The 72089-nt window shown below is 45.2% G+C and overlaps 1 protein-coding gene and 1 long non-coding RNA gene across 3 annotated transcripts; one reads left to right on the forward strand and one right to left on the reverse strand.

Annotated features, from left to right (window-relative positions):
- Nucleotides 1–4732: 4732 nt before the first annotated feature.
- Nucleotides 4733–8614, reverse strand: LOC125518807. Of its 2 annotated transcripts, XR_007288141.1 has the most exons (6): nucleotides 8170–8614; nucleotides 7356–7430; nucleotides 6918–7182; nucleotides 6583–6667; nucleotides 5984–6048; nucleotides 4733–5060 (listed from the first exon to the last, which is right to left on the reverse strand). It is a non-coding gene; the product is annotated as an uncharacterized LOC125518807 (long non-coding RNA). The 2 variants fall into 2 exon arrangements; XR_007288140.1 differs by lacking the exon at nucleotides 5984–6048 and having other exon boundaries at nucleotides 8170–8612.
- Nucleotides 8615–35388: 26774 nt separating this feature from the next.
- On the forward strand, nucleotides 35389–38811 carry LOC125525073 (agamous-like MADS-box protein AGL80). The gene is made up of 5 exons (XM_048690083.1): nucleotides 35389–35939; nucleotides 35995–36408; nucleotides 37295–37418; nucleotides 38037–38112; nucleotides 38789–38811. Exons 1-5 carry the CDS (start codon nucleotides 35389–35391, stop codon nucleotides 38809–38811), a joined length of 1188 nt encoding a protein of 395 aa, XP_048546040.1.
- The last annotated feature ends 33278 nt before the right edge of the window (nucleotides 38812–72089 follow it).

Below are 72089 nucleotides of genomic sequence, written 5' to 3' on the forward strand. Positions count from 1 at the left end.
TCGCCCGGAGTGGGCACTACACCACGGTAGAGCTTCCGTGACACACCAATGTGTCGGCATAGGGTACCTTTGCCGACAGTTAAGTTGTAGCTAACACCAATGCTGACAGAAGATGAAAGAGTCGGAGGACTTGCTGTGGGCAAAGGTATTGCCGACAGTTATTTACTTCCCGACACATTTTCAGTCGGCATACTGTAACACCCCGGATGTGATTTACCCAATATGTACTCCAACTCTTGCCGTTTCCGGCGTTAAGTTATTTTATTTTCTCGGGTTCGGGTTTTTGCCTTCGTGTGTTGTTGTCGTTGTCATGCATCTCATATCATGTCATCATGTGCATTGCATTTGCATACATGTTCATCTCATGCATCCGAGCATTTTCTCCGTTGTCCGTTTTGCATTCCGGCGCTTCGTTCTCCTCCGGTGGCCATTTCTACCTTTCTTTCGTGTGTGGGGATTAAACATTTCCGGATTAGACCAAGACTTGCCAAGCGGCCTTGGTTTACTACTGGTAGACCGCCTGTCAAGTTTCGTACCATTTGGACTTCGTTTGATGCTCCAACGGTTAACCGAGGGACCGAAAAGGCCTCGTGTGTGTTGCAGCACAACACCCCTCCATTTTGGCCCAAAACCCACCAAAACCCTCTCCATCATCTAGAGCGTTCGATCACGATCGCGTGGCCGAAAACCGCACCTCATTCGGACACTCCTAGCTCCCTCTATGCCTATATATACCTCCCCCATTCCAAATCTCGGATCCCCTCTTCGAAACCCTAAAAAAAACACCTCGCGCCGGCCGGACACGTCCGTCCCCGGCCGGACATGTCCGCCGCCGTCCCCTCGCCCTCTCCCGTCGCGCCACGTGGCAGGCGCCGCCGCCCCGCGCCACCGTCCCGGCGAGCCCGCGGGAGGCCCTCCCGGCCCGGCTCCCGCGCGCCACCCGCCCGCGCGCCTCTTCCCCGACCCGGCTGCCGTCGGCCACCTCCGCCTCGCCGCGCCGCCGTGGGTGCCATCGCCGCCCGGCGCCGCCTCCTCGTTCCGGCCGCCCCGCCGCGCCGCTTCCGCCGCGGACGCCGCCACCGCGTCGCCTCCGGCTTCCTCCTCCATGTCCGCACCCTAAGCCGGCCGCCCCGACTCCTCCGGCCATCTCCGGCGACCTCCGGCGTACTGTTCCGACGACCTCGGTTCCCGTGCACCGGATCTGGATTTGGACGTTTGGGTTGACTTTCTCCCGAAACCCTAGTTCATATTGCCCTGTTCATCATGTTGTATCTTTGCATCCGTAGCTCCGTTTTGGGCATATAGCATATCAAAATGTTCATCTCAGAGAGTACATCATTTCATCTCATTGCATCATTTTCATTTGAGTTCATCTGGATGCCCGAAATGCTGTTGGAAGAGTGCTATTTGAGATAATTGCCAGATCTGCTGTTCCAATTAGATATTTGTCATTTTTGCCATGATTATTGTGTGCATGATATAACCCTGAGCTCTACATATGTTTTGTTATGTGCCTTGCCATCTATGCAGAGGTGCAACCCATGTATTTTTGTGATGTGTGTGGTGACTAGCACAAGCTTGCAAAGTGGTGCATTCGTTAATGCTGATTTCAGGGACTTAACAATTCCACTAAGTCCTTGATCTGTTTATTTCAATATGCCATATGTTCATGTTGTTTCCTAGTGATCCGTGCCTCTTTTGAGGATGATCAGTAAGGATGTTTTGTTAATTTTGTAGTGCTCTATCCATCCATGCCTTTTTTTGTAATTATGGAGTACCCTAGCTTGAGTCAATCGAGCTCTACTTTTGCTATTTCGTGAATCTGGGCAGATTGTCTACTTGTTAGCGATTTTGCCGAGGATGTTGTAGTTGATCCGTGCATGCTATGTTATTGCTCTTGCCGTGTCTAGCTTGTATAATGTGTATTCTTGATGGGTGTATGCTTAGATTGTCATGACATGCTCTGTAGTGAGTGCATCGAGCTCGTAAACATGCCTACTTGATATCTGTTTTTGCATGCTCCAGTTTTTCACTAAGTCTGTGATCTGGTTATGTTTTTGCCATGTTCACATGCTTGCAAATGTATTTTCTGATCCCTTTTGACTCAAGGTCACTAAGGGACTTTTGTTAAGCTCTTTGAGTAGCTCCATGCCATTCTTTACTTTGCCATGTTCAGTATCTGTAGCATATAGTTTTCATGCTCCAAAGTATGCTACCCGATCTGAAATTCCAGACAAGTGTTAATTTCACTAAGTCTGAAATCTGTTTACTAAATGCATTTTTGCCATGCTTGTTTGAACCTGTTAATGGATGAATTGGCCGTAGCTCAGTATTCATCTTTTGTTAAGAATCATGAATGGATCCCTGCCATGTATTTTGATGCCATGTTTGGGTGCTGTAGCATGTTCATCTTGTTGCATTTAGATGGCTACTTGCTGTAGATCGCAGAACGTGGTCATATTTGAATCGCTTGCCATTTCCAAACCGTAACTCCGATTCAGGTGATCTTTGTATCATTTTCAAGCGATTTCATCTCATCTTTCCAGTGGCACACTTGGTTTTCCAAGTTGAGGCCAGGTTCATGCATTCCTTGCCAAATCTTGCATATGCATCACATATTGCATCCCGCATAGCATACCATCCTTGCATCATATTGTTTGAGCTTTGCACGTGGTTGATTGTGTCCTTGTTGCTTGTTTGTCTTGTTTGGGTAGAGCCGGGAGACGAGTTCGCTAACGAGGAGCCCGTTGAGTTTGCTTTCGAGGATCCAGTCAACTCTGACAACTTTGCAGGCAAGATGATCGTACCCTCGAAATCACTACTATCTTTGCTTTGCTAGATGCTCGCTCTTTTGCTATGCCTATTCTACTATGCCTACCACTTGCTTATCATGCCTCCCAAATTGCCATGTCAAACCTCTAACCCACCATGTCCTAGCAAACTGTTGATTGGCTATGTTACCGCTTTGCTCAGCCCCTCTTATAGCGTTGCTAGTTGCAGGTGAAGATTGGAGACCGTTCCTTGTTGGAACATTATTTACTTGTTGGGATATCATTATATTATCTTGTTATCTTAATGCATCTATATACTTGGTAAAGGGTGGAAGGCTCGGCATTTTGCCTAGTGTTTTGTTCCACTCTTGCCGCCCTAGTTTCCGTCATATCGGTGTTATGTTCCCAGATTTTGCTTTCCTTACGCGGTTGGGTTATAATGGGAACCCCTTGATAGTTCATCTTGATTAAAGCTTTTCCAGTAATGCCCAACCTTGGTTTTACCATTTGCCACCTAGCCTCTTTTCCCTTGGGTTTCCGGAGCTCGAGGGTCATCTTATTTAAACCCCCCCCCCGGGCCAGTGCTCCTCTGAGTGTTGGTCCGAACCAGGCAGCCTGCGGGGCCACCTCGGGGAAACTCGAGGGTTGGTTTTACTCGTAGCTTGACCTATCTGAGTGTGCCCTGAGAACGAGATATGTGCAGCTCCTATCGGGATTTGTCGGCACATTCGGGCGGTGTTGCTGGATTTGTTTTAACCTGTCGAAGTGTCTTGAAGAACCGAGATACCGAGTCTGATCGGAACGTCTCGGGAGGAGGTCTATTCCTTCGTTGACCGTGAGAGCTTGTCATGGGCTAAGTTGGGACTCCCCTGCAGGGATTTGAACTTTCGAAAGCCGTGCCCGCGGTTATGGGCAGATGGGAATTTGTTAATATCCGGTTGTAGATAACTTGAACCTTAACTTAATTAAAATGAATCAACAGTGTGAGTTGCCGTGATGGTCTCTTCTCGGCGGAGTCCGGGAGGTGAACACGGTGTTGGAGTAATGTTTGCGCAGGTTGTTCTCTAGTTTCTCGCTCGCGCTTTGCCTCCTCTTCTCGCTCTCTTTTGCGAACAGGATAGCCACCATATATGCTAGTCGCTTGCTGCAGCTCCACATATTTACCTTGCCTTTCCTATTAAGCTTAAATAGTCTTGATCGCGAGGGTGCGAGATTGCTGAGTCCCTGTGGCTCACGGATTACTTCCAAACTAGATGCAGGGCCTGATGACTCCGTTCCAGGTGACGCGCTTGAGCTCAAGTGGGAGTTCGACGAGGACTCTCAACGATACTACGTGTCTTTCCCTGATGATCAGTAGTGGTGCCCAGTTGGGGTGATCGGGACCGTGTCGCATGTTGGGTTGATCTTTTATTTTGGCGCCGTAGTCGGGCCATGAGTGATTGGATGATTTAATGTTATTTATATACTTTGATTGACGTGGCGAGTGTAAGCCAACTATGTATCTCCCCTTTTTATTATTTATATTACATGGGATGTTGTGAAGATTGCCTAACTTGCGACATTGCCTTCAATGCGATTATGCCTCTAAGTCGTGCCTCGACACGTGGGAGCTATAGTCGCATCGAGGGTGTTACACATACACCCTACATACGCCGACAGATGGTATGTCCACATACACCCTACATACACCGACAGTTTATCAGACAACATACACCCTATCTATGGCAACAGATAGCGTGTCCACATATACCCTACCTATGCCGACACTTTATTAGCCACGTACACCACATCTATGCCAACAGATAGTCTATCAACATACGCCCTACCTACACCGACAGATAGTGCTTTTGCCGACTAATAAGTTGCTAGTAAAGTGATGTGCAGCCAAACAATATATACAAGCTCTAAACAGATTCAATTATTATCCCCACATCCAGAAGCAGGTTCAAGATGAACACGTATTGTACAACAATGAAATATATTCACAAACGTGCATATACATTGAACACAAGTTGACAAACACATCAATCTTGACAAAGCATAGTTTTTACCATCTTAATAATCACCCAGAACACACAAGTCACAAAAAGATAGCACTATTTGCCGGTATGAGAAACTTCAACTAGATGATCCAGAACACACAAGTCTGTATCCACATGCACAAAATGCAAGCTCCAAAATAACCAAATCACCAAATGGTCTACAACACATAAGATCCATGATTACAAGTTGGTTGGTCCATAAACGCTGCAAAGTCATCACGTCCATGTGCACCAGTTGGCTAAGTACCTGGAATTTTTGACAAAAATTTGTCAAGAAAGTGTAATCAGCTCAAGTTGTTCAAAGCTCATTTGTGGATTAACACAGTCAGTCGATAAATCCTCATGATATCAACGGCTCACATGGTACTATACAGAACTATGTTCATGTGCTTGCAGTTTTATCAACAATGAAGGTATTGACCATCTGAAACAGAGATCATACAACCCAGTAGCTTATTTTATAGTCTATTACATAAGCATTCACTGAAGAAAAGACAAACTCCCTCGCAACCTCTCTAGATTTTTCATGATTAAGAGCTACATAACCTCCCACGGAAAAGAGGAAGCGTCCAGTACGGAAAAACAAAAGAAGAGTCCGGCACCTAACCCCCCACGCACAAGATAAGCGCCCTAGCATGTGAAAGAAAAAAAAAACAGCCTGGACTCCTATTTGATGTGTCATGTGGATTTAAAAAAAATAATACTAGCTCTACCAAATAGATAGTCCGAACATTAGCGTTCTATCATAATACAGTCGGTATTGCTTAGTGCGTCATGTTTAACTCGGACATGGGTTTCACAAAAAGAATAGCTCTACCAAGTAGATTCGCACTTATACAAATCAAACTTATAGTGACGACAATGATATTAGGAGATACTTTTTTTATCTAATGAAGTATCTCTCTTCGCATTCTTTTTAAAAATAAAGCATGCCTACAATACATTTGTTTTCAACATAGTGCAGAGACACACGCTCATACATACGCACATACACGTATCCATATAAACGCACGCACGCGCACCCTACCCCTAACTACCCAATCACATGTTGGTTCGCACCTACAATAGAATTTTAACTATAATAAATCATGCATGGACGACTAAGTACCAAAATATGTGCGCTTAGTGTCACCAATTTATGTTCTATCATCATGTTATGTACAACAATACCATGTAGACTTATGTTGCATTGCCATGCCAGGTAACCAAAGAGGTGCAGCCGTGCCAACAAAGACCTGGATACCAGCAAAAGCATCTAGAATTATGACACCAGAATATTTTTCCTAAAAAACAGCAGGATCATATTTCATAGAAATACAAACGCATACCAAGGGATCACTTTGAACTCTAGGAAAAAATTCAACAGACCCATGCATGGACATGTATATAAATTGTCTAACAGTCAAATACCTATAAAAGGGAGACGCTCATGTCCCAATGAAAGAAAAAAATAGAAGGGAGACGCTCATGGACAAACGCTTACTACTAATCAGCAAGGCATCTCTCGCTGCAATCGTTGGCCTATTTTCATTCACGTTGCAACCAACTAGCTTGGCCAAATGGATGCGTAAACTGGATTGGTTGGCTTTGGGAAGACCCCTATTGGTTCAGGCCCCTATTGCTTCTGTTCTAATACATAGTCGCTTTGGGAAGACATCAGTATGAATAGAGCCGATAAATATAGTATGCATGCAGATAGATCCTACATACAGAGAAACAAATCATGTCATCTTGTAACTTCTAAACACACTAAAAGGCTAAAGGCATACCTTAGAGATAACTGACCATGATACCTACACTTTGTTCAATGCCCTTCTCGGATTGGTCATCCATCCAGTTTATTCTCTCAACCATCTACCATAAAATAAAAGTGGTGTTCAGCTGTTACGTAATGCCTAGTGAATTGATTCAAATACCGGTCATGAGTTGCACAAACATTAGCAGAGCACTTCCTAATACAACCAGTGAGCCACAGTTACAACGGCTAGTGCTGGTAGTAGTGAATTTAAATTACACATGACGCAATCACAGGATAAACTGAGCCATTCAGTTGCAAACTACGCTCTACACTTTGAAATAAGCCATTTGGGGTGCAGATACGTACTTAAATGGCAAAGAGCTTGGTGTTCAAGTTGTGGGAGTTGTGCCGAATGTGGATTGGTCGCAGACACATCTCAAGGTTGTTCTGTATATCCCACCCACACTATCAGATCAGCTGAAACAGAGCAGCCCAATTTCAGACGAGAGAGTTAAAAGTAGGCACATAAACCATAGCAGTAGTATAAGGGGCTCATGGAGAGTAAGAAGAAGAACCAGTGCCTATTCAGTTCCAAGTGGACTCGCCACGCGTTGACTAAAAAATAGCTCATCTGCCAAGATAGTAAGGTGATACATATTAAAATTGTTTGTGATAAACTGAACCTTCATTTCTCGGGCCTAGTTTAAAATGATGGACTAGTTGAACTGGTTAACAAAAAGGAAATCCTGGACAAGCATCAGGATGGCAAAATGATGGATCCATCCATTCCATTTGCTGACTTACCACGTCATATCCTCAAATGGCTTGTATAACATAAATGAGGGCCCAACGGTGCCAGCGGCATGCCTCTAGCACAAGCTAAAAATAAAACAATGAAGCTTATCATCATATTATTACATGCCAGTGATAAACTTGCATGGAGCCACATACTGAATCTAAAGGATTAGGGAGTTGTGTTTTTGTTCTTCTATTCAGATTGGCCAAACAAAGGTGAAGACATGACATAAAGCATAACCATGTTGTAGATCAGCAATCAAGCTTACATGGCAACAATAAGATCCAGTGATAATAAGTTCCCAAGGTTTACATAGGATTTAGGGTGTAATATTCAGATGTTTCAAACAAGTGTTAAAACAGGACACCAGACCAACAATTTCCTACATGTCCATTCATTTTCCCAATGACATATATATGCCATTGTCTCAATGACATTTTATATGTCAGTGTCTTTCTTGTGTCTCCAAATTAAAATCAAGGTTCACTTTTATAATATTTTGTTGAACTTCACGCACCAACCGAAGTATTACTGGATGCCTGACAAAATAGTCGCACAACACAATTAACCAAATAAAGTAGCTGAAAAATTTCACAGAGAACTAAATGCATTAATAGTCTACAATGACAACAATAGTGCATCAACATTAGAGTTAAACCAGATCCATAACAGAGTAACTGAAAATTTTCAGATCCACAGCATTTTTAGAGAAATAAAGCATCACATAACAGACAAGAGCTTGTCAGACCAAACTAATAGATATAACTAACTAGGCAGGCACATGAGATGGCAGAAGATAATTTTTCCTGCGATGCAACATACCACATATGGAATCTTTCCCTGAGAGGAAGAAGAGGAGGGCGATGTCTTGGTCCTTCCAGAGAGGAAGAATAGGAAGGATCTTTCCCTGAGAGGAGGAAGTGGAGGGCGCTGTCTTGGTCCTTCGAGAGGGCTAGCGGTGGTCGGTGAAGGCCCCGGTGGACGGGGCTGTCAGTGGTCGCGTCACTAGGGAAGGCATGCATCGATGTGGTTATGGGATCTGGGTTATGCTCACCGCCGGCGGTGGGGACTTGGGCAGCGAAGGGACCAAGGAAGGTAGGCGATGGAGGGGGCGGGGAGCTCGGGGCTATGGCCGCCGGTGGCGGCAGGGACGGGTCCGAGGACGGAGACCCCGAGAACGGCCGCGGCGGAAGTTGGGGGCAGGGGCAGAGTGGATTGGGTTAACGCGAGTGGATGTGAGGCTATGGGTTCCTTTGGGGGTGAAAACTGGGCCGGCCGCACTGAAATTTTTGGGCTCTCGCGCCTAATTCACACGGCAATTGTTTGGCCTTTCCTTGCTTGACACGTGTCCACATACGCCGACACTTAATCTGTGTCCATACACCCTACCTACGCCGACATATATTATGTCGTTAAGCACATACCTACGCTGACATAAAAACCATCGGGACATGCACATCTACCGACAGATGCTATGTCACTAAGTGGTTGCCGACATATACATTGTCGTTGCATGATTTCCGACACATAGTGTGTCTATTATGATGTACATTGGCCGACAAATGATCTGATTACAAAGCTTCAAAGCTACGGCGACATATCTCCTGTAGAGATTAATAGACCTTTGCCAACAAAAGTGTGTCACCTAACCTCTACCGTGGTGTAGTGGGGGGACGCTCTCTTCGGAGGTACCGTTGGAGTAGTACGGCGCGCCGAACCCTTCCCCTTTTGAACACAAGACAGTGCGGTGGGTAAGAAGGAAGGAGAGATCTCCTTTGAATAAGATGTGTTCAGATCACTTACGTGTGAAGCTGGAAGAAGACCGGGGTGGTCGGCGATGATGGCCACTTCTGTGTCATCGTAGCTCGCCTGGTAAAACACCCCCTCCGCAAGCACCACAAATATATCAGGGTCCTCTTCGAACCCGGGATCTAGCTGTGGTCCTCTGGCTGTGGGGCGGGACTATAAAATCCCTCGGTGACCTTTCGCCAGTGCTGTCATAAGCAAACAAGCTAGAAGTTTATCAAAGGCAATTCGGAGATGGAAGAAGTAAAAACGGAGGGGTCGGGCCTTACCTAGCTAGGAGGGTTATACATAGAGTACCCGTCTCTAAATTTGATGTGGAGAAATTCCTTTTCCTCCCCTTTGAACAGTTCGGCTAATATCTTAGCCAAAGCGGCAGGGGTATCCGGACCTTTCTGGTCGCATCGAGAAGCGTCGTCCTCCCCATTATAGTGCCACATGGGAAGCCCTCTGTATTGGAGCGGCTGAACCCCTCGCGCTATGGAAATCGCCATAACCTCGATTACTGTTAGTCCGGACTGAGTGAGCTCTCTTATCCTGCTCATCAGCTGACAAACCTCCGCGCCGTCTATCTCTTCAAGACTCCGGGGATGCCAACTGTGGCGTTTCTTCAGCGGGGCATGAGCAAATTCAGGAAGACCCTTTTGAATCGGGTCAGGAAGCGCAACGTCCTCTATATAAAACCATTCGGAGGGCCATCCATCATGTGCTTTCCTTGGCGTGCCAGATGGATATCCGGTATTGGCGATGCGCCATACTTCGGCTCCGCCCACTTCAAATATTGACCCTTCGTGATTGCACGGGACGAGACAAAACAACTTCCTCCACAACTCGAAGTGAGCCTCGAAGCCCAGGAAAAGTTCGCATAAAGCGACGTAACCCGCAATGTGTAGAATAGAGGCCGGAGTGAAGTTGTGCAGTTGGAGGCTGTAATATTCCAGAAGCTCTCGGAGGAACGGATGGATTGCTTTGAGCAGGTAGGGGACAAAACACACTCGCTCCCCCCTCGGACGGATTGGGGAAGTCCTCTGCCTGAGTCCCCTCATTGAAGGAAGCTAGCCCCGATCGAATAGGGACTAGATCTGCATGGGGAAGGAATCGCTGCGTTTGCAACTTCGTCAAACGGCTGTGAGACACGGAACACCTCTCCCACTCGCCTTTCTCTGGGACGGCACGAGCGGAGGAGCTAGGAGCACTAGCCATGCCGGGATGGTTTCTCCTAAGCAGTCTCTGGGGATTTCTTCTATGTAGCGCTGAATGGATCTGGGGTCCAATCTCTTTAAATAGGCGCTCTTCCTCGCATGAAGGGGGTGTTATTCACAAAAATACCCTAACTTTCCACATTCACTCGACACGTGGATGACAAAGATTATTCAACGCGCAGAAGCCAAGGAGGCGACGTTGGATCAATGGCCGAATACATACCTAGAGATCATCGAAGTGAGAACCCGCCTTACAATGCCGAAGACAATATGTGTGCCGAGAACCTCTCTATTGAAGACTGGTTCGGGGGCTACTGAGGGAGTCCTGGACTAAGGGGTCCTCGGGCGTCTGGCCTGTTATCCATGGGCCGGGCTGATGGGTTGTGAAGACATGAAGGCCGAAGAATGCACCGTGTTCGGATTGGACTCTACTTGGCGTGGAAGGCAAGCTTGGGGACCACAGATTCCATCTTATGTAACCAACTCCATGTAAACCCTAGATCCCCTCGGTGTCTATATAAACCGAAGGGGGTAGTTCAGAAAGGACACCACATATACTCATTACCATACCCACATAGGCTAGACTTCTAGGGTTTAGCCATTACGATCTCGTGGTAGATCAACTCTTGTAACACCCATATTCATCAATATCAATCAAGCAGGACATAGGGTTTTACCTCCATAGAGAGGGCCCGAACCTGGGTAAACATCGTGTCCCCCATCTCCTATTACCATCGATCCTAGACGCACAGTTCGGGACCCCCTACCCGAGATCCGCCGGTTTTGACACCGATAATGGTAACCTCCATATCATCTCGGTATCGTGGTATCCCTCCATTGTATATTCCCTTGCCATTGCATTGATAACCCATAGCCCATTTTGCGTCACTTGCCTATCGAGACTAGCCATTTGAGTATTGCCGGCAACGTTATTATGCACATTAGTGATCTACACCAAACATTGCATACATACCATATCATATTGGTATCACATCATCTCGTGTGCCTCAAGTTTGTTCCCGCATATACACAATTGCTATCTTGGTTTGTGCATTCCGCATTGTGGCCATACAAAAGAAAGAAATAAATAAGCTTTTAAGCAAAGAAAAAGAGTGAACAAAGAGCTTGTAAGCAAGTGCCATAGCATCATACCACATTGCATATAAGATCATCTTGGATCATAACACCGGGAGCCATACATACATAGCATACTTGGGATAGAAAGTTCATACATTTTGCATCTTATAGGTTGTGCACAAGTGTCGTATCCGCCTATAGAGCAATCGTGCTAGCGTCTCTCTTGAGTTGTGCAACACGAGCGTTTTCCGTGGATTCCACATTTTGTGCTCATCCTTGTAGCGACCAGACCTCAAACAGTCTGATCTCTGTGCTTTAGTGTCATCCCTGGATCAGTAATGCTGACACGCATAGTACTTGAAGGATTTATAACAGAGTAGCAATCACACACTTATTACATTGAATGTCTCAAAAGAGAACTTATTACAATAAATATGGCTTAAGGCCATCTAATAACGATAACAGCGGAAGGCTTGGAAGATAAGTAAGTCTATCAACTCCAACGACATCACTGAGTATAGAACCACGACCTAAAGGCACCCTACTCGTCGTATGAAAAGTCTGCAACATGAACGTTGCAGCCCAAAAACGGGTCAGCGCATGGAATATGCTGGCAATGTAACACATAGAGAGTAATGAAACAATAAAGCTATACTACATGCATTATGGCTGGTGGAAAGCTCTATGGTTACAATTTTTGCATAAAGCCAATTTTTCCCTACTGCAAAGAAATAAATTTTATTTAACTATCATGGTGGTTGTTAAACATTGAGAAGATAGACATCCTCTCAATCCCATTTAAGTATCATCATTAAAACCAAATAGTATTTATTAAAGTAACATGAGGAGATTCACATGATAATCCAAGTACTAGATACTCAAGACATCCATAACCGAGGACACAGCTAACCATGATTACTTTATACACTCTGCAGAGGTTTGCGCACTTTTCCCCACAAGACTCGATCTCCTCCGATGGGATTCTCGCACTGCATGATGTTTGAGAAACGGATGAACGAGACATAGTCTTTCAGAAATGCTAGCACCTTACGATCGGGTAGACAGTACCAACCTACAACCCCTACATCTGCTAGTCTACCACTGTAAGAGTTCGCACGACTTAGTCAACTATGCTAGAGCCCACAGTACCAACCTACACGGAAGTTTCTAGTATGAATAATCTCATGATCCCTTTGAGCCTGGGTGTCGGTCCATAAAGAAAAACAAGCAATCGCTGGAATATCCAGGTGCCTCAATCCACCCAGATGTGTGTTTAAGTTTCCACCCTAAATAAACCATTAATTTATCAATCTCACATCTGTCATGGATACACTCACCCAATCCACGTCTACTAGCATAGCATGGCAATATAAGAAAACGTAGAAGTAACTCCCAAGGGTTTGATAATAAAATAGGTAATATGTACTACCTCATCTACTTCCCAAAACCCACAATTTAATTAGATCCTAATCATGCAATTGTTTGAGGATTGATCTAATGCAATAAAACTGGGTATGAAGGGATATGATCAAAGTGTTACTTGCCTTGCTAATGATCCGCGAAACCTAGAGATTCAAAGTAGCAAGCGGCACACTCCGAGTACTCTATCGCAAACAAACAAGCATACAATAAATACCCGTCTAATGCACAGGTAAAACTCAAATAAGAAATCTAACCAGAAAGTTCAACTTAAGAACTCCGGTTTGCAAAAAGAATCAAATCGAACGAAACAATGAAAGGCAAACGGCGAAAGAAACAAACTTCGTTTACTAATCTGGATCTAAGTCAAATTTTACAGAAGCGAAAACTTGTTTGAGTTGGTTAAACGGAAAGAGGGTTTCGAGACGAAACTCCAGGTGCTTGAATCGCCTGATTCCGATAAATGAGCGAAACGATAAACTAAAACGAAAATCAGATCAGAAATCATGATCAGAAATAATCGCGGAAAATCCGAGAAAAAGAAAAACTGACAAACAGATTAATGAATGAATGTTCGTTATCTGAAACTAAACGGTGAACGCGTTCGTTAAAACGAACGAACGAGCGAACGCTCGCTAAATAAAAGAACTGATAAAACCGATCTAAAAAAATAAACCTAGGGTTTTTAAAAAACCGGATCGGTTTTCTTAGAAAACCGGGGTGGCGGGCGGCTAACTCGGCTCGGGCTCCGGCGAGGTCCGGCGGGGTTCGGCGGGGCTCCGGTGGCGGTGGGCTGCGTGGGATGGCGGGGCGGCGGCTCCTGGCGGCGGCGGCGCAAGGCGGTGGGGCGGCGGTGGCTTGCGGCGGCAGCGCAAGGCGGCGGGGTGGCGATGGCTTGCGGCGGCAGCGGCTCCGGCTGTGGGGCTCCAGGGGGGGCCCGGGTCGGTTTATAAAGGGGGGGTGGCGGCGGTGGCTTGCGGGAGGGGCTGAGGCGGTGTGGCCCTCCCGGACTAGGCGGCGGCGGCGATCGGGACTCCGGTCCCGATCCGGATGCGGGAGGCGGCGGCGGCTGGGCCTTCGGCCCAGTCGGGCGCGTGGGAGTTTTTTTTTAAATAATCCCGCCGAACTAAGAAAAAATCCTAGAAAAATAAATAAAAATCTAAAAATGCCAAAACAAATTTTCACCATCTAAATAAAATATTTAGAAGGGGATGAACATTTTCTTGGCCCTAAAATGCAGTTTTGAAAACGTGGAATTTTTCCTAAATTCAAATAAAATAGCGAGAAAATCCGAAATAAAATCTTACTTGATTTTTTATTAAACCTTCAATATTTCTTTATTTTGGGAAAGTCATTTTATTCCCTCTCTCATATTTTTATTATAGAAATAATTGAAGATAAAATAAATAAAATCAATGATCCTATTTTCAAAATTTGAGAAAACTCAAATATGAAGATAACGAAATCCCCAACTCTCTTCGTGGGTCCTTGAGTTGCGTAGAATTTCTGGATCAGGCCAAAAGCAAATAAAATATGATATGCAGTGATGACCTAATGTATAACATTCCAAATTGAAAATTTGGGATGTTACAATCCTTGGTTGCACGACCCCATTTATCTATCCGTGTGTGCATTTCCGTGTGCCATTCATTGCTATTGGTCTACTTGTTTCACTTGCAAATTTGTGAATCTCTTTCAACATTATTGACTCTTGCTAACATTTTGCATCAAATTTTTGTGCCACTATCATCACCAAGCTCCACCATAAGCCTTATCTTTGTAGGTGTGAGAAACCGACAAGAATTGGTACCAATTGTGTTATTTCCTTGTTACATCATTGAGTGATCATTGATCCATCTTCAACTTCGGTCAAGGTACATTTGGTATAAGTTCTTCTCCTTTCTCCACTCATATTTGCTCGAGTATTGTGATGGATAGGCAAGGCATTTCATCTCCGGTCTTCCACGACAACGACGGCGTGAACAACTACATCACCAAAGCGTCAATCTTCGATCTACAACGACAAATGCAAGGCGCACAATCAAGATTGCGAGAGCGCATCGAGAACCTCTCCATCGACATTCGTCACTCCGAAGCAAGGAAAAGGAACTACATCGACAACAAGCTTTCTGCACAAAAGGAGGAGCAAGATGCAAGGATGGAGGAGATTCGGACTTTGTTGGCCAAACGTTCTTCCCCTTCATCATCCTCAAGGCGGCGGCGAGCAAGTCAATCATCTTCAGAGCGCCCAAGCGACGCTAGCGTAATTCGTCCACATCCACATCTCCATGTCGACCACCATCACGGTCGTGATACACATCGTCATGAAGGGCAAGTCACCTCCAAGCAACATGTGCACGACGACGATGAACGACATCTACTACGTGCTCAAGCACGACAATGACACCATCATCATGAAGATGCCCGCCAAGCGCAAATGTACAAGTCCCAACAAGCTCTACTTCATGTCAAGTCTAAACTTCATTACCACAAGAGAAGACCGCGAGACAAGCACCACCAAGAGCACGCTACGGCTACAACAACCACTTCGGCATCTTCGCCAAGTGCCATCAAGGCATCTTCGCCTTTGGACGTACGGCATCTTCACCTACATCGACATCCTCATCAACGAGGCGACCACCTACGAGCGAGGGCAACACTTCCATCTTCGAAAGTCCTCCAAGGAAGATGGCCGAGCATGGGACATTCCCTTCGGTCATGGAGTCGAGCTACGAGGTGCCACATCATATGGCCTCCAACAAAAAGACGGCAACAAGAAGGTCGAGCTAGGGACATCCCCTTCGACCACGGCGACGAGCATGAACCTCTTCAACAACATGAAGACGGCGCCCATATTGGACTCATACTCCGAGTCAAGCTATGAGACCGCACATGAGACCTCATCTTTGGTCTTAGAGGAGAGTGATGATGTGCCATCTTCAGCCTTCATCCACGGCTACAACCACGACATGATTGAGCATGGAGACATTTGCACCAACATCTCCCCGACACCCACATATAAAGAGATGCCCCAATTCCCATGTGAGGAGAGCCACCCCACCTTGAGTGATATGAGTGACTCCACCATTTGTGACATTGAGTGCATTTCCTATGAGGGGATGAGTGTGACCACCACTAGACCCACACTTGAGAGCATCCAAGAGGGAGTGACTAAGCCACCACACTTAGTGAGTGAGGTAGTTGACACGGCACGTGAGGCCACTATGCTTTCTAACAACTTAACATCTACTTCGAGTGTGTTCTCTTTGGTGCTAGGTCTCTTACATGATGACACGCCTATCCTCGACGAGTCCATACCTCCAATGGAGATGACGATGGCCATGGTGGACGATGATGCACTCCCCACATGGTTCCATCAAGATGAAGTTGACCACGAGTCGGTCTTCGACACCTCACCTACAACACATGAGCGATGCTCCAAAGGTGACATAGGTGATGGTGCTTCGCTTGTCCCACTAGTGGACTATTTTACAAATGATTGCTTGCATGATGTTGAAACACCTATTCACATGCTTCATGCTAGTGCGACTTCCTCATGTCATGACTTACCTATTTATGATGAATATGATGACGAGCATGTCGAGTTGCCTAGTTGTGATGTTATGCTCCATAGGATATCATATGAAAATTCTTTTGGTCACATCATGTTTGACAATCCATTAACCTTGTCATATGCTATGAGTGAGATATCCCATATTGCATCATTTCAATCTCAACATAGTAGCTATGCATGCCCCATTACAATAAATCCCATTTGCACTTATGGCATAGATGACGAGATGATGGTCATTGGCTTTTCTTTTTCATGTGATGATATTGCTATGCTTCTTTTACATGATTTGCACAATTCATCTCATATGCCATGCCATGAAAATTATTGTGTATCGCATGATTACATCCCTTGTGTGCACCATATGCATACCATTCCTCACAATGCTATAGATATTTCCCATGATGCATTACATAATTTGAGTATCCATTATGCAAAACATAACAACAAACCTATCATGATGGATGACATGTTTCTATATCACGCGTCTCATTTATTTGAGCATTGGATATTTTGTGCTAACCAACACAAGCACGTGCGCATCATGATGGATGATGTGTACATATACCACGCACACACAATTTTCCCTTTGTCTTTGTTTTGTGTAGGTACTCACGTATACTCGTCAACCTCTCAATCCCAAGAGTTAACGACAAGAGCTCTTGAGAGCAACGACGATTTGGGATCCCGTGGACTATCCTTACCACCGTTCCTTTTGCGCAAGGACTACGCGCATCTCTTCTACTTGGTTCTCACATGACTATGGGCTATATATCACTTATTACTTTATGCCCATTGTCTCTTGTTCACTTTGCATGGTATGCATCTTTACATGATTTTTCCATGCAATTGTGACCCTTGCTTGCATCTACCCATGATTCACCATTATGCTACTCCTATGTGTATTTGCATGCTTAGTGGAGATCCTTGTTGCTATTGCCATGTGTACCATGAACCTATTATGCTCATATCTTGCTTCCATACTTGTGATATGTCATGTGCATTATGTATGTCCACCATTTGCACACATGACATGCTTTCCATGATTACCCCTAGTGTGTTGCATCTTCGCACTACTAGCTTGCTTGACTTGATCACTATGATTGATTGCTATGTTGCATCGCCCATGTTCCATTCTTACTCGCTTTCTTGGGTTGATGACATATATGCTCATGCCTCTCACATGATATATCTTGTTCATTGTCGCTTGCCTCCAATTGTTGCATCTATGCTTATTGATCTCAGAGACTTGGACATATTACTTGTGATGCATGATTGTTTACTTGAGCCTATTGTATTTGATTGTTCTCGCATCATATGCCTCCATACTATGAAATGCTCCCTTGTCCTTTCTTATGATGAACATGATGCATACACTTGTTGGGTACTTTACCACACGAATGATAGGTGTTGCATTTGCACTAACCTCGTTTATTTTTCCGAGTGCTTGTCACGTTCTTTCATTTTGAAGGATTCACAAGGAGGTAACATCACGAGACAACTTGGTCATGTGAAGGCATACACGATGTGTGACACCAACATTTTCGACATCCTCATAAAGGTGAACTCCTTCCCTTTGAGCCATCTTCACATATGCATATTGGATGGGCCATACTTTCATTGTTGTTTCCTTCTTCTTGGCTACATGATACATATATTGGATGGAGGACCGACATTGGAGTACTTGCATTCCGCCATGCCCTCAACTCCGTCCAACTACAAGTCCGTCCACGACAAGCATTTCCATGGTGATGAGGATCACGATTCGAGGTCGGATCTTTCCCAAGGGGGAAGATGATGCGGAGCATCCCACGTTCACCCCCATGTACACTCCGACTACCCTCCAAGCCCCAAGAGGACATATGACGAGACCTCGAACATACGCCATTGGACACAAGGTGAACTCGCTCCTCTCCGAACCTTCACTTTCTATGTGTGAGACATGGCTACTACCTCCAATGTGTGTGCTATGCATGATCAGGTACTTAGAGGAAAGCCATGGAGCCACCACATCCAACGGACGAGCTAGTGAGGACGCCAAGTACAAGGGATAAGAGAAGAAAATGCCCGAAGTTTACAGCCTCCGGACGACCGGACCTCGCCGGACGTCCGACCCCTGGAGCTTACACCAGCCTCAAGAGTCAGCCCGCGAATGCTATAGCGGCCGGACGACCGGCGCAGACCGGACGTCCGACACACTCCAGCGACCGGACATCCGACCGTCTCCGGAAATCCGGTGCCACCTCAACCGAGCCAAAACGCCGGACGTCCGACAAGTACCAGACAACTGGACCCTCGCGAGCCACCGGACGTCCGGTACCTGTCGGACGACCGGCGCCTGTCTGTGCACAGAGATCGGGCCCGAGGCCCATGTATCCGCCACTTACCCCTTTGTGTCCCTAGACTATATATACTCTTCCACCTCCTCCTAGTTAGGGTTAGCATTGCATATTTAGAGATAGAGCATTGCTCATCCACACCGGATCTACTCCACGAGAGAGATCGCGGCCTCTACGGAGAAGATCCCTTTGGATTCAAGACCTCCTTGCGGAGAAGAACATCAAGACCTCCTCACGGAGAAGACCTTTACCTTTGTATCGTCCTTAGTTGTATGTGGATCATGTGATCTCTTATGTACTCGAGGATCTAGCATATGTGTGACTATTTCTTGTTGGTTTAGTGTTTCTCTCGTGTTTCCCCTCGTGATTCCCCTCGTTTTCCCCCTCGTGTTCTTCATGTTCTTCGCAGGATATTCTCCTTTCGTGAAAGATCGGGCGATTAGGGTTCTGCCCTACTTCAGGTGGCTTTGCCACAAATACGATGTCGACTACATGATCATGCAAGGCAATATGACAATGATGGATCGTGTCATAATAAACGGAACGGTGGAAAGTTGCATGGCAATATATCTGGGATTGGCTATGGAAATGCCATAATAGGTAGGAATGGTGTCTGTTTTGAGGAAGGTAAATGGTGGATTTATGGTACCGAAGAAAGTTGTGCGGTACTAGAGAGGCTAGCAATGGTGGAAGGGTGAGAGTGCGTATAATCCATGGACTCAACATTAGTCATAAAGAACTCACATACTTATTGCAAAAATCTACAAGTCATCAAATACCAAGCACTATGCGCATGCTCCTAGGGGGATAGATTGGTAGGAAAATACCATCACTCGTCCCCGACCGCCACTCATAAGGAAGACAATCAAAGAAATACCTCATGCTTCAAATTTGTTACACAACGGTTACCATACGTACATGCTACGGGACTTGAAAATCTCAACAAAAGTATTTCTCAAATTCACAACTACTCAGCTAGCATGACTCTAATATCACCATCCTCATGTCTCAAAACAATTATCAAATATCAAACCTCTCCTACTATTCAACACACCTTATATGCAAGTTTTTATAATACCCATCTTGGATACCCATCATATTAGGACTCGTTTTATAACCAAATTAAATTACCATGCTTTTATAAAAGACTCTCAAAATAATATAAGTGAAGCATGAGAGATCAATAATTTCTAGAAAATAAAACCACCACCATGCTCTAAAAGATATAAGTGACGCACTAGAGCAAAATTGTATAGCACACAAGATATAAGTGAAGCACATAAAGTATTCTAATAAATTCCGATCCATGCGTGTCTCTCCCAAAAGGTGTGTACAGCAAGGATGATTGTGGTATACTAAAAATAAAAGAATCAAATCATACAAGACTCTCCAAGCAAAACACATATCATGTGGTGAATAAAAATATAGCCTCAAGTAAAGTTACCGATAGACGAACACGAAAGAGGGGATGCCTTCCGGGGCATCCCCAAGCTTAGGCTTTTGGTTGTCCTTGAATTTTACCTTGGGGTGCCTTGGGCACCCCCAAGCTTAGGATCTTGCCACTCCTTGTTCCAAAATCCATCAAATCTTTACCCAAAAACTTGAAAACTTCACAACACAAAACTCAACAGAAAGTCTCGTGAGCTCCGTTAGTATAAGAAAATAAAACACCACTTTAAGGTACTTTAATTAGCTCATTCTTTATTTATATTGGTGTTAAACCTACTGTATTCCAACTTCTCTATGGTCCATAACCCCCGATACTAGCCATAGATGCATCAAAATAAGCAACCAACATGCGAAAAACAGAATCTGTCAAAAATAGAATAGTCTGTAGCAATATGGATATTTCGGATACTTATGTAACTCCAAAAATTATGAAAAATTAGGACGGCCAGAAAAATTTGTATATTAATCTACTTCAGTTGGAATTGGTATTTTATCGCTCTCTGGTAAAAAATGAAAATTATTTTCGTGAGCGCATACTTTCTGTTTATATCAGCAAGATCAAACAACAATCACCCAAGAAGGTCCTAAAGGCTTTACTTGGCACAAATACTAATTAAAACATAAAAACACAATCATAACAGAGGCTAGATAAACAATTTATTACTAAAGAGGAACAAAAAAGTAAAGAACAAAAATAAAATTGGGTTGCCTCCCAACAAGCGCTATCGTTTAACGCCCCTAGCTAGGCATAAAAGCAAGAATAGATCTAGGTATTGTCATCTTCGGTATGCAATCCATAAGTGGATCTCATAATAGATTCATAAGATAATTTAATTTTCTTCCTAGGAAAGTGTTCCATGGCTTTCCTTAACGGAAATTGGAATCTAATATTTCCTTCTTTCATGTCAATAATTGCACCAATCGTTCTAAGGAAAGGTCTACCAAGAATAGTAGGACATGTAGGATTGCAATCTATATCAAGAACAATGAAATCTACGGGCACATAATTCCTATTTGCAAAAATAAGAACATCGTTAGTTCTTCCCATAGGTTTCTTAATGGTGGAATCCGCAAGATGCAAATTTAAAGAACAATCATCAAATTCACGGAAACCTAGCACATCACACAAAGTTTTTGGAATCGTGGAAACACTAGCACCCAAATCACATAAAGAATAGCATTCATAATCTTTAATATTAATTTTAATAGTAGGCTCCCACTCATCATAAAGTTTTCTAGGGATAGAAAATTCTAGTTCAAGCTTTTCTTCATAGGATTACATTAAAGCATCAACGTTATTTTAAATAAAAAGCTTTATTTTGATCATAAGTATGAGGAGAATTTAACATAGATTGCAACAAGAAAATTCAATCTATCAAATACAAATTATAATAATTAAATTCCTTGAAATCCAAAATAGTGGGTTCATTGCTATGTAAAGTTTTGACCCCTTCAATCCCACTTTTATTAGTTTTTGCATCAAGATCTAAAAACTCCAAATCATTGGGATGCCTTTTAACTAAAGTTGACTCATCTCCAGTCCCATCTTTATCAAGATTCATATTGGAAAACAAAGATTTAATAGGAGACACATCAATCACTTTTAGATTTTCATCATTATTATCATGAAAACTAGAAGAATGCGCTTTCACAAAGCAATCTTTTTTAGCACGCATCCTAGCGGTTCTTTCTTTGCACTCATCAATGGAAATTCTCATGGTCTTGAGAGACTCATTGATGTCATGCTTAGGAGGAATAGATCTAAGTTTCAAAGAATCAATGTCAAGAGAAATTCTATCCACGTTCCTAGCCAACTCATCAATCTTAAGCAATTTTTCTTCAACCAAAGCATTGCAATTCTTTTGCGAACTCATAAATTCTTTAACACTAATATCAAAATCATAGGGCATCTTATTAAAATTTCCATAAGAATTGTTGTAGGAATTACCATAATTATTAGAGGAATTACTAGGAAATGGCCTAGAATTAAAGTTTCCTCTATACGCGTTGTTACCAAAATTGTTCCTACCAACAAAATTCACATCCACAGATTCATTATTATTCTCAATCAGAGTGGACAAAGTCATATCATTAGGCTCGTAATAAACACTTTTATTAGCAATAATTTCATAAGTTCATCCATCTTTCCACTCAAAACATTAATCTCTTCAATTGCATGAACTTTTTTACTAGTGGATCTTTCGGTGTGCCATTGAGAATAATTAACCATAATATTGTCTAGGAGTTTAGTAGCTTCTCCTAAAGTGATTTCCATAAAAGTGCCTCCCGCGGCCGAATCTAAAAGATTTCTAGAAGCAAAATTCAATTTGGTATAAAAAAATTGTATAATCATCCACAAATTCAAACCATGAGAAGGGCAATTACGTATCATTATTTTCATCCTCTCCCAAGCCTGTGCAACATGCTCATGATCAAGTTGCTTAAAATTCATAATATCGTTCCTAAGGGAGATAATCTTAGCGGGAGGAAAATACTTAGAGATAAAAGCATCTTTGCACTTATTCCATGAATCAATGCTATTTTTAGGCAAAGAAGAGAACCAAGTTTTAGCACGATCTCTAAGCAAAAACAGAAATAGCTTTAGTTTAACAATATCATTAACCACATCTTTATTCTTTTGCATATCACACAAATAAACAAAGTTGTTCAAATAGGTAGCGGCATATTCACTTGGAAGGCCAGAAAATTGATCTTTCATAACAAGATTCAACAAAGCGGTATTAATTTCACAATATACAGCATCAGCAGTAGGAGCAACCGGAGTGCTAATAAAATCATTGTTGTTGGTATTGGAGAAGTCACACAATTTAGTATTATCTTGAGCCATCGTGATAAACAATCAATCCAACACACAATGACACAAGAAGCAAGCGAAAAGAGACGAACGAAAGAGGGTGAATAAAACGGCAAAGGTGATGTGGGGGAGAGGAAAACGAGAGGCAAATGGCAAATAGTGTAATGCGAGGGAGAAGAGTTTATGATGGGTACTTGGTATGTCTTGACTTGGCGTTGATCTCCCCGGCAACGGCGCCAGAAATCCTTCTTGCTACCTCTTGAGCATGCGTTGGTTTTCCCTTGAAGAGGAAAGGGTGATGCAACAAAGTAGCGTAAGAATTTCCCTCAGTTTTTGAGAACCAAGGTATCAACCCAGTAGGAGACAACGCACAAGTCATCTAGTACCTGCACAAACAATCAAGAACCTCACAACCAATGTGATAAAGGGGTTGTCAATCCCTTCACGGTCACTTGCGAAAGTGAGATCTGATAGAGATAATATATAAATATTTTTGGTATTTTGTTGTATAGATTGGAAAATAAAGATTGCAAAATAGTAAACGAGATGGGATAATAAAAGAGATGAAATATAATAAGAAAGAGACCCGGGGGCCATAGGTTTCACTAGTGGCTTCTATCATGATAGCATGTATTACGATGGGTGAACAAATTACTGCCAAGAAATTGATAGAAAAGTGCATAGTTATGAAGATATCTAAGGCAATGATCATGAACATAGGCATCGCGTCCGTGTCAAGTAGATCGAAACGATTCTGCATCTACTACTATTACTCCACACATCGACCGCTATCCAGCATGCATCTAGAGTATTAAGTTCATAAGAACAGAGTAACACTTTAAGCAAGATGACATGATGTAGAGGGATAAACTCAAGCAATATGATATAAACCCCATCTTTTTATCCTCGATGGCAACAATACAATACGTGCCTTGCTGCCCCTACTGTCACTGGGAAAGGACACCGCAAGATTGAACCCAAAGCTAAGCACTTCTCCCATTGCAAGAAAGATCAATCTAGTGGGCCAAACTAAACCGATAATTCGGAGAGACTTGCGAAGATATCAAATCATGCATATAAGAATTCAGAGAAGAACCAAATAATATTAATAGATAATCAAGTTCATAAACCCACAATTCATCGGATCTTGGCAAACACACCTCAAAAGAGTATTACATCGAATAGATCTCCAAGAACATCAAGGAGAACTTTGTATTGAAGATCAAAGAGAGAGAAGAAGCCATCTAGCTAATAACTATGGACCCGAAGGTCTGTGGCAAACTACTCACGCTTCATCGGAGAGGCTATGGTGTTGATGTAGAAGCCCTCCGTGGTCGATTCCCCCTCCGGCAGATCACCCGAAAAGGTCTCCAGATGGGATCTCACAGGTACAAAAGGTTGCGGCGGTGGAAAAGTGGTTTCGTGGCTCCCTTGATGTTTTTAGGGTATAAGAGTATATATAGGCGAAAGAAGTACATCGGTGGAGCTCCGTGGGGCCCATGAGGGAGGGGGCGCGCCTACCCCCTGGGTGTGCCCTCCTATCTCGTGGCCGCCTCACGGAGTTCCAGACTTCCACTCCAAGTCTCCTGGTTTGCTTTCGGTCCAAAAAGATCATCGTGAAGGTTTCATTCCGTTTGGTATTCCTTTTCTGCGAAACACTAAAATAGGCAAAAAAAAACTGAAACTGGAACTAGGCCTCCAGTTAATAGGTTAGTCCCAAAAATAATATAAAAGAGCATATTAAAGCCCATTAAACATCCAAAATGGATAATATAATAGTATGGAACAATCAAAAATTATAGATACGTTGGAGACGTATCAAGTATTAAGTTCTTGAAGAACAGAGTAACGCTTTAAGTAAGATGACATGATGTAGAGAAATAAACTTAAGAAATATGATGTAAACCCCATCTTTTTATCCTCGATGGCAACAATACAATACGTGCCTCGCTACCCCTACTGTCACTGGGTGAGGACACCGCAAGATTGAACCCAAAGCTAAGCACTTCTCCCGTTGGAAGAAAAATCAATCTAGTTGGCAAAACCAAACCGATCGTTTGAAAAGAATTACAAAGATATTGAATCATGCATAAAAGAATTCCGAGAAGATTCAAATAATAATCATAGATAAGCTGATCATAAATCCACAATTCATCGGATCTCGACAAACACACCACAAAAGAAGATTACATTGGGTAGATCTCCAAGAACATCAAGGAGAACATGGTATTGAGAATCAAAGAGAGAGAAGAAGCCATCTACCTACTAGCTATGGACCCATAGGTCTGTGCTAAACTACTCATGCTTCATCGGAAGAGCAATAGAGTTCATGTAGAAGCCCTCCGTGATCGGATCGCCCTCCAGCAGGATGCCAGAAAAGGCCCCAAGATGGGATCTCTCTGGAACGGAAGGTTGCGGCGGTGGAAAAGTGTTTTCGTCAATGCTAAGTCTCCTGGTGTCTTCTGGTCCAAGAAAAATCATCGCGAAAGTTTTATTCCGTTTGGACTCTGTTTGGTGATCCTTTTCTGCGAAGCTCAAAAACAAGAAAAATACAGAAACTGGCACTGGGCTCTAGGATAATAAGTTAGTCCCAAAAATAATATAAAATAGTATATTAATGCATATAAACCTGAAGGAAATATGCCCTTTAGGCAATAATAAAGTGTCACCGGTTTTCTCTCTTCTCCTCCCCTGTGTCTCTGCCCACATGGTGGTGGCATTTTCTCGAGAACCTTTTGTGCACTCACCCAGCACACCAACGATGATGCAGCACTTCGCCAGGCTCCTGTTGTTGCTGTCGCCACGGCCTCACGTCCGCTTTCATGCAAGTGTTGCTGCTGCACATGGATGAGCGACGGACAGCGCCGAGTCCACGCCGACGTGCCGCCCGGGAAGCTCGAGCTAACGAAGGCCATGAAATGTCTTGCTGCATCGCTTGGCATGTTTCTCGCAACATCGGAACCACTGACTGCATCGATGGCCGCATGGCCAGGAGTAAATTGTAGAAAACCACCAGTTTGAGGGCTAGGTCATTAGAAAACACTAGGTTATAGTTTCTTGAAAAAAGCACCACCTCTCTCGTAAACATTTTGCAAAAACCACTGATCGGCGGATTAGTCTCATTTGAGCGTGTTTATGATAGGTGGGCCCCTATTTGGCATACGTGGCATAACTTTTCATGCCAAATGGGTTTTTATCTACATTTATAAACTAGTCCCAACAATTTATATAGACATCCCTTAATCAAAAATAAAAAACGTCATCAGGCCCTCGTGTGCACAAAACCGGTTGCACGGCGCCCATGGCTCACGCGAGCAGAAGGAAGGTGGATGGGGCGGACCATAGGTCTCGTCGCCGGTGAGAGGGCGCACCATCGGGGCTTAGGGAGCGGCGGCGCGCCACTGGCCAGCCAACTACAGCTTGTCGAGGACGGCCTGCGGAGGGAGCGGCGGCAGCGGCCTCGGCCTGTAGAGGAAGCGGCGACAGCCTGCAGATCCGGTGCCAGGCGACAACGGCGGTGGCCTATGTAGGGAGCGGGGACGGCGGCGGTCTGGAGCGGGGACGGCGGCGGTTTCCTGCGGAGGGAGCGACGGCGGCAGCCTGCGTAGGGAGCGTCGACGGCGGCGGTCTGCGGAGGGAGCGGTGACGGTGGCGGTTGCCTACATAGGGAGCGGCGGTGGCCTGCGTAGGAAGCGGCAACGGGGGCGATTGCCTACGGAGGAAACAAGGGCGGCTTCCTATGAAGGGAGCGACGGCTGCCCGCGAGAGGGGAGGGGAGGGGGGATGAGGGGAAGAAAGTTAAGGGCTTTTCTGCTTTATAAACCCAAACAGTGATGCCACGTAAGCAAAAAAGGGGGCCCACCTGTCATAAACGTGCTTAAATGAGACTAATCCGTTGATCAGTGATTTTTGCAAAATGTTTACGAAAAGGATGATACTTTTTATCAAGAAACTGTAATCTAGTGTTTTCTGATAATCTAACCCTTAAATTTATGGTTTTCTGCAATTTACTCCGTGGCCGGTGTGCGGCTCATGCACAGCACGACCCCCCGAAGTACGACCCCCCGAAGTACCCATAACTGCTCAGCGTACTCTTTCTCCCATTCCCCATGCACTGCTGTCCCATGCAGTAGCGCCATCAAGTTCTCACTCTCGTAGTCTCGTTAGACGTCCAGCCGCCGTGGCCCACAACCAGCCCGTGACTCTCCGGCAACCCGCCCAACTTCCGCACCACCGGCCCGTGCAGCCACTCGTACATGCCATCGTTTGAGAGTTGCTCCTACACCAGCAGGCTTGCCACGCCATCCTCGCTCATCACGTTGCACAACAGCTTCACTACATTCCCGTGCTGGATCGAGCTCGGCATGCCCACCTTGTTGGCGCCGCCTCTCGCAGCGCCTATTCTTCTTCCACCTCGAACTGCCTCGTGCTCGCGCGGTGTAACGCCCTCGATGCGGCTATATCTCCCACGTGTCGGAGCACGACTTAGAGGCATAACCGCATTGAAAGCAATGTCGCAAGTGAGGTAATCTTCACACAACCCATGTAATACATAAGGGGAAAAGATACATAGTTGGCTTACAATCGCCACTTCACACCAATACATGAATCAAGCATTACAACATCCAAATACAATTAAGGTCCGACTATGGAACCAAAATAAAAGAAGAACCCCAAATGCGACAAAGGTCCCTGATCGACCCCAACTGGGCTCCACTACTGATCAACTAGAACGAAGCAAGACAAAGGACAAGATCTTCAATGAGCAACTCCTGAGCTTGGTTGCGTCATCTGCACGGACTCAACGGCACCTGCAAACTGGTTTTGGAAGTATCTGTGAGCCATGGGGACTCAGCAATCTCGCACCCTCGCGATCAAGACTATTTAAGCTTATGGGTAAGGTAAAAGTATGAGGTGGAGCTGCAGCAAGCGACTAGCATATATGGTGGCTAACATACGCAAAGGAGAGCGAGAAGAGAAGGCAAAGCACGTTCGAGAAAGTATGATTAAGAAATGATCCTAAAACAACCTACGTCAAGCATAACTCCAACACCGTGTTCACTTCCCGGACTCCGCAGGAAAGAGACCATCACGGTTACACACGCAGTTGACTCATTTTACTTAAGTTAAGGTTCAAGTTATCTACAACCAGATATTAACAAATTCCCATATGCCCATAACCGCAGGCACGGCTTTCGAAAGTTCAAAACCCTGCAGGGGTGTCCCAACTTAGCCCATCACAAGCTCTCACGGTCAACGAAGGAATAGACCTCCTCCCAAGACATTCCGATCAGACTCGGTATCCCGGTTCTACAAGACATTTCGACAGTGTAAAACTAAACCAGCAACACCGCCCGAATGTGCCGACAAATCCCGATAGGAGCTGCACATATCTCGTTCTCAGGGCACACTCAGATGAGCCAGACGTCGGGTAGGCTAGCCCAGAGTTGCCCCTAGTAGCCCCGGACATCGCTCAATTGGACCAACACTCAGAGGAGCACTGGCCCGGGGGGGGGGGGAGGGGTAAAATAATGATGACCCTCAGGAGCGCGACTCCCAAGGAAAAAAAGGCTAGGTGGCAAATGGTAAAACCAATGTTGGGCATTGCTGGAAGAGCTTTACTTAAGGCGAACTGTCAAGGGGTTCCCATAATAGCCCAACCGCGTAAGGGACGCAAAATCCGGGAACATAACACCGATATGACGGAAACTAAGACGGCAAGAGTGGAACAAAACACCAGGCATAAGGCCGAGCCTTCCACCCTTTACCAAGTATATAGATGCATTAATTAAATAAGATATATTGTGATATCCCAACAAGTAAACATGTTCCAACAAGGAACAACAACTCCATGTTCCAACAAGGAACAAACTTCGATCTTCACCTGCAACTAACAACGCTATAAGAGGGGCTGAGCAAAGCGGTAACATAGCCAATCAACGGTTTGCTAGGACAAGGTGGGTTAGAGGCTTTGCTCAACAATATGGGAGGCATGATAAGCAAGTGGTAGGTATCGCAGCATAGGCATAGCAAAAAAGCGAGCAACTAAGCAAGCAAAGATAGAAGTGATTTCGAGGGTATGATCATCTTGCCTGAGATCCCGCAAGGAAGAAGAACGAGCCCATGAAGAAGACAAACGGACGAAGACGAACGGGTCCTCAGAAACGCGACGTTATCGGAACCAAGCCGAAGAAGCAACACCGGAAAGAAACACACAACATAGTAAACAACTATCACACGATCATGCCATGATGCACAACAAGTATGATGCATGTCCGGTTTAATTATGCATGGCATGGCAAAGTGCACAAACAACCCTACAAATTAAGTGGAGCTCAATATGCAACAGGTTGCATATTGACGGAACACCACATCAATTATTTAGTTCTCTCTCGTTTATGTACCCCAACAATATTAAATGTTGTTAAACATGGCAAGAGGGTGAAGCAAAGTAAAACTACCTATCTAGTCAAGGTTAAATGAGGCCGGAAGCAACGAACAACAAATCCGGAAACTCCTCATGTGCATATTTTAAGGTTTGGAACTGTTCTGCCCTAATCCATATTTTAGAGTTGTTAAACATGCAAAGTAAGGCCACCATGTTAAACTAGGCAAAATTCTACCCCATTTACATATAAAGTTTGTTAAAAACGGAGCTACGGTTATTTAGTTATGAATTAAACCATTTTAGCACGTCATATGGACAAAGTTACACAAACATCATTTTAAACATTTTAAACATGGGAGAAAATGACATATTATTAAACTAGACAAAATTTTGAGCAAGTTTTATATATAAAACATTTTAATCCGATGCACGAATTGTGAGTTATTATATGCATGAACATGAGGGTCTTTTCTGTAAAACTGCAGTCTCAGGAAAAATGGCTAAAACGCAGATCTGAAAAAAAAACAGGAACTGGGCCAAAACTGGTGCAAGTCTGGGCCAACTAAAAAAAAGGGACGCTGCTGGTGGGGCGTCTCACCATGGGCCAAGGCCCAGTTCGGACGAGACGGCATGCTTTAGCTGGGCCTGGGAGAGGCCGCTGGGTCAACGATTGAAGGGGAGGTGGCCCAGGTACGTGCGATCGACGCAGAGGCCATGGTCGCGGGCACTCCGGCGAACTTGTCGGCAAGGAGGCGCGGAGAAGAACGTGGAGCGGCGGATCAGTGCAAGGATGGATGGATCCGGTGCAGAGGGGTCCGGATCCAGTCGAAGGAGGGGCGACGGCGACTTGGGGTGGCAGCGGCGAACTCCGGCGGTCCCCTGATGAACTGCAGAATGGGAGGCAGAGAGAGATGAGCTCGGGAGAGCGAGAGGATGGAAGAAGGAGAGGAGAAGAGACGGCGATTTGGGGCACTGGCCTGGGGTTCGCCGGCGAGGGCACTCCGGTGGGCGGCGATGCGAGGCCGGCGCGCTGGATCTGATGCGTCGAAGGAGTCCGGCGGGGAGGCGTGGAGACAGGGCAGAGCGGCGGAGGAGCTCGGATCGGGATCTCCCTCTCCCGATCTGGAGCTCGGGGAGCAGGGGCGGCGCGGTGCGGGCCTCAGAGCCCAGATCGGGGCCCGGGCGGGCCTGGAGCGGGCCTGGCGGCGCGGGGCGATGTGGGACGCGAGGAGGCGACGTGGCGGCTTCCCGTTGGCTGCGGGCGTCCTGCGTGGTGGCGGCTGGCCACCAGGATGGCGCCAAGTGGCAGGGACGAGGTGGCCAGCGGTGGAAATAGAGGAGAGGAGGGGGGAGGCGGCTGGCTGATGATTGGGGGCGCGGATTTCGAGGAGGAGGAGGGAGAAGGCCCAAAATGGCATGGAGGGGGTCTATATAAGGTAAGGGGGCTAGGGTTAGGGGGTTTGAGGCCGTTTCGGAGCCGTTCGATCTCGATCGGACGACCCGGAGCGGAGAGGGTTAGATAGGTGGGCTAGCAAGTGGGTTGCGAAAAAAAGGTTGGGCTGAGATGAGAGGAGAGGAGTGCAGCCCGGCAACTGTTTCCGGAGACCGAAAACGTCCGACGTTAGACCGACTATAATGTCGCTATAGTTATCCGTTGGGCTATCAAACGAACTCCGAATGCGATGAAACTTAGCAGGCGGCCTACCTACAACATAACAACACCACATGCCAACTTTCAACCCATTCCGAGAACATTTTCCGGCCACTTATGAAATAATATTTTGGACGTGCCGCGGGCGCGTGCAAGTGTGTCTGGGCTCAGAACGGACAACGGAAGGAACTGGGAAACCCGGACGGATGCAAGTTTTGAAAACATGATAATGCAATGCACATGATGACATGACAAGATGCAACACGCAAGCAAAAGACATGGCAACGACGGCGAATAACTGGACGACAACTGGCACATCGGTCTCGGGATGCGATGAAACTTGGCAGGCGGCCTACCTACAACATAACAACACCACATGCCAACTTTCAATCCATTCCGAGAACATTTTCCGGTCACTTATGAAATAATATTTCGGACGTGCCACGGGCGCGTGCAAGTGTGTCTGGGCTCAGAACGGACAACGGAAGGAACTGGGAAACCCGGACGGATGCAAGTTTTGAAAACATGATAATGCAATGCACATGATGACATGACAAGATGCAACACGCAAGCAAAAGACATGGCAACGACGGCGAATAACTGGACGACAACTGGCACATCGGTCTCGGGATGCGATGAAACTTGGCAGGCGGCCTACCTACAACATAACAACACCACATGCCAACTTTCAATCCATTCCGAGAACATTTTCCGGTCACTTATGAAATAATATTTCGGACGTGCCACGGGCGCGTGCAAGTGTGTCTGGGCTCAGAACGGACAACGGAAGGAACTGGGAAACCCGGACGGATGCAAGTTTTGAAAACATGATAATGCAATGCACATGATGACATGACAAGATGCAACACGCAAGCAAAAGACATGGCAACGACGGCGAATAACTGGACGACAACTGGCACATCGGTCTCGGGATGCGATGAAACTTGGCAGGCGGCCTACCTACAACATAACAACACCACATGCCAACTTTCAATCCATTCCGAGAACATTTTCCGGTCACTTATGAAATAATATTTCGGACGTGCCACGGGCGCGTGCAAGTGTGTCTGGGCTCAGAACGGACAACGGAAGGAACTGGGAAACCCGGACGGATGCAAGTTTTGAAAACATGATAATGCAATGCACATGATGACATGACAAGATGCAACACGCAAGCGAAACACATGGCAACAACGACGAATAACTGGACGACAACTGGCACATCGGTCTCGGGATGTTACACGCGGTCTCTCTCTCTCTCCCTCTTTTGTCTCACACAAGAACACACACTAAAGGAAGACTCAACACATACGCGCGCATATACCAAAAACAGCACAGAATATTTGCCCAGAGGCACTCTTACTTGGCAGCCACAAACACTACATTGTTTTCCCGGCCCTCACGGCCTCTCATTTCATTAACGCAATGCAATGTATTTATAGAAAGGACCTGGCACTCACACACGCAGTATCCTAGCCTGCACACTCGGCCACTTATCCCACTAAGCCATGCACTGAGCTAACCATCTATTTGCATGCACCTATTCTATCTCCTTGATTCGCTCCAACGTCCAGACTACTCAGACAACCACCTGACCAAGCAAACTACATGCGTGCACACTATAACAAACTAGTACACTATTCCATTCCGCCGGCCTGACTCCAGTGTGCCTTGCCGCTTCACGTGACCGTGCCACATCCCCCAACACCGCGGCTTCACACTGCAATCGACATCTCACCATGCTTGCTGCATCACACAGCAGCCCGGCATCTCGTCTTCTCTACACACTCAACAGAAGCTTCCACGACTAGCTACTCCCTAAACCGTCTAAGTTACATGTAGACCCAAAGCTAAAACATGCAGATACGTCGAATCAAGATTAAAGCTAACACACCTCAGCGTCGAACTTGTGGCATGGTACAGGGTGGCTGGCGGAGCTCGCACACGGCGCGACGGGCGCGTCCCTGGCGCACTGCAGGTGGGGCTCCACCGTCAAGAGCTTCATTTTTTGGGCACCCGGCGTGATGCTCCCGTTCGTCCTCGACGAGCTCCTCGCCACGCGCACCATGGCGGAGAAGGGGGTCAATGTGGAGGTGGCGAGGGACGAGGTTGAAATGTGGCTTCTCTACATGCGCGAGTGGCCATGGTGCAGCTACCACTAGCGCAGGATGGACGGTTTCGAGCTCGGCAACGTTGCCATGGGTGTGAGAGAAGGCAGACAAGGTGCTCAAGGAAATGCATTTTGTTGTATGAGAGAGAAGAGGGGGGAAGGAGAGAGAAAACCAATACCTAAAAAAATGTGAAAACCAATGACATGTCAGCAGTTTTTGCCACATTTCTGGTTTTGGACGAAATGTATCTGGTTTTGAGGCATGAGCTAAATGTTGACCAAAAATAGGTGAAGGACTAGATGTCGGCCTCTTGTAAATTTAAGGGACCAAAAACATACTTTTCTGTTTCTGTAAGGACGTGAACGTGGCTAAACCTCGGCAAAGTGTGTGTGGATGGGGGTCTTGGAGTGGAGGAGGAGGTGGTGCTGGAGGTTGGGGAGGTGGGGGTCACGGAACCGAGGGGGGGGGGGGGGGGGGCAAGGGGCCGGGGGGGGGGGGGGGGGGGGGGGGGGGGGGGGGGGGGGGGGGAGGGGGGGGGGGGGGGGGGGGGGGGGCAAAGGTACATGAAGAGGCACATAGAAACAATGACCATGGTACAGGTCGATGAATTGATCGTAGTGGATGCAACGGTGAAATGATGAGAAGTGGTGGCAATAGAAATATTACCAGTAGCTACAGAGAGTTCAAATAGTAGTGGCGGTGGTGGCAATGTGCAAGGCTAGCAGAGGGTAACGGTGGCGGTGGTGCTAGCGACATTTGTGGTAGCCTAGTTGGTGCTGGAAGCAGATGTAGCACCAGTTATCGTGTCATACGTCAGCACAAAGTTATTGTATAATGTTGACTTAGCACAAAGCCACATGGTGATTCAAATAAGGCATAAGCTTCGTTAGACACAAAAATTATATGACAAGTCGTGAATATTCCAGATTTATATCGGATTGGCTTAAATGCCTAGAAAGAATGCTATAATTATTGTGAGTACATATGTCTGCTTATATGATTGACATTTCGTTGATATGGCTATCATTTGGTTATTTACTTTGAATATATCTATATATCTGTGGCCTCTAAGTGCATGGAATCAATTGCTCTTTTTTTCTTGCGAGGAAAGCTCTGGCAAGTACATATGGCAAGTACATGTAGCAGTGCTCAGATGATTAGCTTCCTTGAGGCAGAACCAACCCGTCAGGGTTCAAGTTCTAGACTTGCATTGGTGATTGCATTTTTCCGAATCTATTTCAGACCTTCCAACGATGTGCGTTGTGTGGGAGGAGACATTCCCGTCTACTACGAAGGCATCTGTAGCGATTTCATCAATTTTAAGATGATGTGCCGACTCATTTTCTCAGAAGTGCTCATAGGGATAGAGTATGTGTGTGCCCGTGCATTCATAAGGGTGAGCATATGTGTGTATGTATGAGCATCTATGTCTGTACTATGTTAAAAAAAGTACGCATAATTTTGACACGCAAATATTTACAACTATAGAAAAGCTGCTCTACCTAGCTTAACCAGACATCTAAAGAAAAAGGTCGGTCCATATCTTCTAGATGGAATTAATTATTGCCTTGGAATGTATGCTGATAGTAATTACGTTTCAGTTACCATGAATCACTGGTGGTCATCTAGTAACTTTGGCCAATCCTGAATATATGGAACCACATTTAATTCACATATAGGAAAAATTGGTAGACCTTAATTCACACAACATGCATGACCAATCGGTTTAATTGCGTACATATCTTTGTAAATAATTAATTTCAGTTCATCTATGCATTATGAGATAATTTAAATATGTTACTGATATTTTTGATAATAACTTGGTTACAATTGAACATCCTTTGAATAAGCATCCATCTTTAGAACATATTAAACTTGAAAATTAATATGGTAATGTATAGCTAAAATAAGCATATCCTGTTAATAAGATTCATGTGGCTCTTGAGAGAAACCATTCTTTTATCGCATTTTTGGCTCGGCCGACTACTATGAGCATTCCATGTGTTAATTTCAGAAATATTGTGCTTTAATGATGCATTTATGAAGCACCTCCTTATCCTATCAACTAACATTTAAAAGTTTCTGGATTAGCACGCTGCATCTTAATTGTCTTGAGTCTCTTGGCTGATCCTCCACTATAAATCTATCCACCCTTATTGCTTTCAACTCACCAAAACAAAGCAACTCTCCTTTGCCGCTTTATCCCTTTGTTGGAAATGGCTCGCAAGAAGGTGGCCCTCCGGTACATCCTCGATAAAAAGTCCAGATGCAGTACTTCAAAGAAGCGGCGTGAGGGCCTACGGAAGAAGGCGGAGGAGTTGGCCATCATGTGCAACGCCAAGGCATGTGTGCTAGTATATGGCGAGGGCGAGGCGGTACCACAAGTGTTCCCATCCCCCGCTGAGGCGGTGCCTGTCCTGAACCGGTATATGAATATGCCGGAGGGCAACTTCAAGAAGACGGTGAATCATGCAAGCTTTCTCAATCAACATTTTGGCAAGCTCCAGGCCAAGGGCCACAAGCTCCAAGACGTCTGTGAAGACAATGAGACCAGAATCCTCCTGCACAAGGTCATGCTCAGAAGCAACCTCTCGAGCCTTGATGGCCTCAACATCGAGGATCTCACCAATGTTGGCCGAAAGCTAGAGGTGATCCTCCAGAGCATGGGGGAAAGCATCACAAAAATTAGCGGCCAACCACCTGTCTTCCAGTCCCAGGAGCCATACGTCACCAACACCATGGGCATGGGGTCTCCAGCAATGTATCAGAGCTGGCATTAAGTCATGCAACGCGCTCAGGCTTTATAAGAGGAAAGACTCTCGCGCACCACCGCCAGCTCCATACGTCACCAACTACATGCATGTGGAGTCTTCGTCGACTTATCAGGCACCACCAGCTCCATACATCACTCACAACATGGACATGGGGTCTTCGATGATGTATCCGACAGCATCACCAGCTCCCTATGTCACTAGTGGCATGGACATGGGGCCTTCCACAATGTTTAAGGCTCTGCCACAGCAACAAGAGGATTCACTTGACATGATGAGGTATGGAGGAGACCTCAACGCCCTGGTCTATAGTGGCTACAATTCTAGTGGTTGTAATGACACCAGCACAAGCACTGTCTTCCCTAGCGGTGATATTGACCCGAAGAGGTCGTTTGAGGTGGGGTTCGGTTGGCAGTTCGGTGGCGCTGATCCTGAAGCGTCTTCTTCAAGTCCTTTCCTCCCAATGTAAGCAAGGAGAGGATACATGTAATCCCATTAATAATAAGAGACATGTAATCTTGGTTGTGCTCTTTGAGCACAAGCATATTTCATTTAGTCATTGCAATCGTTATTATGGATCTCTTCGATGGTTTGTTTGTTTGATCTCCGTGATTTAGCCGGTTCCAACTTCTATGTTGCACCTACTCTTTGCGTAAACATGCATGCTTTTTCCGGCATACCTTTTTTATGATAGTTTTTGTTGACCCTTGACGTCGCATCAAGTGATACAACCATGAAGAGTTCACTCCTGGTTTCTGCATAGCTAGATGCGCACAACCTATAGAAATCTACCACAGTTCTAGGAAAGTGAAAACACATGACATTGTTTGACACAAAAATAAGAAAAACTTCAAGAAATGGAGGACCGATCCGATGACTACACCTTCATCCATGTTAGGTAAAGAACTCCTTAAAAATCCCCTCTTCTATTATGACATGACTAAGCGGAGCTATATCAAAAACACGTAGGTATTGGACGCTAAGTGGGGGGAATTCCCAACCACGAGTCCTCCCAAAACCTAACACGTGCGTAATCCTTGACAGTGATAGTTTCGGACTAGAGAATAAGTCGTCTTCGCTTCACAAAAACAACCAAAAAGTGGGAGTCCTCAGGTTTCCTCTAGACCTAGGACAGAATCTTTGAGCCCATCTATATAGTACTAAATATATCATGACATACCTCATCCTTGGTAAGAAGCTTGAATAACTATTTATGGATAATACATATTTGGGGATTTTTCTCCATGCCAATCTCGAAGGCCTAATACCTTTGAAAATGAAATTAATGAGCTCTTTCGAAATGTTCCAATATATTATAACAAATATTCTTATTTACTAAATGACACTTTAGCGCATTACCGAAGCAATCCGTGAGGCATTCGGAGACCACTGGAAAGGCGTATCCGAGAAGAAATGCTAAAGGGGCAATGGAAAATGAGGTTCTCAATGGTATCTTCAACAACATTACATGGTATGTAAGCATAGTTGTTAGTGACATTAAATTTTCTCTGCTTTTGCGTATTTAGCGTATTAAGCCTATCATAAAGAAGCAACCATAGAAATACTTTTAACTCCATTTTGGCACTTCAAAGAAATACATAACGTAAATAATCATATTAGAAAGCACAGAGTTGGTAATGAGATGTCCTCCTCCATAGGGAAAATGCACCCCTTTCGAATTATTGAGACACTTTATATTCGTTCCTCTATGTGTTTCCACTCCTACTGGTCTCTCATAGGTAGACACATTTCTATTATATGCAACAAATTCCTATTTGTACTTGACCTTTAAAATTTTACATTTGACACTTTCTCTTCTTATGGTATATAAGTAAATGGATGTGCAAAAGAGGCTAGAAGAGAGGTAGAATTGCTTCAATGTTCAAGGACTAGCACGATGATAATAGGATGGCAAATGGAGTGAGACGATACCCACGATAATGGGATAAGGTGAATGAGTACAAAAGCCATACAAGATATGAGTCATGGCTAGAGCTATAGATAACAAGGAGTCAAGGTGTATATACTTTGAGTTTACCAAGTGGTTCTATGTTTTCAGTTTGCCTAAATGATAAGAAGATATGTGTTTTTAGGTGGCATCCAATTCTAAACATGTAATCCTTCCATGTTTTCGAAACTGCAAATGGGCATGCCTAAAGCATGGAGAAGGTAAGTGTGGTGGTTCACATGTTTTTTTTGGGGGGGGAGGGGGGTTCATGACAATAATGAGAGTGGATAAATGAAGTTACAGTGTCATTCAGAATGATTTCAAAATTCAAGTCAAGTGGCAATTTAAGGACATACATCAAGGCTAGATTTATGTGACAGAAACAGAAGAAAAGTATGATTTTTTAATGTTGATTCACTGCTAAAGGCAAGGGAATAGAAAAAAAATCGAGCATAGGAATTGCACTCCATAAGTGTCGTTCAATTTCTAGAATGATGTATCGGTAATGTGGTACATGTTTCTTATAACTGGCCTTTATTTAATGTTTAACATGCTACATTCCATGTCTGAATATTGAAACGGCAAGAACATGATGAGGGGAGCGGGGCATGTTTCGTATGTTAACGAGCGTTACAATATTGAGAGGAATTACTGTGCAAAGATCTAGGTAACTAATAAATAAATGATATGCAATAACATGTTAGCGGTAAGGGGACAAGTCAATACATCTAGTCAATCTGACCTACAGCCGGATGGACGAAAAATCGGATGGCAGATGAAAGTATGTACTTCTTTTGTAAAATATGATTATGGATCAAACCAAGAATATCACCTCCCTTTATTATTATGTACAGATAGTATTGATCTTGTAAATTGATAGTTATGCTTGGATGATAGGTATTTATCTTGTGAAATGCTAGTTGTGCTTCGACGATAGTGGTACTCATCTTGTAATTTGCTACTGGTATTATTGGTTGTGTGCATCCTAGCTATGCAAATACTGGGTGTGTGCTCATTGTACTTGTATCCCCTTGATGCTTCATTTTGAGCCAATAAAATCCACCTTTGTCAAAAAATGCTAGTGGTATTGATCTTGGAAATTCATAATTGATAGGTGCTACTTCTTGAGCTTCAGTTGTTTTTTCCCTTGAAGAGGAAAGGGTGATGCAGCAAAGTAGAGATAAGTATTTCCCTCAGTTAGAGAACCAAGGTATCAATCCAGTAGGAGACAACACAAAAATCACCTAATACCTACACAAACAATCGAACACTTGCACCCAACGCGATAAAGGGGTTGTTAATCCCTTCACGGTCACTTGCAAAAGTGAGATCTGACAGAGATAGATAAAACTAAACAAAAGATAAAGTAAATATTTTTAGGTTTTTTGGTTTATAGATCGGGAAGTAAAAGATTGAAAAATAGTAGATCGGAAACTTATATGATGGAAAATAGACCCCGGGGGCATAGGTTTCACTAGAGGGTTCTCTCAAGATAGCAAATAATACGATGGGTGAACAAATTACTGTCGAGCAATTGATAGAAAAGTGCAAAGTTATGACGATATCTAAGGCAGTGATTATGAAATATAGGCATCACGTCTGTGTCAAGTAGACCGAATCCTGCATGCATCTACTACTATTACTCCACACATCGACCGACTCCTGCGTGCATCTAGAGTATTGCTACCTCTTGAGCATGCGTCGGTTTTCATTTGAAAACTTCACAACACAAAACTGAACAGAAAATCTCGTGAGCTCCGTTAGTATAAGAAAATAAACCACCACTTTAAGGTACTGTAATTAACTCATTATTTATTTATATTGGTGTTAAACCTACTGTGTTCCAACTTCTCTATGGTTCATACCCCCCGATACTAGCCATAGATGCATCAAAATAAGCAACCAACACGCGAAAAACAAAATCTGTCAAAAGCAGAATAGTCTGTAGCAATCTGGATGTTTCGAATACTTCTATAACTCCAAAAATTCTGAAAAATTAGGATGACCAGGAAAATTTGTATACTAATCTACTGCAGTTGGAATTGGTATTTGATGACCCACAAGTATAGGGTATCTATTGTAATCCTTTCGATAAGTAAGAGTGTCGAACCCAACGAGGAGCAGAAGGAAATGATAAGTGGTTTCCAGCAAGATATTCTCTGCAAGTACTAAAATAAGTGGTAACATATAGTTTTTTCATAGGATAATTTGTAACGAGCAACAAGTAACAAAAGTAAATAAAGTGCAGCAAGGTGGCCCAATCCTTTTTGGAGCAAAGGACAAGCCTGGACAAACTCTTATATAAAGAAAAGCTCTCCAGAGGACACATGGGAATATCGTCAAGCTAGTTTTCATCACGCTCATATGATTGGCGTTCGGTACTTTGATAATTTGGTATGTGGGTGGACCGGTCCTTGGGTACTGTGCTTACTTGGACAAGCATCCAACTTATGATTAACCTCTATTGTAAGCATCCGCAACTACAACATAAGTATTAAGGTAAACCTAACCATAACATGAAACATATGGATCCACATCGGTCCCTTACGAAGCAACGCATAAACTAGGGTTTAAGCTTCTGTCACTCTAGCAACCCATCATCTACTTATTACTTCCCAATGCCTTCCTCTAGGCCCAAATAATGGTGAAGTGTCATGTAGTCGACGTTCACATGACTCCACTAGAGGGATGACAACATACATCTCATCAAAATATCGAACGAATACCAAATTCACATGACTACTAATAGCAAGACTTCTCCCATGTCCTCAGGAACAAACGTAACTACTCACCAAGCATAAACATGTTCATAATCAGAGGGGTATTAATATGCATATAGGATCTGAACATATGATCTTCCACCAAATAAACCAACTAGCATCAACTACAAGGAGTAATTAACAGTACTAGCAACCTACTAGTACCAATCCCGGAATTGGAGACAAGAATTGGATACAAGAGATGAACTAGGGTTTTGAGAGGAGATGGTGCTGATGAAGATGTTGATGGAGATTGCCCTCTCCCGATGAGAGGAGCGTTGGTGATGACGATGGCGATGATTTCCCCCTCCGGGAGGGAAGTTTCCCCGGCAAAACAGCTCCGCCAGAGCCCTAGATTGGTTCCTCCTCATGGCGGCGGAGTTTCGTCCGAGAAGATGGCTTATGATTTTTTCCCATCGAAAGACTTCATATAGCATAAGATGGCCACCGGAGGGCCACCAGGGGGCCCACGAGGTAGGGGGCGCGCCCAGGGGGGTAGGGCGCGCCCCCACCCTCATGGGTAGGGTGTGGCCCCCCTGGTGAATTTCTTCCGCTGAGTATTTTTTATATATTCTGAAAACGTCTTCCGTGAAGTTTTAGGACTTTTGGAGCTGTGCAGAATAGGTCTCTAATATTTGCTCCTTTTCCAGACCAGAATCCCAGCTGCCGGCATTCTCCCTCTTTATGTAAACCTTGTAAAATAAGAGAGAATATGCATAAGTATTGTGACATAATGTGTAATAACAACCCATAATGCAATAAGTATCGATATAAAAGCATGATGCAAAATGGACGTATCAACTCCCCCAAGCTTAGACCTCGCTTGTCCTCAAGCGAAAGCCGAAATCAAAAAATATGTCCACATGTTTAGAGATAGAGGTGTCGATAAAAAAATAAAATACGGACATGAGGGCATCATGATCATTCTTAGAACAGCAACTTATATAATTCTTGTCATATGATTTCTTATGCTAGAGTAATAATTCAATCACAATTTCAAGTATGAGTCGTAAACTTCATTGAAAACTAACAAACTATAATCTCAGTCATTGGAGCAATTGCAATTTATCATAACATAGGAAAGAGTCAATATATGAGAGCTTTTCAGCAAGTCCAGATACTCAACTATCATATAGTCCTTCACAATTGCTGACACTCACGCAATACTTATGGGTATGGAGTTTTAATCGGACACAGAGAAAGATAGGGGCTTATAGTTTTGCCTCCCAACGTTTTACCTCAAGGGTAATGTCAACAATAATAGTCCATGAAAACTCACATCCAATTAGTCATATATACCAGGATCTTTCCAACATACTGTGCTTGCCAAAGGATAAAACGTAAAAAGGAAGGGTGAAGATCACCATGACTCTTATGCAAGGTAGGAGATAAAAGTAAAAGATAGGCCCTTCGCAGAGGGAAGCAGAGGTTGTCATGCGCTTTTATGGTTGGATGCACAAAAAATCTTAATGCGAAAGAACGTCACTTTATATTGCCACTTGTGATATGGACCTTTATTATGCAGTCTGTCGCTTTTATTTCTTCCATATCACACGATCGTATAAAGCTTATTTCTCCCACACTAATAAGTCATACATATTTAGAGATCAATTTTTATTGCTTGCACCCATGACAACTTACTTGGAGGATCTTACTCAATCCATAGGTAGGTATGGTGGACTCTCATGATAAAACTGGTTTAAGGGTATTTGGAAGCACAAGTAGTATCTCTACTTGGTGCGATGAATTTGGCTAGCATGAGGGGGAAAGGCAAGCTGAACCATGTTGGATGATCCATGACAATATAATTTATTTTAGATGTAAGAAAACATAACCCATTACGTTGTCTTCCTTGTCCAACATCAACTCTTTAGCATGTCATATTTTAATGAGTGCTCACAATCATAAAAGATGTCTAGGATAGTATATCTATATGTGAAGACCTCTCTTTATTTATTACTTCCTATTAATTGCAACGATGACCAAAACTATGTTTGTCAACTCTCAACAACTTTTATTCATCATACTTTTTCTATGTGAGCTCATTACTCTCCATAAGATTCACATGATCTCTTTGCTTCCTTTTTATTTCTTTCTCTTTTCTTTTATTCCCTTAGGATCATGGCAAAATATTCAAGCCCTTGACTCAACACTAATCTTTATTATATAGCTCACAGAGTCGATTACATAGAGGAATTATAAAGCAAAACTCACAACTAGATCATACTAAGAACTTTTATTCTACTAGATCAAGATATTATCAAAAGGATCAAACTAAGAAAAATGGTAAAGATAAAAGTGATGGTGATACGATACCGGGGCACTCCCCCAAGCTTGGCAGTTGCCAATGGGAGTGCCCATACCCATGTGATCATGTCCCCTTTGTTGGTGGAGAAGGTGATGGTTTTGTTGATGGCATAGGCTTCTTCCTTAATTTGCGCTTGAGGACAGAATTTTGGTCCCTTAGGTCCTTGATCTCCTGTTCCAGGCTCAATATCTTTTTGTATAGTTCCTGCTTGTTTTCCTGCAAGAGGCGAAAAGGGATAAACTCGATATTAGGTTTCTTTACCCTATCCGGGAGGCTTGACTTTTTGAACTACACATGCATGTCCCCAGGTTGAGGTAGCAGGACTTCATCTTCATCTGAGCTCGTCTCCTCCTTTCCCTTGGGTTCATAGTCCTCTTCTTCTTCCGTAGTCCAACCACAATGCTCCACATCCCCATAGAACTTAGGATCTGCAAGGTAATCAGCCACATAGCTTTCTCCTTCTGAATCTTGGGACGACATGTTGCTCTGTCCTCAGCAGGACAGCTCAAAACAAAGACAAGGGATATTTGCGTGATACGGAAGTCAAAACCTCCGGGAGATTATATAATGAATTTTTACCGACCAAAATACGTGTCGTGTATGAAAACGGAGTCCGGAGAGCACACGAGGTGCCGACGAGGTAGAGGGCGCGCCCTCCACCCTCATGGAGCCCTCGTGTTCTTCCCGGACTGCTTCTTATTTTTATATTTTTCTAAATATTCCAAAACAGAGAAATATTGCCTTAAAACTGTTTTGGAGTCGGTTTACTTAATGTACCACATACCTATTCCTTTTCGGAGTCTGAAACATTCCGGAAAGTGTCCCTTATGTATTCCTCCGGGGTTACGGTTTCAATAACATTGGTTTCAACATTTATAGGATTACCTAAGATATAATGTTTGATTCTTTGACCGTTCACCACCTCCGTATTTGTGCCTTCAAAGTTGTTGATTTTTATGGCACCGGAACGATAGACCTCCCCGATAACGTAAGGACCTTCCCATTTAGAGAGAAGTTTTCCTGCAAAAAATCTTAAATGAGAGTTGTATAGCAATACATAATCACCTACATTAAACTCACGCTTTTGTATCCTTTTATCATCCCATCTTTTAACTTTTTCTTTAAACAACTTGGCATTTTCGTAGGCTTGGGTTCTCCATTGTTCGAGTGAGCTAATATCAAATAACCTCTTCTCACCGGCAAGTTTAAAATCATAATTGAGCTCTTTAATAGCCCAATATGCCTTGTGTTCTAGTTCGAGAGGTAAGTGACATGCTTTTCCATAAACCATTTATACGGAGACATACCCATACACTACAAAAAAATACACTTCCGTGATGATACGTGTTTGTCACAGTAGGTCGCGTTTTTTGTCATGCATGTACATCCATGACAAATTTATGACAGAATCAAGATAGTCATACCTGTGCTGTCGTCGAAGTGTTCCATGACATGACCAAAATTATCATCACGGAAGTGTCCACTTCCATGACGATAAATCGCGCGTCACAGAAGTGCTTTCGTCAAGGGTGACCGACACGTGGCATCCATCGTAACGGAACGCCGTTAAGCTATTGGGTCGGGTTTTGAATCCGATAACCCGTTAACAGCCCCGACCAATGGGGATTTTCCACATGTAAAATCATCATTGGCTGGAGGAGACGCGTGTCAGGTCCGCGTTGGCACAGGTGTCACACATCCAATGGGCGAGACGCGCCTATGATATGTTGACACGTGGACCAGCCCATCAAGTTTAAATGGGCCAACCCAACTGAAGGCCCACAAGATTTTGTGGACCATAATGGCTCGGCCCAGCTAAAGGCCCACGAGATTTTGCGAACCATAATGGGCTGGCCTAGCTAAAGGCCCACAAGATTTTGCGGGCCATAATGGGCCGGCCCAGGTAAAGGCCCACAAGATTTTTGTGTGTCATAATGGGCCGGCCCAGGTAAAGGCCCACAAGATTCTTGCGGACCATAATGGGCCGGCCCAGCTAAAGGCCCACGAGATTTCGCCAACATTAATGGGCCGGCCCAGCTGTAGGCCCACAAGATTTTGAGGACCCTAGTAGGCCAGCCCATTAACTGGCTGCCATGTTTTGGGCCAAATGCCGGCCCATATTTGATCCGGTCCATTAATGGCCTGCCACACTCCGGGCCTAATAGCGGCCCATATGAGATCCGGCCCGTTAAAAGCCTACCACGTTCTAGGCCAAATTACGACCCAGATCAGGTCCGGCCCTTTAAGAGGTTTTGGGCTCAATTATGGCCCATATCAGATTTGGCCCGTCAACTGGACGCTATGCTTTTGTGCCCACTTGCTAAAGGCCCACTTAGTAATTTGGCCTGATATTAGTTTTGTCCTGTTAAGGGCCCGTTTAACATTTTGGCCCTATATTAATTTCGACCTGTTAAAAGCCTGTCATATAGTTGGGCCTAACTACGGCCCGGTTTGCATCCGGCCTGCTCGCAACCGATATCTGATTGGGCCAAACAAGGACCGAGACAATTTTGGCCTGTTAAAAGCCCGTGATTTGATTCGCACAATCATGGGCCGGGGTTCATTTTGGGCTGCTGCCGGCCCGTGAGCAGTTCGGCACGTTTCAGGCCCAACCTACATCGTGATTGCATGACGGCCCGATTATGTACCGTAATTTTATGGTTTGGCCGGTTTACTGCGAAGACAGGATATATATACAGTAAAATAACTGCAGCATCATGAATAAGAAAAAACCTAGACTATAGAATAAAGAAATTACGGCATATTATATCCACTGGGCATCAAAGTTCGCCACTATGATAATAAAGCACAAGCAGACAACAGATTACTTACACGGGGCATCAAATATCGCCACCATTGCAAATAAACATGCCGACAAAATAATATACAAAACCGACAGCACTTCAATAGAGTTCAAGAAAGGTTAGCCCTGCTGGGGAGCTGTAGCGCAAGCAACTGGGCAAGATGATGAGACAACGCTTGTTCAACACTTATATCTTCCTCACTTTGAAAGATAAACAAGCAGACATATGACAGGTTTTGCACATAAAAGTATCAGTGCTGACAATTCATCACATTTCTTACTGACGAATAAAGTGACACAGTTTAAAATTGCATTAACACAATATGGTATTGTTCAAGTTAAGACATGATAGGAAATGACATTGTGAAGGAGTTGGTAGCTTGATGACACCACTAGATTACAGATCAAGAACTCACGAGTATCAATGGTTAGTCTGCTATCAATTTATACCATTTCAGATTGGCAAATAAAGAGACAGTTTAAATAATAGTAGAATGATATGACATTGTTCATAGTTAAGACATTGCAGAATATGACATTGTGTTGTAGTGGGTAGGTTCATGTAACACCCCGGATGTAACTTTCCCAATTTGTACTCCAACTCTTGCCGTTTCCGGCGTTAAGTTATTTTATTTTCTCGGGTTCGGGTCTCTGTCTCCGTGTGTTGTTGTCGTGTCATGCATCTCATATCATGTCATCATGTGCATTGCATTTGCATACGTGTTCGTCTCATGCATTCGAGCATTTTCCCCGTTGTCCGTTTTGCATTCCGGTGCTTCGTTCTCCTCCGGTGGTCATTTCTACCTTTCTTTCGTGTGTGGGGATTAAAAATTTCTGGATTGGACCGTGACTTGCCAAGCGGCCTTGGTTTACTACCGGTAGACCGCCTGTCAAGTTTCGTATCATTTGGACTTCGTTTGATACTCCAACGGTTAACCGAGGGACCGAAAAGGCCTCGTGTGTGTTGGAGCCCAACACCCCTCCAATTTGGCCCAAAACCCACCTAAGCCTTCTCCATCATCTAGAGCGTTCGATCACGATCGCGTGGCCGAAAACCGCACCTCATTTGGACTCTCCTAGCTCCCTCTATGCCTACATATACCTCCCCCATTCCAAATCTCGGATCCCCTCGTCAAACCCTAAAAAAAACCCGTCTCCACCGCCGCCGGACATGTCCGGACGGAGCCGGACAACGTCCGGATCCCACCGCCGCCAATCGCCGCCTGCCACGTCACCGCCCCCGCCGCCACTCGCGCCGGCCCGCCCAGGCCCGAGGCGGGCCCTCTCCCGCGCCTCACCGGGCCGCCCCAGCGCGCCGCCACCCGCACCGCTCCCCGCCGCCCGAGCGTGCCGCCCCGTGCGCCGCCTCCTCCTCCGAGCCGCCGCCGCCGGAGCGAGCCGGCCCGAGCCGCCGTCCGCCGCCTCCACCGCCCGCCGCCTTCGTGCCTCGCCGTGCGCGAGCTCGCCGCCGCCATCCGCCGTTGCTAGGCCGGCCCGAGCACCTCTCCTCGCCGGCGTGCCCCGCTCCTCTCGCCAGAGCCCATCGTCACTGGAGCCGCCGCCTCGCCGGAGTTCTCCTCCCTTGCCGGCCGGATCTGGTGGTTGGACCAGATCCACCGGTCCCCGATCCAAACGCCCGCGCCGTTCCCCGGATCTCCTCGTCCCGGGTCCTCCTCGTCCCGTTTACCGCGAGGTCTAATTTTTCTTCCAAGTCCCGAAAATTCTCAGATCTAAGTGCTCCTGTTCATAGCCCCATAACTTTGCATCCGTAGCTCCGATTCATGCATATAGCATATCAAAATGTTCATCTCAGAAAATACATCATTTCATTCAATTGCATCCTTTTCATTTGAGTTCATCTTGATGCCCGAAATGCTGTTAGAAGAAGGCTATTTGAGTTAATTGTCAGATCTGCTGCTCCATTTAGGTTTTTGTCATTTTTGCCATGATTAATGTGTGCATGATATGCCCTGATGTTCTACATATGTTTTGTTAAGGGTTTTGTCATCTTTCCAGAGGTGCAACCCATGTATTTTTGTGATGAGTATGGTGAATAGTGCAAGCTTGCAAAGTGAGGCACTCGGTAATTCTGTTTTCAGGGACTTAGCAATTCCACTAAGTCCTTGAGCTATTTATCTCATATGGCCATATGTTCATGTTGTTTCCTAGTGATCCGTGCCTCTTTTGAGGATGATCAGTGAGGATGTTTTGTTAATCTTGTAGTGATCTATCCATCCATATCTTTATTTGCAATTATGGAGCACCCTAGCTTGAGTCAATCGAGCTCTACTTTTGCTACTTTGTGAATTTGGGCAGATTGTCAACTTGTTTGCAATTTTGCCGATGATGTTGTAGTTGATCCGTGCATGCTATGCTATTGTTCTTGACATGTCTAGCTTGCATTTTGAGTGTTCTTGATAGATGTATGCTTATCGTTTCATGACTTGCACCGTAGTGAGTGCATCGAGCTCGTAAACATGCCTACTTGAGTTATATTTCAGCATGTGCCAGTTTTCACTAAGTCTGAAAACTGATTATGTTTTTGCGATGTTCACGTGCTTGTCAGTATATTTTCTGATCCCTTTTTGCTCAAGGTCACTAAGGGACTTTTGTTAAGCTATTTGATTAGCTCCATGCCATGTTTTACTTTGCCATGTTCAGGTCATGTAGCATGTAGTTTTGTTGCTCCGAAGAGTGCTACCTGATCTGAAATTCCAGACAAGTGTTAATTTCACTAAGTCTGAGATCTGTTTGCCATATGCATTTTTGCCATGCTTGTTTGAACCTATTAATGGATGAATTGGCCGTAGCTCAGTGCTAGACTTTTGTTAAGCATCTTGAATGCATCCCTGCCATGTATTTTGTTGTCATGTTTGGGTGCTGTAGCATGTTCATTTTGTTGCATTTAGATGCCTACTTGCTGTAAATCGCAGACCGATGTCATTTTTGAATCGCTTGCCATTTCCAAACCGTAACTCCGATTCCGGCATTCTTTATATCGTTTTCAAGCGATTTCATCTCATCTTCCAGTGGCATACTTGGATTTCCAAGTTGAGGCCAGGTTCTTGCATTTCCTGTCATATCTTGCATATGCATCCCGCATCGCATCTCGCGTAGCATATCATCATTGCTTCGTATTGTTTGTTCCTTGCACGTGGTTGATTGTGTCTTTGTTGCTTGTTTGTCTTGTTTGGGTAGAGCCGGGAGATGAGTTCTCTAATGAGGAGCCCGTTGAGTTTGCTTTCGAGGATCCAGTCAACTCTGACAACTGTGCAGGCAAGATGATCATACCCTCGTAATCACTACTATCTTTGCTATGCTAGATTGCTCGCTCTTTTGCTATGCCAATGCTACAATGCCTACCACTTGCTTTCAAGCCTCCCAAATTGCCATGTCAAACCTCTAACCCACCTTGTCCTAGCAAACCATTGATTGGCTATGTTACCGCTTTGCTCAGCCCCTCTTATAGCGTTGCTAGTTGCAGGTGAAGATTGGAGGCCGTTCCTTGTTGGAACATTTATTTACTTGTTGGGATATCATTATATTGCTATGTTATCTTAATGCATCTATATACTTGGTAAATGGTGGAAGGCTCGTCCTCTCGCCTAGTGTTTTATTCCACTCTTGCCGCCCTAGTTTCTGTCATATCGGTGTTATGTTCCCGGATTTTGCGTTCCTTACGCGGTTGGGTTATAATGGGAACCCCTTGATAGTTCGCCTTGATTAAAGGTTTTCCAGCAATGCCCAACCTTGGTCTTACCATTTTCCACCTAGCCTCTTTTTCCCTTGGGTTTCCGGAGCCCGAGGGTCATCTTATTTTAAACCCCCCGGGCCAGTGCTCCTCTGAGTGTTGGTCCAAACTAGAGTCCTGTCCAGCGCCCCCTTGGGGAAACTCGGGGTTTGGTTTTAGTTGTACGGAGCGCTCATCTGAGTGTGCCCTGAGAAAGAGATATGTGCAGCTCCTATCAGGATTTGTCAGCACATTCGGGCGGTGTTGCTGGTCTTGTTTTAACCTGTCGAAGTGTCTTGAAGAACCGAGATACCGAGTCTGATCGGAACGTCTTGGGAGGAGGTCTATTCCTTCGTTGACCGTGAGAGCTTGTCATGGGCTAAGTTGGGACTCCCTTGCAGGGATTTGAACTTTCGAAAGCCGTGCCCGCGGTTATGGGCATATGGGAATTTGTTAATGTCCGGTTGTAGATAACTTGAACCTTAACTTAATTAAAATGAATCAACTGAGTGTGTTACCGTGATGGCCTCTTCTCGGCGGAGTCCGGGAAGCGGACACGATGTTGGAGTAATGTTTGTGCAGGTTGTCCTCTAGTTTCTCGCTCGCGCTTTGCCTCCTCTTCTCTCTCTATTTTTGCGAATAAGTTAGCCACCATATTTTGCTAGTCGCTTGCTGCAGCTCCACATATATTTTACCTTGCCTTAACTATAAGCTTAAATAGTCTTGATCGCGAGGGTGCGAGATTGCTGAGTCCTTGTGGCTCACAGATTACTTCTACACCAGATGCAGGGCCTGATGATTCCGCTCCAGGTGACGCGTTCGAGCTCAAGTGGGAGTTCGACGAAGACTCTCAACGTTACTATGTTTCCTTTCCTGATGATCAGTAGTGGTGCCCAGTTGGGGGTGATTGGGACCGTGTCGCATGTTGGGTTATCTTTTATTTTGGAGCCGTAGTTGGGCCATGAGTATTTGTATGATGTAATGTTATTTATGTACTTGGTTGACGTGGCGAGTGTAAGCCAACTATGTTATATCCCCTTTATTATTTATATTACATGGGATGTTGTGAAGATTGCCTAACTTGCGACATATGCCTTCAATGCGATTATGCCTCTAAGTCGTGCCTCGACACGTGGGAGATATAGTCGCATCGAGGGTGTTACAGTTCACCACACCACTGGATTACGGATGAAGAACAGAAGCATACATGCAGTGCAAAAGAAGATCACTTGCTCTGTATAGTTTAATTTACATGGTATGAAGAAGGAACTTGGTTGTACAACTGAAAATTTAAATTGAGAAAGGACAAACTTTTGTTTATGAACTACATAATAAACTTTAAACAAGAAATTTGATGCAAACACCAAAAATAAACAGCTATTGCAGTCATGCATAACCAAATATATAAAACAAAGTTTGAAGGCTTGAGATGGACAAACTTACATTATTGGTGAAGACAGGCTCTATAAAGGCCTTGTCCATGCTGATGGGGGGGGGGCAATTCAAGAAGTTTACCATAGAATCTTCTTCAAAAGCATTGTATTTATTCTACATTTTGTTAAGAGTAAATATAGATGTGATAATATACGAAAAAATGGAGAATATTGAAGATAAGATGAACAGTGATGCTACATAACCAAGTAGCTATAAATGTAAGTGCAGCGATACAGGCAAATGGTACATCCAAGAGCAATGCACAACTAAACTTCTTCAGTACCAACCTTATGGTAAGAGTAAATATAGATCTGATGTATAGAAAATGGAGGGCAAAGGAAAATAAGCTGCAAAGTGATGGTACATGAACAACTACCTGTCATTATAAGTACACTGATAAAGGATAGCATGTACTTACAAGAACAATGCAGAGCTAAAAAAACATTGGCATTGGATATATTCTACACTAATGTAACCATTCATACAGATCATATAATTTGGAGCGAACAATTGATAAGCAAGCTATCATGCATACTGCTGTCACATAATGAACCAGGTATGTATGCAAGTACAGTGATATAGGACAACAGGTACTAACAAGAGCAAAGCAGCAGGCAGCATATTTGCGATATCCTGTCGTTCTTGTCAAACCGGAATTCTTCTTCGAGTAGATTTCCTGCAAAAAAGATCCGTAAGGCACATGCGGAAAAGTAGAAGTTCAAATTGTCAGGTGATTCATATACAATACCTCATCCTGGGAACGAGACCAGTGCATAACAAGGTTTTTCCATTCAATGTCTTCTAAATTTAGCACAGGAGACTTCATCGGAAATTCGTTTATAGACTTGCCATCAAAGTGTGATTTCCTCAGGTAACACCGATACTGCTGCAATGCTTCCTTGAAAAGCACAAGCAAGCTTTGCTCGTCATGACTATCCGGATTGACCCTCGCCTAGCTACAACAATGTAATGTAAATCATTGATGTGTTCAATCAGCAAAAAACAGGAAAATAATAACCATGAATAATAGCACTTACACGTAAGTTGGACAGGAAGATATGAAAATGGTGTTTGTCTTCACAATAATCTTCCCATGATGGGAATATATGCACATAGTCCCTAACAACATTGAAAGCATTGTCTTTTAAACTGGGAATAAATGGAATGGGGTTGCAATCTGCAGGAATTGGCCGTCTCTGCAGTTGGGATAGGTCTTCGGCCGGTGGACTTGCTGTACTTTTTGATGGAGTGGGATTTTTCTGTGGTACAGCTAGTGCTATGGCAAATGAAATTGGTATACCTTTTGCTGGACTGCAGGTCCTGTATGGTGGGGCTAGTGGTGTGGCCAGTGAAGTATGGGTACAGTCTGCTGGAGTCGGTCCTACGTTTTGTGTCACTGGTTGTACATCCAATATAAGTGGGGTGCTGTCTGATTTCTCCGGCACCACCACATTTTTCAAGGACTTTGCTGGTGCTCCTTTAGGTTCGGCAATCACCCTCTTCCTTTTTGATGTCTGATGCACAAGAACAACATTTGAGTGGAAAAACATGGTATGATGACAGATGGAATATGTATTGATAATGGATGGGCATGGCATCTCGACATATATGGTGAGTAAACTAAGCAGATGGTGGTGCAACAAAGTAGAAGAAATGCAAGACAACATATGCAAGATACCCGCAATCAATAAAACATTGCCAAATTAGAACAGGCACCTTTGACTCCTCGAGGTTAGAATAGTCATTAGGATCATATTCTGAACAAGAATCAACAGGTGGGGAGCGTATGAGTTTCATTGCATCCAGAATGGCACTCAATGCCTTGGTGCCAATTTTGTAAGTCATTGCAGTGTTTAGCTTCAAGAGTGGACTGCTGCTAGTGCGACACAAAGCAGCTACACAGATCATAGTGTAGATATAACGGGAAAACCTTAAGCATCAGAGTAAAATCAGCAAAGTGGAACTTGCTGGAATATATGTGCTAGTATTGCCGGTACGGCTAGAAAGGCTTCGGATACCAGCTCTCTTCAAGTGAAGGTGCGGTACTGTTAATATCAGTGTAACTCTCAAAGGCGACACAGCTCCCCGCATTTCCTTGCTATTCTTATAGGATTCAAGTGGGTAGGCCACTACAAATCATATTCCTATGTTTACAAGATCCTACGAATCAAAGAGGCTCAAAGTGTCCATCACAACCGACCGTATAGACCTCTACACTGCAAATGTCCCTGCTCATCTTCAGTACAAGGAACATACTGTACTACTATCATACTCCCTCCGTTCCGAAATATAAGAATTGGTAGAGATTTCCACTATGGATAACATACAGATGTATCATGATACATTTTAGAGTGTAGATTCACTCATTTTGCTCCATATGTAGTCCATGGTGGAATCTATACAAAGACTTGTATTTAGGAACGGAGAGAGTACATATTAAAGAAGAACGAAAGAGGAACATGGTAAAGAAGAGCAAGCAGATTTTGGATAATAAAATGTTGGTTGCACAGTTCCCACACATGATGAACCAGAGCGCATTAAGAATGCAACTCCTAGCTGTCTCTCGACCATTTCAGGCGGTTGGATGAAGATCCTACGTCTCCTAACCCTTCTTCTTCCTCGTCTCTGATTCTTCCCATACAGAACACCGCACGGGCCGCCGCCGGACCACCGGCCCGCACCTCATGTGTTCCTCCAGCACCCCACCCCCCACCCCCGCACCAACCCCCACCCGCGTCGAGTTTTCTTCGTTCGGCGAGGCCCACAACCACCCGAGCCCCTTCGGTCGCACTGGCGAACTCCGGCGAGCTCTGAAAAATCGACTGACCCAATTTTGAAATTTAGTCTACTGTGATTTAACTAGTGTGGAATATAAAAGGGGGAAACCATAAGCATTGGGAGTATAGTGTTGAGCATGCCATGGCGGATCTGAAGGTGCAAACCGGACAAAGGCAACTTCGCAACCAAGACAAGAAATCAGAGTAAAGCAGTGGCGATCTATTTTCTTGCTGCGATAAATAAGTTGAGCAGATACGAAAGAGTACCGCCTCTGGTGCGGCGCCGTGTACGCATCTGCTGAGAATTTGACGGTGCTATGGTAGCGATGGCTGTCGGCGGCATGGAAGCAGATCTAGGAGGGTAGACGGTGGCGGCGGGGGGCGGTGGACGATACGGTCGTAGGAGCGGCGCTGGCAAGGTGGACGACGGCAGGGATGAAGCGAGAGGACGGGATGCAAGGATCCTGGTCCGAAGCCGTGGATGAGAGAGGTCGATCTCTTGTAATGGACGGTGGCGTCGGAGTATCAGCTCCGGCATGGTGGAGGAGGACGGCGGTGGATGGGGTGGCGGACGGCGGCGGACGGAGGAGGGTGGGGTGGAGAGGGTGTTTTGGCGCCCACGGAGTAGGAATGCGGAAAAGGGAGGTAGAGAGGAAGGGGGGAACCATGTATTCAGGGTGCGCTTGTCTCAAATGCGAGGAAATTTACAAATTTAGCCCCTGTTTCAAATTTCTACTACATCACAGCAACATTAGTCGGTTGGGGATAGGACGGTAATCTCGCATACACCGAATATTTGCTGACGAGAGTTTGTTTTTGGCGCCCACCGTGTATGAATATGAATCGGGGAGGGAGTCGATTTCGGCCGAGGACACACTATGTTTTGGCACCCACCGTGTATGAATCCGAGTGAGAGGCGGTTACGTCACGTTTGGGTGAAATTACAAACCTACCCCTATCAAAACCTATAGAAATCTAGCAGATAGGCTTTGCGTGGCAGGGATAGGCAGTAGTGATTTCCATCTCGCAGATTTTGGTTTCGGGCGGTTACTGCGACTTTCCCCACTTCGTTCAAATTTTGCAGAGTGCACGTTTACCGTGCCAACTCAATTTGAATCCCGTTTGTATTCTATTTTTTTTCGGGCGGGATCCATTTTCAATTGGAATTACATTCTATATACATCATTTTTTTATATATACTTTCAAAAGCACAACAAAGAATTCCGCTCCTTTATATGTATAATATGATTTACAAATACAACGATCTCAAAATCTTAAGGTTGAATTCAAAAAAATTTAACCAAATTATGTTCTACTAAAATGTATGGATCAGTAATATCTACATATTAGATAACATAGATGTGCGTGAATTCATATGAGTATGCATGTTTGATAGATCAATTTTGGTTCGATTATGGATTACATGTATCATCATCTCGAATTCAAATATTTGAATCCCTTTTTTGTTCACTCCTTTCACGCCCATCTCTCTCGCATGCATGCTCCTTCAGGTAGCTATCACTCTCTTTTCTCCAGCTCACCCGCACGCTCACTTCATGTTTCTCCTATCCTCGCAAACATGGTCTCTCGACGTCTCCCTTGAGAAGTGTCACACTCTCCCTATCATTATGCATTACACGGTTTTCATTATCTCTCACGTCTCTACTATTCTCTGGTATCACTCGGTACCTAAGCTTTCTTTTTCACCGCCACACACACAGTCTCCACTCGTCTTTCACTTTATCTTTCTCTCTATGGGATTCTCTCACACACCCTATATGTGTCTACATATGACTCATACCACTAAAATTACTCTCTCTCTCTCTCCTGTAGACACAACATTTGTTGCGGTCTCCTTTTCGTCTCCATCCCAGACTGACATTATTCATTTGTTTACCGATCAGACAACCCCGACTACCGTCTCCTCTCTCTCTCTCACAGACACACACACACAACTCCTGCTTCCACTCCCCTTCCCGACTACCGTCTCTCTCTCTCTCACATAAAACTCTCGCTTTCGCACCCCAACTCGTATTTCTCTCACAAACATTTATCGACTAGCTAGCCTCTAGATAGGTTTATACACCCGCACACTCGTGCTTCCACCATCGCATACATGTCTCTCTCCCGCTCCTTGTATCTATGTCGATTTTTCGTCCCTTCTTGAGACACGCCCTCTTGATCGTGCACACACACACTATCGCCTCATTTTAAGCTGATACCTATCGCACACACACTCCTTGTGTCTTTGTCACACATGCACTCTGTCCTCCTCCACTCTCCCTCTCTCTCACACACACATGGGCTTTTGGCAACAACTAGCAAGATGCCCATGCGTTGCACGAAACATCAAGATGCATTTGTATGAGTAGTTTATCTTGTGGGGGAAAAGGATGAACGAGGGAAGGCCTTATTTGCAAATCTGGAGAGGGGTGTGGGTATCTTTTTGCAAAATTACCATAGTTTCCTTCCTATCCGTCAGATATAGATCGGACGGCCTATATTGCAGGATGGCAGGCACATGATCATCACCGACAATGCTTTTTATAAGAGTAGGGATAAAAAATAGAGTTGGTGATGATGGTGGGCCTGCCATCCTGCACTGTAGGTCGTCTGATTTATATCTGACAGATAGGAAGTAAAATATGGCAATTTACCCGCACTCTTCACCACATTTGCAGATAATGCCTTCCCTCGTTCATCCTTTTCTCCCACAAGATCTTGATGTTCCGTGCAATGCACGGGCATCTTGCTAGTAAGAGTAGAAATTAGACATATACCACTTCTCGAATCTTGAAACCAACAACATTCCTCCCTTATCTCATCAAAACCGCCAATGGAATATATTTTGAGTGAAACATAACATATTTTTAGTGATATACGTATTTCAAAACTAGAATTTTTTTCTATCAAATCGGTGAATATGTATTAATCTACTTTGATCGTGTGGCAATGCATTGGCACATTGCTAGTAGTTATTATAATTTTTTGGAAACCAGACAAACGGTGGAGTACATATACGAAGAGAAGAGGCGCACGCACGCAGTCAGCCTCTCGATGTCTCGCACACATGAGTGTTATGTAAAGGCGACGTTAACAAATAAACCCTAAAACCCTAGTTGCACGATTGCTACATTCGCGGGTACCGGGTATGTGGTGGAGCACCTTTGTAGGAATAGTCAGCTGAGCACGCCTCCTTGCCGCGTAATTTCTCTATCACGGATGCGACCTCTCATAGCGCAGGCATTGAACCAGTGCGCCGGCCAAGAGGGCCACACTCGCTGCAGGCTCGGCTGAGCACGCCTCCTCGCCGCGTGCAACCAGCCTAAGACTGCCCCGCCTGCCTTCATTGAATCCGCGCGTGTGCCGGCAACACGTCCTTCCGTGAGCCGGCAGGCATTTTAGAACACAAAAAATGACTAAAATATAATTAATTTACGCATGGTCTTGACTTGTTGTGCTCGCACTAGTAGCAGGAACTAGTAGAGGATTTTCTTTATTTATAACTCTCCTCACATTTTTTTGGCTTTGAAGTGAATCATGGTTGTGGACATTATGTATGAATGTGCAGATATCTGTGAACATGAGTTTCATGTGGAAGTTGAACTTGGAATGTGGGGCTTGCGCGTGAACTATACCATGTCCAATGCTTCATCTGTTATTGTTTGGAAAGTAATTGCTGTTATTACATGACCCGAAAAAATACATTTTGTGCCACATTAGTAGATGCACGGACATCACAACAGGTATGCTGATTGGATAAACATTTGAACCTAGCTATTATCAAGGAAATTTTGTATTGACAACAGTTTTAGATAGCAGGAGACGCCTAGCCTGCTCTGCCTCTACTAGCTTATTTCTGGCTTCTTCCATCTCTTCTTTGGCTTGGGTGAAGAGAGCATCTGATTGCTCTTTTCGCTTCTTCAGGAACTCAACTACATTCTCAAGGGCTGCTGCATGCTTTCTTTCAGCCTTTACTAATGCCACGAGGACACGAACAACTGACGACTCCACCTGGCTTGTGTGTAATCCAGCATCATCTGGGAATTTGCACCTTGTGTCTAATCCAGCATCATTAGGGAACTGGCACCTTGTGTGTAATCCAGCCTCATTTTGGAAACATGATCTCGAGGTTGACCATACTTCCCTCCTCGCAGGAACTACATCCTGACATGAAGTTACTTCTTTTTTAGATCAATACTCAGAGCAACCCAGATCCATTTAGTAGAAGCTAGATAAACAGAACTCGGAGAAGTGAATTCAAAAGGAAAAAACAGACTACAAGATGAGAACAGCCACTTCCTACATCAAGCTAAAAATGAAAGCATTAGGACGATTAAGACTCTTCTTATTACACATCAAAGAACACCACGCTTAAGAGAAACAGAAACTACAACATATACACATCGAAGAACACGAGGCTACACGAAAGTAATTGAAAGGGTGTTACTTACCAAAGCTCGTTTTACAGGTTCGGTGCAGCTCCTCTTTAACTTGCCACGCTCCTTGAAGATGTCCCGAATATCCCGTGTTTGGTCTTCATTGCTCCTCTGCATGTTCACACTCGTGGTTTTAAAATCTCAACATGGCAAGAAAAATATACTACTAGTAATACTCGCGCATCTTGTGGGCAACATTAAAGCACTCGGCTGCCATGTTAGAGCATCTCCAACAGAATCGCAACATGCGGCGCTTTAAAAATCTCAACATGCTATCTCTACTCTCTTCTCTACTGTTATATTTATTTTATATTTTATATTTAATATTTATCTTTACTTCCTTTATTGTCTACTTTTTTCTCTATACTTTTTTTCTTGCGATATAGGCCGTCCGATTTATATCTGACAGATAGGAAGGAAACAAATGGGAATTTTGCAAAAAGATAACCATACCCCTCTCTAGATTTGCAAATAAGGCCTTCCCTCGTTCATCCTTTTCTCCCATAAGATAAACTACTCATACAAATGCATCTTGATGCATGCAACGCATGTGCATATTGCTAGTTCTAAAAACCTTTCCATCATTTGCCACATTACTGGTTGCATATGAAAAACCTACCCAAGCACAGTGCGATACAGGAGCGACGCACAATTACAAGTTGATATTCTGTTGGACAATGGAGGCTATAACCAATTACTTTTACGGGAACAATAGCACCCAGGAAATTTGAAGGGTAGGTATGAACAAAATTGGAACTGCACATGTACTGCTAAGTGATTCAACACACACATTACCAATCGAGGAGGAGAACGATGGTCGCGGCGGCCTCTGTGAGTCATGGTCGGCAACGGGAGTCAGTTCATTGTCCACGACGGTGGTACTTCTGCGCTTGGCGTCGGCTTCCGGGAAGCAGATCCGAGACCGTGGAAGACGATGTCGGGGAAGAGGCTTCGTGTACGACGACGACGGTGGACCGGCTCCAGTGCGGCGTACGAGGTCGTTGATGAGGCAGATGCGCTACGGTGGACGAGTGCGCCGATGTAAAGGGGAGGAGCACGAAGGCTGCGGTGCCGTGGAGAAGTCTATTTTGCGGTGGGGATAGAAAATGGGGAGTATTCAGGTGTACTACTCTGGGTGCCGGGGTGGGGTTGGCTAGGTAGGGTGAACCTGAAGTTATGAAAACAGCCCCCTACCAAGCGTCATCCGTAGGCCTGTTTCGAAGGCTATGATGGTAACTTCCCACTGCTCGAATCAAGGTCTCGGGAGATTTTCCCGCCGACCTCAAAATTTTGTGACACTGGACTCCCCATGTGGTGTGTTGAGTGATTCGGCTAAGCAACTAGCGAGTAGTAGTAGTAAACTCTGCATATTAGGTTTGACCGAAGTCAAACTTCCTAAAGTTTGACCAGGTTTATAGAAAAATATAAACATTTACCATAACAAATATGTATGATGTGAAAGTACATTCAATAATGAATCTAATGGTATTTATTTGTTATTGTATATGTTAATATTTGTTATAAGCTTTCTGAGAGTTTACAAAACTTGACTTTGACCAATGCTAATACGCGGACTTAAATAAAATGGAGGGAGTACACATTTGTTTTCTTAGTTTGTAGTGAACTAATCATTTGTTGAAATTGTAAAATAAATATATTATGCTATTGACTTCGAATGTAATGGTCTATACAATTCAATAGTTACAATCATTGTCGAATCCCAAGATGTATACAAGGTCTATAGTACTTCACAACATGCTCAAACTCACATAATCCCAGTCAAATGAGAATCTAAATGCATTTCATAGTTATTACTTTGTAGGATGCAACAAAAACAACCATAACTCTACATCAGCCATTATAGACGCAACATTTTGACATATCCCAATGTGTGAATGAAATGTGCAGAGAGAGCTTTTGAAGATGGAGCAGATAGGGCGCGAAAGATTGTATGTATGTGGACAAGAGAGTAGGAGACAAACCTAACGAGACAGAGAGAGAGATAGAGGGAGAGAAAGAGGGAGGAAGAAGTTAGGTCTATGAGAAAGATGGATACATGTAATATACATGAGATGTGTGTGCATCTGGATTTTGTATATGTGGAAGGAGAAGAGACAACATGTTTGATGAGAGAGCTGGAAAAACATGGACGAGAGGGAAGGATCTCGTGGGTTGAGGGATTGACAATTTTGTGCAGGGGGAGAGAGGGATTGGTAATTTTGTGCAAGAGAGAGAGAGGGTGGGGGGAAGGAGTCAGTCAGCCGTCGTCACATCACCCTGCCTCCAAATGACCCCGCATTCTCTAGCGCGGTGTGGTCGCCGTCTTCGATCTGCTCGATGTCCTCTTTGAAGATTGAGGTGTTGTGCATGTTGGGGTGCAAAGAAGCACAAGCGAGAGTGGTCGCCGTATAACCTTGGATGGGGATGAATTGTGTGCTCGGGGGAGTGTGTGTGTGTGTGTTGTGCTGCGTGTGTCTCACTCTCTGTGTGTGTGTGTCAGATATTGAGAGAAAACAAACCTAAGGAGAGAAATGGGTATTCACGAAGAGATTGTGCGGGCCTTGAGGTGGGCAGGGGCCGGGTGAGGGTGTCAAAATGTGCGCGTTGATGCATGTGTTGCATGCGACCGTGCGAGGGACGGACGAATCGAGAGAGATGGTTGTTGTGTTACGGATTCTCCTCTCTCTGTCTCTCTCTCCCTCTCTCTCTCTCACACACACACACGGACACACACACACACAAGTAAGGCCCTGTTTGGTTCCAAATAAGTCACCAACTTATAAGTTAAGAAGTGCAAAAAGTGACTTATTTTGCCAAACGGACCCAACTTATAAGTCACCCCAACTTATAAGTCATAAGTTGCTCCACCCCAACTTAAAACTTATAAGTCACCCCTTTTTATGTGGGTCCCATCAGCTTTACATTAAAAAACAAGGTGGGAAGGTGTGGTCAGGTGACTTATAAGTCAGATGACAACCAAACAGGCGTGACTTATAAGTCACTGATTTTAAGTCACCTGACTTATAAGTGACGTGACTTATTGGAACCAAACAGACCCTAAACTAGAAGACCATTTGCACATTCACACCTCTCTATGTCTGTATCACACGCACACTGTCTCCACATTGCCCTTCCGCCACAACACACATATGGACACATACAGACGTTCTCTCTTAGTCACACACACAAAATCAGTATTAAAAAAACTAGGGCGCACCTAAAATGTCCAAATCCAAATAAACACGAACTGGAGGTAAATTCAAATATATGGAAATATTGCAGCGTCAAGAACTTTCACACGAAAAAAAGTTGAGTAATATTCGAGGATTGTTTTCACACACACAAAAAGGTTTGGTGGATGTCCTTCGAGCGCGACACGGTGACGCACCGTTCGATCGACCGCGCAGCCGCGACTCACGCGCTTGCACATGATTCCGTATCGTGGCTGTGGTACTAACTAATAAAAGCGCTCCCTAAGTCTGAAGTTTACATGTAGTAGTACAGTTTTCTTTTAAGTTTGACCAACCTTATATATATAACTAAAGTAAGCTCCCACACGCGCACTCATCAATATGCCGCCGCCGTTGCGCATGCCGGCGCCCGCCTGCTCCGGCCAACAATTTCTCGCCCATCACTGCCGTGTCGCCGCCATCCCTGTGCCATGAAACCGAAGGCTCGCCCACTCACGTCATCTGCAGTCCCTCCTCGCGATGCCGCCGCTCTGCCAAGCACGCGAGCAACTGGTGGAACCGCGTCTATGCACGCAGCGTACGAAGAGGAGGACGAGCGCGTGCTCCAGCACGCCGGCGAGGAGGAACTACCATGTCATTGTCCTCTCCGGCCGCGCGGAGGAGGCACGCATGGTGGCTGTCGCGGCGGAAGCCGGTCGCGCGCGCGTCGAGCCCGCAAACCGGGTGCAGACGCAGAATCTACCTTCGAGACCTTGAATGCCACGTGGATCCTGCAATCTGAAGGAGCAATTTGGGTCAGTCGACTCATGTGAGCCGTTTGATGCAACATGGATGGCTAGAAGGGCTTCTTCCACCTCTTCTGTCGTCTTCTTACTTCGCTACGTCGAACTTCTTTCACAAATCGACTGACCCAAATTATACTACTAGTACGAATGTATTAAGTACAGTAGGAACACAAAGATACGAGCAGTAGTACCAACTGCAAGAAGAACAGTAGTAAGACATAGTACTAGTACTACTGTACGTACTAAAGAGTTCAAATAACGAGAAAGAACATAAACATAGTTTTGCTGGGGCCTCAGCACAACACACCCTTGAAAATAAACTAAGCAACTAGTCCGCTTGACACTGCAGTAGAACCCGCATGAGCGAAGGCACTGCCACCTACTCGGAGTCCGAGTCCACGTCCTCGACTTCGTTCTCGTCCCTCTTCCTCTTCCTCTTCGCCAACGCTTCTTTGCTTGAACCGGACACTGGGCTCTGCTTCTTCATCCAAACCTTGTAGATATTTAAACAAAGGTAGGCATCCATTGCTGCGTACATGATGTGATCTTCATCTAATGTCTTCAACTCCCATGCATGATGAAACTCGTGATGAGGTTTCTTCAGTTTAGCGTATGAAGGATCAATCATGGCTGCTGCCAAGGTCAGCATTGAAGGTTGAGAGGAGGACACCAGGCTTGCCTTCTGGAGATCGAAGGGCTGGCCTACAATGAGACCTATCCGATGCAAGACATCCCTGTCGTTCTTAAAGCCTATAGTAATGAATTTCACTCTTTTGTCCCTGAGGAAGTTCTTAAAATCCTGTCACTCAACGTCGGCATGGCATATGTGGTAGGCCAAGCAAACGTTATGTACGAAAACATGGATCATGGTGGGCTTCTTCCTCTCTTCGTCCTTTAGATCCTTCTCTCGTCCCAGGACTGTGGTGTACTCAACATCTAGCCCAGCGACCCACTCATCCATTGAACTGTTGAACATGCGTAGGAAGTGAGCAAGACATGATTTCACCGTCTTGGATCCACGTGTGTAGATGACGATGAACTGATCGCTGGTGATGGCTCTAACCTGGTACTCAGCGGCGACCATGGAGATTTGGGAGGCCATGTATTTTGGAGGAGGGTTAGGAGAAGTTGAACTGTTGTACCCCATAAAAAAACTGGGAGCGAACTAATGTGAAAGGATGGGACGACTGGGAGCGAATTGTTGTAAGGTAGAAGACGGGGACGAGTAGGGCGAGCGAACGGCGTGGGGTTGCTGGCTTGCCCGGTGGATAAACGGCTGCAAGCCCCCGAACAGTTCTCGAGAACTATGCGGGACCCACTAGATGTCATGTCTACTAGACCCATATCGTAGGCCTGACGGTATAGCTTCTGCCTGTTCGCACGCCATGCCGGCACGTGGATGTAACTTCACTTAATTCCGTCAAAGGTCACGCCTCCCACGACCTTCGCCTCCCTCGCGCGGTCGCGCCCTTTGAGACTTCGAACGGCTATAAATGAGCAATTTTTTTGCCTTTTTTTAGACAACCAATTTTTTTGCCTACTCCGCATGCATGATAATCCCTCTGGTCCTTTTTACTCCATCAACTGTTTGCAAAGTGTTTGACCAAATTTATACTTTTTTTGAACACCACCTTTTATTAATTAACCAGCCACACTAGTACACTTATTCGATACAATATTCACCACAAAGGGCGGTACGTTATTTACAAGAATACCATCTAATCTATTGTCAAAGCTATACTTAGCGATTAAGTGTGCCACCTTATTGGCCGAACGGCTAATCTTTGACAATTGAAGATTGTTGATCAACTTCGAGATGCTCAACGCTTTCATCTTCAGGTCACGCATAGCAGACCTGTCATAGTCCCCCGATGCAAGAGACGCTACCACAAAAGCGCAATCAGTCTCTAAAATTGCAGGATTATGAAGAGAAATACCTATGTAGAGACCGGCGGTGCAATCCCTAAGCTCTGCTTCCTCCACGCTTTGACATGCATCAATGAAATCCCATGACCAAATTTATACCAAAAATATCAATATCTACAATACTGATTATAATGAGTATAAGAACTACGTTTTATAATGAGTGTAAAAATATTGATTTGACATTGTGAATGTTGACACATTTTTCTACAAGTCTGGTGAAAGTAGAGGTACATTGACTTCAGACAAAACTTAAATGCACAATGTAGACTAGTTCCTCCGTCCACGTGTGCCATGTCCTATCTTATCATCACAACAAGGTTAGCTATTAGAGTACCACTACCTCCCTTCTAGTTTAAAGGGCTTGATTCAAAAATTTCACCTACTCTTAGCAAGATAGTAGAGGTGGTGGAATAGTTTTTGAAGTCTGCAAAAGTACTCAACTAGTGTTGTCGTTCTTCACAAAAAAATGTGTTTACCAAAGCATGCATGAACACTAGTTACTCTAACCCCCTCTCTTCTTTAATTCTTTGCCACATCAGCATGTTTGCTATTCCCGTGTGCATGATACCAGCTAAGATACCACCATTATGGCCATCCTTAATCATCACATGCAATAATTTAGTGCACCTTGAAATATGAACATGTGTGGGGCATGTATGTTTTTAATGACTTGAGACTATACCTAGCCCAGCATGCAAGATGACTTATTATGCACCGTTCCCCATACCTGCAGGAAGCCCGTTCGTATCCAAATATTTTCCTCTCCATGTGTGGAAACAATATGACTGCCAAACTCTCCTTCTCCCTCCGGTGGTCCCACCACTCCACCCCGTGTGAAAAAATTTGCATGCATGACTCTCCTCCCCCACGCTCGTCCAATCCGTTGTGACCAGCAATATTTCCACCCCTTCGCTCCCCCGTAATTTACTCCAACAAATATGCCCACTTAGATGTTACTTAACTGCAGGTGCATTGGGTCACTGACATATGGGCCCAACAGGGGTCTGGCCCACATGTCAGTGACGCAACTGGACCTGCAGTTAAGTCAGTGCAGCTGAGTCCATATCTTATGTAGGTGTGCGATTGCTCGCTATAAATAATGCGCCTCCCATGACATCACTATCTCCTCCCCCTCACGTTCACGTTCATCGCTATATCCTCCCCCTCCCTCTCACGTCGATCCTCCAGCGACTCCGACATGGTGAACGGGTAGCACGTCTCGTACTTGATGTTCTCCGCCAAGGGCCAGCAGTGACCGCTAAACGCATCCGTGAGGTGATGCACCATGTCCGCCGATGGCCAGCAGTTACTACGAGATTTAATCCGAATAAGCACATAATAAATCATGAATTCTACCATGATTTCGAACAGGAAGGACAAAAACACATACAGTGCAACGGGGGCAGCACCGTTGGCGTTGAGGTTGTCGCCCATGTCCAAACACCACGTAGACACGGTCTTTGAGCACGGTCCGTAGTCGTCCCACACTCGGGCATTGAAGTTTGTAACTATTTTAGATTAGAATATACTACTCCTCCGGTGCTAGTAGTAGAGCAGAGTCCTACTCTACTACTCTACTCAAGCAAGTTAGGGCATAGCACTGTAGGGAGTACCAGTACTGTGATCACTCAAGCAAGTTGTCTGGCATCGACATGACCCTACGCTGCTGGTATGTGTCTCATAAGTCAAGCGGTGTGTTGTAGTCATCATCACCTTTCCACTTCCCGTAGCACATATTCGCTTCTCCATCTTTGTCCGCACATAATCTCGTCCAATCTTCCATCCCCGCTAAGGCGCCTCCCCCCTCGTCCGAAACCCAAGCACTAACAATGGCAGAACCGAGCAGCGTGCGCCGAAAGAGTGGCTGGAATTCGCTCCGCACAGAGGTAATCAAGCTCATTGTTTCACATGTGGACAATCTTAGTACCATGCCGCTCGCCGCGTGCTCGTCGGGGCTGTACCATTTACTCAAAGCCCTCAGGCCGGAGCTTTTTAAGCCAGCTCCTTGCTTGCTGATGCCGCCTGATCTTCAGAAACGGCGTGTCACACAGCATAACGATCATAGGGTGGCGAGCATCAACCCCCTTGACTGCGATCTGATCCCCTTCATCCTCAACTACATTAACGGTATGTACTGGGTCGGCATGAACACGTCTTGGATGGTGCTCGTCGACGGTCGTGACAGCTGGATGCTCGTGGAGGTCTACACCCGGTGATTGATCCCCCTTCCTTCGATTCACACTGCACTGCTTTGGCACCGCGGCCCAGAATACTCGGAATCTTACAGTAGCCAACATGATATCAAGTTTGATTTGCTCAAGGTTGTAATCTGCCAAGTGCCCACAAGATCGGCAAATTATAAAGACTTCAGGCTAATTGCGTTCTTCAACCGCGGTCTCGCCTATCTGACAGGTCACTGCGGTAAGTGGATAAATCTGCACGTCCATCGCAGGATCATACATCCTCCATGGTTCTCTGATGCCATTGAACACAAGGGCTTCATTTACGCCGTCGACTCCTTCTATGGCTGGACGTATTGCTGGCCTACTCCAGTCATCGCTACAAACGGCTGTTACAGCAGTATGTTGCTTTCCTATGATATCATGATGGCTTGCTTATATTACTGTCAACATTTGCTGAAAAAATATTCATGCTCATAACATGTTGTTCTTAAGATTGACTAAATCAAGAGTCTTTTTTATTTGACTCCAACTTGATATGATGTTGTAGGTCGCCTGGTGTCCCTACCCATCCTAATCCCAAAACCTTTCAAAGAAAAGCTGCATGGCAGTTGCAGGTGGTTCCTGGCTCGATCAGACGACGGCGAAAGATTGATGATCGTTCGCACGTACCGGACGTGTTGTTTCGCGGAATACAATCACAGTCACTGCAAGGTGTTTGAGCAGGATCCCAGCTTCTCTGGGACTTCAAGAATTTTTGACTGGAGGTTGGTAAGTAGCCTTGGTACATGCTCTTTGTTTGTTGGACCGAAATATTCGATTAACCAGGAGATGGCCGACGACAAGGATCATGATGGTAGCGCGGTTTCGTTCATCAGGCAAAACTGTGTGTACACAGCGTACCATGCGTCTCTGCATGCACCATACCCTGATATGTGCCGCCACGCTCTGCAGCCCAAAGTAGGAGAGAGGGTCGCAAGTATCAGACTTCGACCTGCTGGCTAGAGTTCCCCCCGTCAGGCACCCATCTGGTTCAAGCCGCCAGCCAATCTCCATAGCTTAATAAATAGTAACGTCTAACTGAGCCAGTTAGTTAGATGCATACACTTGGTGTAGTAGAATCTTTATTTAGTTTGATGCATACACTTGTTCTTTTTTGGTAGCCCTTTTGTAATGATCGTTGATGTTTGGTTTGGAAGAGAGAGCTGCGTCTTCACTCTTCTGGCCTGCTTACTGCTTCTGTTGCACCCCCAGCCCTGGTTGCTGCTGCTGCTGTTTTCAATGTACAATCAGTAGTATATTTCGTCTGTTGGTTGAATAAATGTGTTGTTAGAACGACAAACACAATGTCTTGGAAGTCGTTGCACGGTTCGATCCTTTAGTGCCCCGTATCGTACGTAGCGCATACTATTTTTCGTACAGAACACATTTTCCAATTGTTGATAACATGCAGCCCACTGATGAAGGCCCAATAGAGAAGCCCGTAATTAACTAGAAGGGAGGCTCTCACATGAATCCGGCCCAGGTACATGCTCATGGTCCCCTAAACATAAATAAATAAATAAAGCTAAATGCTCATGCACCAGTTCTTTGGGAAAATAGGTAGCCCAGTATTTCTTTTTGAAGAATACCCAAGCTAGGCCTATTTATTTTCTCCGAATTACTGGGCTGCAAATCTTCCAAGACGAGGAGGGATGCATTCCGGCCTGGCTTAAGAGTATGGTCAATGTCTGTTAAAAGTAATATCAAAAGGGGTTGAAAATTCCAAAAAAATTATGGCAAATGGGATATAAGTTTCTTTTTTTTGTTTTTGTTCTTCACTGATATCTTATACGTATTTCATTGGATTTAACATGACATAGTACTAATTTATTTTTAAATTTGTTTTAGTATGGATATTAGTTTTTGGATTAAGAATATTTCGTCCCCCAGCAAAATTTGCGAATTTTCAAAATTTCCCATATATTTAGTTAATTTTTTGACCCTGGTACTGACCAGAAAATGGCCAGCAATTCTAAAAATGGAAAATGGGCTGCAATAAATTCCATATGAATTAGAAAATGAGTAAAAAATATAAAAATAATAGCAAATGGGCTGTACACGCCATAGATTTCGAGGCTAACTTGTTTACGCAAGGGTTTGTCAGTGAACACAGGATTCTAGCAGCAGTGACTGTTGGATGTCCATCCAACAACCGACGTGCTTCTTCAATCTCTGATCTTCCTGCTCCAGCCGCCTAAACTAGCACCGGCTAGACTACCCGCTCCCTCCTCTTGTGGCCCGCTGTGATGCCGCGCAGGCTTCCCCGGCCCACCCTACTCCCTCCGCTGGCCTGGCTGCACGCAATCTACTACCTCCCTATTACGCGAAAAAATGTTTCCTCCCACTAACATCTGGGGCGCACTGGTTGGGAGGCTGACCTGTGGGCCTACTAAGTTGACGCGTACGCAGGGCTTGTCAACTTAGTCAACAAATGATTCTAGCAGCAGTAACCATTGGATTTGAATCGAACGGTTCTCCTGCTTCTTCAACTGCTTCTCTTCTTGCACCAGCCGCCCAAACCAGCGCCGGGGAGACCGCTTGCTCCTGCCTCCAGTGGCCGGATGTGCTGCCGTTGAGGCCTCATCACCCCCTACTACTCCCACCACTAGCCAGGCCCTGCGGCGACGATAGCCTCACACCGCAGCTGAACAAGTGAACCCTCGTACTCCTCTCCGCGTGGGCATCCACTGCCACATCTTCCCCAGCTCCGCGTCGTCCCCTTCCTAGGCCTCACCATCGTCCACCGCCTTGGTGCTCTTGGCGCGGCGTGGTCAACGTGGTCAACGACATTCCATCGGAAGAGTACTGTACGTGGAGAGGCTGACAGCTGGGTCCATGGCCACAACCCAGTTTTTTGTGATTTGCCAAGTAAGTCGCTTTGTCAGGCCTGTTGGGCTGCAAATCTTTCAAGACGAGGAGGGCTTTCATTCGGCTGGCCGAGAAAATGGCCCATCAGTAATGAGAAATGGGATGTACATTTTTAAAAACACATCAAACCAGCAATTAGTTTCAAATTTCTTTTTTCATTTTGAGATTTTAAATTACATTATTTTTTATGCGTGGAGAATTTGTTGGATTTTATATGGATATACATTTATTTTTAAAATCAGTTTGAATGTGAGTCGAAATTTTGGGATTAAAAACAGTTCAGACCGCACCGAAATATGCAAAATTTCGTAAAATTTTTTAACCGTGGCCACAATATGGGTTGTAATGCTAACAAAAAGAATATGGGCTCCAAAAAAACCTTAATAATCAGCAAATGGGCTGTAAATTATTAGAAATAATGGCAGTTGGGCTGTATGCTGTTTTCCACAGATTTGAGGCTTTCCTAAGAAAAGGTTGACGCACAAGCAGTGACTGTTGGAAGGCCATCCAACGGCCGTTGTGCTTCTTCAATCTCTGCTCTTCCTACTCCAGCCGCTCAAACAAGCGCCAGCAGGATTGCCTCCTCCCTCCTCCCCACGGCCGGCTCTGCTGCCGCGCAGGCCCTACCGCCCCATCCAACTCCCATCGCTGGCCTAGCCATCCCTCTACTCACCCACACCTGCTGTTATTCTCCAGCGACGCAGACGAACCAGTAAACCCTCATATAGTCGTACTCCCCTCCGCGTGGGAAACAACTGTCGAGTCTTCCCTGCCTCCGTGTCATTTCCTTCCTAGGCCTCGCCTCGTCCCCCGCCCTGGTGCTCTCGGAGCGGCCTGGTCAACATGGTCAACGACCGACATGCATCTGAAGTGGACTGTACATGGAGAGGCCGACAACTAGGTCCACGGCCGCATGCAAGGAAATGCCTCCTTATTACGCGCAAAATAATGATTCCTCCACCTGACATCAGGGACCCACCGAAAGGGCCTCTGTATTTTGCGAAAAAAACGTTACCGCCGCTGACAGCTCGGACCCACCAGCTATATCTTCGGACGCAAGGAAGTGCCTCCTTATTACGCACAAAAAAAATGAATACTCCCCCTGTTAGCTGGGACCCGGTATAGTGGCAGGCTGACTTGTGGGCCTACTAAGTTGACGGGGACGGAGGGCTTTGTCAACTTACTTAATATGCACGATTCTAGCTCCAGTGACCATACGATGTCCATCCAATGGCCGTAGTGCTTCTTCAACCTCTGGTCTTCTTGCTCCAGCCGCCCAAACCAGCGCCGGTCGTGCCTCGTGCTCCTGCCTCCCATGGCCGGCTGCGATGCGGCGGAGGCCTCACCGCCCCGTACTACTCCCTTCACTGGCCAGGCCATCCCTCTACTCACCCACACCCCCTGTTATTCTGCGGCGATGGCAGCCTCACACCGCAGCGAACTAGTGAACCCTCCTACTCCTCTACGCGTGGGCATCCACTGCCACATCTTCCCTGGCTCCGCGTCGTCCCCTTCCTAGGCCTCGCCGTCGTCCACCGCCCTGGTCCTCTCGGCGCGGTGTGGTCAACGTGGTCAAGGAACGGCTTCCATCGGACGTGGACTATACATGGAGAGGCTGACAGCTGGGTCCACGGCCACAGCAAGGAAGTGCCTCCTTATTACGTGCAAAATAATTATTCCTCCACCTGACAGCGGGGACCCACCGGACGGGCCACTGTATTTCGTGAAAAAAATGTTCCCCCCTGACTGCTGGGACCCACCAGCTACACCTTCGCATGCAAGGAAGTGCGTCCGAAAAAAAAACAAAATGATTCGCCCCCTAACTGCTGGGACCCACCAGCTACATCTCCGCACACAAGGAAGTTCCTGACAGTCGGGACCCACCTGGTCCAAGCGTACGTAGCGTTGTCATTCTGGTCGCGAACGTGTACGTACATACTGGTCGATGTAGAGGCGCGCACGTGTCGTAGTAGAGGCGCGCACGTGTCGTAGTAGAGGCGCACACGTAGCATGTACACGTACGTATAGCGGCCATGGTGCAAGAAAGAAAATACGGCCACGTATGTGTATATACGGGCGGGGTCTCGAACGCCTACTCGCGCATACGTACGGCCAGGGCTCGTGTACATGGCTGGGTCGGAACAGAGAAACAACGTCGTCCTCGTGTTCATGGGGAGGCAACGGAATGCGTCGTGTTCATGGGGAGGCAACGGAATGTGTCGTGTTCATCGGGAGGCAACGAAATGCGTCGTGTTGCTCGGGAGGTAACAGAACGTGTGGGAGCCAACCGGCTGGGTCGGAACAGAATGCGTGGTCGTGTTCATCGGGAGGGCTTGGACGGAACAACCGATGGAAACGAGGCCTGGCGTACCGCAGAAAGGAGGAAACAGACCTCCTACGGTCGAAACAGGGGTCCTGTTGATCGGGAGGGGTGTGGCATACCGCAAAACGGAGGAAATGGACCTCCTACGGCCGAAACGGGGGTCCTGTTGATCGGGAGGGGTGTGATGTACCGCAAAACGGATGAAACGAACCTCCTACGGTCGAAACGGGGGTCCTGTTCATCGGGAGGGGTGTGGCATACCACAAAATGGGACTCCACGGGATACTGTTCATCTCCACCGTCGACCTCCTCTAGCCTCCACGGGCTCCTGTTCATCCAGCCTCCACCACGCGCTACCCCACCGGCTACTGTTCAACCACCCCTCCACCGTCTACTATTCATCCAGCCCTCCACACCACGGGTTCCTGTTCAACCACCCCTCCACCGTCTATTGTTCATCCAGCCCTCCACCAGACCACGGGGTCCTGTTCATCCAGAGGCAACGCCACCGCTCACTGTTCATTGAACCCCCCACCCCCGCAACACTCACTGTTCATCCAATCGATCGGCTTCAGTTAGCAGCAGTAGCGAAGGAATCACTTGATCGGGTTCAGTTAACAGCCATCGATCGAT

The sequence above is a fragment of the Triticum urartu genome, chromosome 7 (assembly GCF_003073215.2).
Source record: "Triticum urartu cultivar G1812 chromosome 7, Tu2.1, whole genome shotgun sequence".
NCBI lineage: Eukaryota > Viridiplantae > Streptophyta > Magnoliopsida > Poales > Poaceae > Triticum > Triticum urartu.

Coding starts and splice junctions, on each gene's coding strand:
- LOC125525073 (XM_048690083.1), top strand. CDS start 35,389: ATGGCTCGCAAGAAGGTGGCCCTCCGGTACATCCTCGATAAAAAGTCC. Junction 35,940..35,994: donor GGGTCTCCAGCAATGTATCA/GAGCTGGCATTA, acceptor GAAAGACTCTCG/CGCACCACCGCCAGCTCCAT. Junction 38,113..38,788: donor ATGCCTAAAGCATGGAGAAG/GTAAGTGTGGTG, acceptor CTTGGATGATAG/GTATTTATCTTGTGAAATGC.